Genomic DNA, 72,089 nt, shown 5'->3' on the forward strand with positions numbered 1-72,089 from the left:
GGCCCAATCCTCTCATTTGTCTAGGTCCCTCTGTATCCTATCCCTACCGTCCAGCATATCTACCACTCCTCCCAGTTTAGTGTCATCTGAAAACTTGCTGAGGGTGCAATCCACGCCATCCTCCAGATCATTAATGAAGATACTGAACAAAGTATCAGCCCCAGGACCAACCTTTAGGGCACTCTGCTTGATACTGTCTGCCAACTAGACATGAAGCCATTGATCATTATCCGTTGAGCCAGATGATCTAGCCAGCTTTCTATCCACCTTATAGTCCATTCATCCAGCCCATACTTCTTTAACTTGCGGGCAAGAATACTGTGGGAGACAGTATCAAAAGCTTTGCTAAAGTCAAGGAATAACATGTCCTCTCATCCACGGAGTCAGTAATCTCATCATAGAAGGCAATTAGTTTAGTCAGGCATGACTTGCCCTTGGTGAATCCATGCTGACTGTTCCTGATCATTTCCTCTCCTTGAAGTGCTTCAAAATGGATTCCTTGAGGACCTGCTCCATGATTTTTCCAGGGACTGAGGTGAGGCTGACCAGCCTGTAGTTCCCCGGATCTTCCTTCTTCCCTTTTTTAATGATGGACACTACATTAGCCTTTTTCCAGTCATCCGGGACCTCCCCCAAATTACCATTAGTTTTCAAAGATAATGGCCAATGGCTCTGCAATCACATCCACCAACTCTTTTAGTACCATTGGATGCAGCGCATCCGGCCCCATGGACTTGTGCTCGTCCAGCTTTTCTAAATAGTCCTGAACCACTTCTTTCTCCACAGAGGGCTGGTCACCTCCTCCCCATGCTGTGCTGCCCAGGGCAGTAGTCTGGGAGCTGACCTTGTTCATGAAGACAGAGGCAAAAAAGCATTGAGTACATTAGCTTTTTCCACATCCTCTGTCACTAGGTTGCCTCCCCCATTCAGTAAGGGGCCCACACTTTCCCTGACCACCTTCTTGTTGCTAACATACCTGAAGAAACCCTTCTTGTTACTCTTAACATCCCTTGCTAGCTGCATCTCCCAGTGTGATTTGGTCCTCTCAGACATGCTCTGTGTGTGTTCATCTGATTCGGAGGATGGAAAGAACCCAGCCCTGGGGAACCTGGGTGCAGGATAGCTCCATTGGGAGGGAACTGACAGAAGGGAAAAGTACAGCTCTAAGAACACAAGTGACACAAGCAGTGCATTAACAGAATTATCGGGGGGGAAAATCCCTCCCCAGACAAGTAACCCCAATAAATGAGCATACCCCAAGTAATGCGCAAGTCTGGGAACAGTACCCAAATACTAAGGGTCTTCCTGGCTAAGTGCATGAATAATCAAGAATCTTTATAAAAACTGTATAGTAATTTCTTAAATGGTTTGCATGCCTGTAATCTTGGTGATTTCTTTATTGTTTTGTCTTTATGGTCCCCATTTCTCTATTGTTTATCTGTATGGTCTCTGGTTCTTTTTTTTTAATTTTGTCTGCTGTATAATTAATTTTGCTGGGTTTAAACCAATTAAGGTGGTGGGATATAATTGGTTAGATAATCAAGTTACAATATGTTAGAATTGGTTAGTTAAATTTCAGTAAAATGATCAGTTAAAGGCATAACTGAGAATATTACTATATAAATTGGGGGCAAACAGGACATCAGTTGGGGAAAATAAGGAAAAAAGGAAATTGGAATCATTGTTTGCTGGAAGCTCACCCCAATAAACATTGAATTGTTTGCATCTTTGGACTTTGGGTATTGTTGCTCTCTGTTCACGTGAGAAGGACCAGGGGAGTGGGAGGATGAAGGAATAAGTCCTCTAACAGGTGATACTGAAATGTATATGTTATTGGGGTTTCTTTCTTTCAGATTCTTCAGAATTGCAGAAAACTATTTTCTCCCCAAAAGTTGCACCAAGAAAAAAATTACCTGTACTACACACCATTATGGCAGGTAAGTAAAGTGTTTCCATGGGTATTCATTTTTTTTCTGAACCCATAGTCTTCAAGCACCTCTGCTTGTTTTGTTTTATTCACATTTTTGTGCTGTTACATTTCCTGTCCTGAGTTACTATGACTATACTTGGTTACAGTCTTGTAGGTGATCTCGTTATCTCAAATAACATTCCATCTGCTGATGTGGAGGGAGCTAAAGGGGGCAGCAACATTAAAGCATAAAGCACTGCCACAGCAGCACTGTAATGTCAGCCATGTACAGGCTGGTACCGGTGGTCGGCTCTTACCGGTATGCTGGACCAGCCCACTTTCACCTCTGGTAATTATGATTTTTCTAAATAGAAGTGGTGGTAGTTTGCAGAAACGTATTTGCAGCAGAAAGCCATCAGTACAGTAAAAACAACACAAGAGGCTAATACTGCGTTTAGAAGACAAATAGCAATTGTTCTAATGAAGGAGTCAGGTAATAACTTTCTCCCATGTGTTGAGTGTAAATTGTTATCTTGTTGATGGTTTACTAAAAAATGTGCGTATGTTAAACCCCATAATTAATTTTGTAAGGATATGGCAGCAATCCAAGATGCAGTCTGAACTGTTAGTTTGTAAATTCCATCTTATGACCCCTTTATGCCCTGTCTAGATATGACTGGATCAAACTGGTTTTTCCCACCATTGGGCAATCTCAAGAACATTTAACCTCAGACTGTTTCCCGCCCCTCCCGGGACTATACTATGTTTTCCCACCACAGACTGCATAAAAGAACTGTGACCACAATCAAGTAGCACAGTCCATCCTAGTGACTGTGCATGCACGGTTCAGGCCTCCGCAGCATCAGTGTATTGTCAGAGGATACAACCATTCCTGACGTTAAGAGAAGTAGTATCCCATCTTACCTGCTGCTGGCGACATTAAGACCAGAGGGATCTCAGTCCCCTTCTTCCATCCTGGTCGACATTGAGGGACTCTCCAGTGCTCCTCATCTATGGGTTTCAGTTACCCAAAGAGTGTAGATCCTGGACTTCTCTGCCACCACAGACGTGCTGGAAGCATAGTGAGATACAATCAGGGTTCTCTTAGTTGGGGTTTTAGAAGTTTAATTGCCAGGGGGATTTATGTATTTGGGCCAGAACTTTATGCTTCTTGATAAAACTGCTGTATCATTGGTTTGTGTTGTTTTCTATAGTTACTGTTGTTCTCATTTACCCCTTATTTGTAATTTACCCTTCCCAATACGCTTATCTGTTATTTAACCTTTACCTATAGCCAGTTTATTTGTACCACACATAGGGAAGAGGGAGGAATATTCTGCACCGGTGACAGACACGGCAGAGGGCGGGCCTGCTCCTCTGAGTAAAAGGGGCTTGTTTTATATCTTGATACCTACACCATTATACATAGTTATTTTGGCTCCCCTTTGAGATAACATTTCTGGCAACCTTGGCAGGACTCTCTGGGGACTGGATTAGCTCTCTCCTTAAGGCCCTGTTAGGTTAGTTTTGTTTGTTTTGTGAACAGCAGCAGTGTCGGTCCTTGAGATTCGGGGAGGGTGTCTATGCTGGGATAGTATTGTGATAGCCGAAGGGCAAGTGAACCAGTTGGCTTCTTCCCTCCGCCTTTGGCAAGGGTGGGATTTTATCCCAACCCACACTGAAATCCTGCTACTGTGGACAAGGGATTGCGGGGATGCCTGGGCCCCCTCTTCAGTAGCAGGTAGTGGTTACTGGTTGCCCCATCCAGTGCTGTTAGTGCCTCTCCCTGTAGCGGAAAGGTACAGAGTGGTCTCGGCCCCAAAAGGGCCACTTTTTCTTTGGCAGAAGGCAGCAGGTTAGGCTAGCCTAGCCCAGGCCGAGGTGTCACGTATAAAGGCACGGTTTTTTTACCGGAGCCCTTCTATCTTCGCTAAGTGGCCCTTTTCATCCCAGAGTTGGGTAAGCAACTCCTTACAGCACAATGGACCAAAGTTTCAGCCTGCAAGGATGGACTCCCTGGTCTAATAAAAACTCTTTGGACCATGCGATTGATTCTTTGGGAAGGGAGGAAATCCTTGGCAGCAGGAATCATTAGCAGGAGATGATTCCTTGGGCAAATTCTCCATCTTATTGGCTCGCTATAACACCAGCAAGCCCAAGCCCAGTAAGAGGGAGCAGAAACGAGCTCTAATTTACGGTCTGGCCACAGTCAGCTGTGAGCTCAACTCCCAAGTGGTGCTGCTGAAAGAGCATGCTGACCAGAAACTTGAGAAAAGCAAGCAGCAAATTCAGAAGGCCGAACAGCAAGCTGCAAGCAGCCAAAGCCACTGTGACCACGCTGACACTTCAGATGGCAGTTAGAACAGCAGCTGAGAGACCTTCGTGTTAAGGCTCCAGACACTGAGAGAACAGCAGAGATCAAAACACAAGAACTGCTGGTACCACAGGCAGCAGTTAGGCAGTTAATCAAGGAGGCTGCTGACAACTGGGATAAGCCTGCCTCACATGTGGAATGTCAACGCCACATTAAGCAATTGCAAGACCAGCTGCAATTGACACAAGGGTTAATGAAAGCAGTAGACACTAATCCTCTAGCTGCCTTAACTATGAACTGGTGTGGGAAAGAGCAGCCACCCTCTGCACCCCAAAGCTGGGAGGAGGTGGAAGCTGCACAAAGAGGATGCCCGCTGGCTCCTGTGGTGACCACAGTTACCCAATCAGAAAGCACTGGGCAACCTCCCCGAGTGAAATACGAGAGTAAAGCTCTAACACCAGAGCAAGCTAGAGCCATGGGAAAGCATATGGGCCCATGTAATTGGGATACTGTGCTGAACTGGTTAGCTAAGTTACCTCTAACACTGCATTTAACGCAAGAGGATGTGATCTGTGTATTAAGGGAATGTATGTCCAGTGATGACTTTGCAACCCTTCCTTACAATGTGTTAATTGATGCAAGTGAACAATTTGTGGTATATACACGTGTATTTAGATTGTTTTATCCTCATGATAATATAATGGGCAAAGCATGCTCAGAGAAAGAGTATGGATGAAAGGCCAAAGAAGTATTTTATGAGGAAAAAAATTGTTTTGGCAGGATTAGGGGTAAACCAAAATGGAGTAATTACAATTTTCTCAGTTCTGGTATGTCATAGGTATATACAAGGTTTATCTCCTAGCATACAGTTAGCAATGGGTCCAATAGACATATGCAATACTCAACTACCTTTATTAGAGGCAAGAGCAAGGGAGATTTTTGAGCTTCAACAATCAGCCCACATAGGAACATCAACAAAAAGGAAGGTAGCTGCATATAATAACAGAGACAACAGATGCAAAGGTAACAACACAGGACAAAACCCCACCAATAAATCCATGGACTACAAGAACTTTATGTTCAGAGGGACTGGTGATGAAATGAGAACTTTAACAATCTTTTTAAAAGAGACTGTCTCAATATGAGCCATGGGACAAACTAAACAAGCAAAAACTGTCAGCAGAGGACATGGTTTTTGAAGTTGGCCAAGTATGAATCTGGACAAAAGGCTGGAGAGCAAAACCCAAACACTCCAGTAGAATCTGTCTCCTCAAATAGCACATGCTGAGGAGGCCGAGCTTCCCAAGCCCCTGGAGTGGTAGCCCCTATAGCCAACAATGAGTTGGGCAGACCTACAGTAAAAATCAAAATCATGGGAAGCTTCAGAAAATTAGAACAACCAATGCTAGTGGATACAGGGACCTCTACGAGTTCATTATGTTTTAAGGGAAGTCCTACTGCTAAAGAATTACCAGTAAAAGACCTAAAATCTCTGATGTCCTATAATGGGAAAGAAAATGTTGTTCCTTTTACCTATATCATTTGCCATATCAGGTCTTTATCTACACAGGCTTCATTTGGACTACAAAAACTGGATGGCACAGGTATCCTAGGAATAAATGTGTTACAATGATTAAATATAGCCATTGATTGACCCAATAGAGTGCTAATCCAAGGAGAAGCAGGCAGCATAATCCATGCTGCCCACCGCATCTGTGCTGCCAAGGCTCCAGAAAAACTGCAACTCCCTGTATGGGAAGAAGAAATCCAACAAATCACTAACAAACACAGGGAAGTGTTTGCTCCCAATAAACTGAGTTGTGGAAAAGTACAAGCTGCAATTAAGGTAGAGGGTCCTGATCTGAAATCTTTACATCAATATCGATATTCTCTGGAGGCAAAAGAAGGAATTCGATCTACAACAGAGGCCCGACTAAACCAGGAAGTGTTAATACCATGCCGGAGCATCTGCAATTCTCCTATCTGGCCAGTTAAAAGGGCAGATGGAAGCTCCTGGAGACTAACTGTGGATTACAGAGGTTTGAACAAAGTGACACCAAGGTTAGCCCCTGTTGCCAAATTCCCAGAACTGACTGACTTAATTACCAAAGGTGCGTGCTGGTACAGTGTTCTAGACATCTCCAATGCTGCCTTCTCCATACCACTTTATCCCGCCCGCTACTACAAATTTGCCTTCACTTTCGACGAACAGCAAGTCACATTTACAAGAGTTCCCCAAGGGTATCACAACGCTCCAAGTATATGCCATCAAATTGTTGCAGCACTGTGGAAAGCCTCCTCCTACCATGACAATATTGTTAGCTATGTGGATGACATACTGATAGCTACCAAGACTAAGTTAGACAACATCATAGCTTTGGACGAAGTTCTGGGAATTCTAAAGACAGCTGGACTCTTGGTGAACCCAACTAAAGCGCAATTAGTAAAACAAGCCATTTACCGAGTACAACTGGGTCCTGCTGGAAGAAAGCCTGATGCCAGCCGAGTAGAACTAACATCCAAATTGCCCGCTCCAACTGATGTTGGTACACTCAGGTCCTTAAGTCTGGTGGGTTTCTCCAGAGATTTCATTGAGGGATATAGTGAAAAAGCAAGGCCACTGTACCAACTACTCAGAAAAGGCCAATTGTGGAAACGCGGAGAACAACAAAAGGCTGTACAACAACTAAAGAAAGCGCTCACTGAAGCACCTTCATCGGCATTCCCACAGGTAGACAAGCCCTTCCACCTCCAGTTAGCACTAATTGCCATGCTGGTAGTAGCTATCTTGTTATAACACAATGGAACTCCTTTGAAACCTATAGCTTATGGATCTAAGGTATTATCAACAGTAGAACAACAATTCACAGAATGTGAACGAGAAATACTAGCTCTCATATGGGCACTGGTGCATAGGGAGTACATAGTGGGTATGGCTCCCATAGTACTGAAGACCCCACAGACTCCTGTAAAATATGTACTAACTGGAAGAGCTAATTCTGGAAGAGTGAGTCACCCTCATTTGGCTAATTGGACATTAGCCTTAATTAACAAGGAGATACCTCAGAGAAGTCCCAGACTAATCATGAATGTCCTCTTCCTGAAATCAAAGATCCTGAATTATATCACTCTTTAAATTGGAATCAGAGTATTAAGAAGCTAAAATATGTAATAGAGACTTATGGGTTGTAGATGGGAGTAGCATGTACATTAATGGCAAGGCAGCCACAGGATTTGCAGCTCTATATGTTGCTATAGATAAGGTGTACCAAGGAACCATTATATACAACTCAGCCCAGGCTGCAGAGATAGTAACCATTATTGTAACCTTGGAGAATGCAGAAACTTCAACGAACATCACCATTTGTACAGATTCCGACAGGGCGATGAGGGCACTACTGGACTGGATGGTCGTATGGAAGGCAAGAGACATGAAAACAACAGACAACTAGCCAGTAGCATACACGGGATACCTACAATATGCTTGGCAATGAGTGGAATCTAAGAGGGGTGATACCTTTTTGTTTAAAGTCAAGGCTCACTGTAAAAATCAGGGGGAAATCACTCTCCTAAACAGCAGGGTAGACTGACTAGCGAAGCAAGCTGCAAGCTTGGGACCAGAACACAAGTGAAACAAAGTGAAAGCAAATATTGATGCCTTGATGACAACGGATCCCACTGACTATCATGATATAATAAGATTATGGTTACAAGATCCAGAAATTAAACAACTTTTAAAGGATGGCAAATCTAAGGGGTATAACATTCAGCAGCATCCATCTCACTTAATCATGGCAACAAAGAACAAAGATCTTTCTCCAATTCCTGGTCTTAATAACATTCCACTGCTTGTACTTCTGAATGTGTTTCAGCAGGAATTAATACAATTAGGACATAACCACTGACATTTTGGAATATAAAAGACGCTAAATAAGTTGGCTACTGTGGCCTGGTGGCCAGAAATTGTAACACACACAGCATTGTATTAACAACTGTCTAAAATGTGCTCAAAATAATCTGGACCCTAAAATTGTAAAGGGACCACTTCTCCACCAACCAGTGAATGGCCCATCGTTAAGGGTGCAAATTGATTATATCAGCCCTTTAGCTCGAACTAATAAGGGAAATCAGTATCATCTAATATGCATTGACCCCTTTTTCCAAATGGATTGAGGCCTATCCATCACGCAACTGCACTGCCCAAACCACCCTTAAGCTACTTCTGGAAAATGCCTTTAGTCAATTTGGTCTTCCACGAGTAATTGATTCCAACCAAGGCCCCAATATCACTGGGGAAGTGATGAAACAACCCTGTATAGCCCTAGGGGTGAGACAAAGATATCACGTAGCGGGCCACCCCCAAGCTTCAAGCCTGGTGGAAAGGTCAAACCGATCTTTGAAAACTGCACTCTGAAAAGTCAGACTCCTCAGACAAAAACAGGGATTGACATCTCCCATTGATCCTCATGTCAATACGATCCACAATAGGATCCCACGGTTTTACTCCCCATGAGGTACTTTTTGGAAGACCTATGGTGACACTGGAGCAATGGTCGGTACCCCCGATGAACACCAACCGAAAGTAGTAACGGACCAGTATATAAAATCTTTACTGAAGGTAATCTCTGATGTACAGAGGTCAGTGGCAGTCACCCTGAAGCCAAACTGTAAAAGATGGACCAAAGATTAAATAATAACCTCAAGTTTATCAAATGGAATGTAGGTGATTGAGTCTTGTTCAGATATTGCTCAGAGAAGAACCATCCACTCAGCCCCAGGTGGGTTGGTCCTGTCACCACTGTCAACAAAGCGAGTCCCACACCTACCAACTAGAGTTAAAATCTGGAAAAAAACAAGTCACTACGTGGTTTCGTAGTACCCAACTTAAAGCATGGAAAGGGAATACCTGCCCTGATAAGTTTAAGGAAAAAAATAGGAAAAATGATCATAAACCTTCTTAGGTAATTTGATATTTTCATGTTTTCTTATATAGGATACTGGAAAAGAGGTGAACACCTTTGGAGGAGATCTAATGTATATAGTTATGGTATGGTTATGAATTTGGTCTTCCAAAGTTTAGTGGTTCAAGAGAATGAACATTGGTTTTGTAAAGTAAAAGTCTGCTCTACAAATGGAAAATCCCTATTTTCGAGTATGACCAAGAGAAAGATTCAGAACAAGAGAAAGTATATACATTGGAGGACTTTAATGATGAAGAATACGAGGAAGGAAATAATGAGGAGGAAGAATATGATGAGAGCAAAGGAACCAGAATCCAAATGATGGGAATGATACCACCTGAAGCCCCTATGAAACCCTTCCTGGAGGATATTAGGACAGAACCATCACCTAAGGGACCAGTGAAAGTTCACATTTTGGGATTCGGGCGTCGGGGAAAAGGAGAATTGCCACCAACTCAAATTGCTCTCACTCCTAAGTATTGGGTCGTTCCTGAAGATGTTATGATTGGATTATCTACCATTTATTCTTATGTAGTAGGATATTATCTGATCATAAAGGAGAATAAAAGCAATCCATTGGTGTCATTTACATTACACGACATCGAACACATGACCCAATGTTAAATCTGACTGGGCAGTTGAAATACATTAAGAAGTTATAAGTCTCCCCATGAGGTCCAGCAAACCATACAAGACCTGTCTTTTGAGGGAGAGACTCTTTTTGGAGAAAATGAATAAGAGGCTAAATAGCCTAAAGGACTCCAGAGCCACCCTCAGGTCCCGAGGCCTCTACACACCGTCAACGCAGCAGAGACCCTTCCGTCCGCAGCCTCCTCAGCAGTTCAATGACCAGAACTGCCAGGATGGTTCCAGAAGGAGGAACGGGACTGGCAAGAGAAGGCTGCGTCAACCCTCTGACCAGGGCTCAGGGCAACCCAAAGCATGGTCAAGGATGGTGTACCACACCACGGACTGGATCTACCCCACCTTACCTTCTTGTCCCAACTATCCCCTTTCTACCATGCATTGTCCCAGATCACCTCAGACGGCATGGTAGAAAGGGGATACTCCATCTAATTCTGTGCCCTGCCACCTTTCCACCCCCCTTCCCTGTCCCTCTTCAGGATCTCACTCTCCACATCAACGTCCGAAAGCTGACAGTGGTGCGCCTGGCGTGCCAGACCTTCCGGTGGAGCTTTCCTGTTCAGACCAGGTTAGACACGTCCTCCTTGGCAGCAGGAAGCCCTCTACGAGAGCTACCTACCTAGCCAAGTGCATGAAAGTTTCAGTCTCGTTGGCGCAGCACCAATTGCTCCCAACGCTACCCCCAGTGCCACTTATTCTGGACTACCTCCTCCGTCTGAAGCAGCAGGGGCTTTCATGGTCGTCAATAAGGGTTTACGTGGCCACCATTTTGGCCTTCCACCCGGGTGAGGAGGGCTGCTCTGTCTTTGCTAACCCATTGGTCAGCCGATTTCTCAAAGGACTCGACAGGCTATACCCTCACGTCCAGCAGCCTATCCCAGCTTGGGACCTCAACCTTTATTGACTCATGGCACCACCCTTTGAGCCCTTGGCATCATGCTCCCTGCTCTACCTCTCTTACAAGGTCACGTTCCTGATAGCGATAACCTTGGCCAGGAGGGTGTCTGAGCTTAAGGCCCTAACATCAGAGCCCCCTTACACCAGGTTCTATAAGGACAAGATTCAGCTCAGACCTCACCCTGCTTTCCTCCCAAAGGTTGTGTCACAGTTTCACATCAACCAGGAGATCTTTCTCCCAGTGTTCTACCCTAAGCCTCATTCCAGCGGCAGGGAACAGAGACTCCACTCTCTGGATGGCCGCAGGGCATGGATGGGGACTGGGAACAGAGGCTATAGGGGACAATGGCATGGCTGGGCTGGGCGCTGTATAGATCACGGTGTTAATTTAAAAAACTTTCAGCAAATGGATTGGGCTAGTTCTGGGCTATATTTTAAGTGATTTTGGCCTACTGATGCAGTAGAAATCTGGTCACCAATAATCATGCTGGTTTTCTTGAAAAGCAGAGGTAACAGATTGATAAATCTGTGAAAAATACATGGCATTGGCAGTAGTGTGAAGAAAGATTCTTTAAATAAGCTGTATAGACAGTGGATATGGAAAACTGCCATTCCTGAACAGGGTTTTTGTACTGATTGTAACCAGTGTCTGAATGCACTTCTTTAGTGTGACATCACATCTGCAGTGATTATATGCATGTTTGTTTCGTATTTTTTAGTGTATATGTGCAACTGTTAAATGAAGCCAAAAATTTTTTTTTGCCTCGCTATGCTCCGCAACTTACTTTTTGGTCTTAGTTACTTTGCTGTGCTCCCACACGTCTCCCCAAAATATGGTCACCTTATCTTAAACATAGCCAGGTATGGACCCTATACTTCTCACCAGTACCAAAATGATTTAATACATTCTGCTGCAGAAGTCTTGAGAGAAAACATTGTTGAAGAGATCAGACAAGCCAAGTATTTTCTGTCCTTGCTGATGAAACTAAAGATGCATCAAAAAAAGAACAGCTGTATCTCCTTTTACACAACCATTGAAAAGAAATCATTCAGGAAAGAACTCTGGGCTGCTTCCACATGGATTCAGCATTTAGATTTTCCATTTCAAAAATGGATTATTGAAAAACTACAGCATCTGAAGATTGGTGTGAATTACATTGTTGCACAGTGCTATGATGGAGCTTCTTGTAGTGTTTTAGATGTTGCTTGTAATTATTAGAATTGGGAGCACTGGCTATTGGGAGTCTGAAAGGACAGGAAACAGGAAGGAGGGGGGAGGAGTTGAGAGGCTGGGAGAAAGCTAGAGGGTGCAGCAGCAGCTTGGTACAGAGGTTTCCACTTTGAAAATAAAGTCCTGTTGAAGCTTGTTAGTACTTTGCCTAGTTGTTACAACACATCTGTGCTGAGTGTAATGAGATTTTTGCTCTCACTGTTCTGAAATACCTTGCAACACCTTAATAAAGGCTTACAGAAAAACCTCGGAGGGATTTAAAAACACCATAAAATTCACTTTTCCCAACTGACATAATTAAGGTGGTAACAGTATCAGGACACTTTGGTTTGCATAAAACAATAATTTTAAGATTCAGGCTCTCATTAAGTAGAAATTAATGATAGTTTAAATTTAGAAAATCCAACATGGCGGATCAAAATGGTGAAGATCTAAATTTAGGATCTTAGAATGATCTAGAATGCAAGATGGCATCAGGGAGGAGCTTTCCTCTCTAAAAATAGTCATGACATCAGGGGAGGAGCTAGAAGCTAATTGGCTAAGAAGAGCTGACTGTGAGAAAGCAACCAGTATATAAAGCCGACAGCCAGCAGGCTTAAGTGTCGGGTTTTGCGGTTTGTGAAGATCAGGGCTTAGCTACACTTGCGAATTAGAGCGCATTAAAGCAGCCCTCGGTGCCCTAGCTCACTACCCGTCCATACTGGCAAGGCACGTAGAGTGCTCTGACTCCACGGCTAGAGCACTCCTGGTACTCCACCTCGGTGAGAAGATTAACGCTTGCTGCGTCTTGGCTGAAACGCCCAGGCATCAGTGTAAACGAGGTGTTGCATTACTGCGCTTTGATCAGCCTCCGGAAACATCCCATAATCCCCTTAAGTCAAGTGGCCACTCTTCTCATTGTTTTTGAATCACTGCAGGAGTGTGGATATGCCCTTTGAAAGCTCCATTTCTGACAGCTGGCTGCTTATCTGCTCCGAGACAAACCAACCATTATTGTGGAATGCTGTGTGAAAGAGAGAGGCAGGGGGGCCTGATGCCGTCTGAACTTACAAGACAGCATGCGGACATGCTCTCAGCCCCCCAAAAACCCACTCTCTCTCCCCCCACATACACACGCCACACTCCCTGTCACACTCCACCCCACCCCGCCATTTGAAAAGCACGTTGCAGTCACTTGCATATTGGAATAGCTGCCCATAATGCACTGCTCCCAATGCCACTGCAAGTGCCGCAAATGTGGCCACGCCAGTGCACCTGAAGCTGTCAGTGGTGGACAGACTGCAGCGCTTTCCCTACTGCGCTCTCTGAAGGCTGGTTTAACTCAAAGCGCTCTACATCTGCAACTGTAGCTATGCCCTCAGAAGCAACATGGGAGCAACATGTTAAGAAGATTCTGGAAAAGCAGCAGCAGAATTCTGATTGCCTTGATGTAAGGGGACTGTTGCCCCCTTACTAACATTCAGTGGGGGTGTTTTAGTTGCTAACTCCCAGTACTAAAAAGGGGGAAGGGTGGATGGGGAATCAGGACCCTGAGACTGACAGCCCCCAGGAACAATGGGGAGAGGCCAATGCTCCAGGTCAGCCTGAATGACAGGGCGGGCCAGCTAATCAGGGAGTTAGGAGGCCAGGGAGGTCCCGTCCTCCGTGTGAGCTGGAATTGCCTGGGTCAGACAGAGTGGGGCCGAGCTAAGGAGAAAGCAGGGGCCTGAGCTAGCCAGGGAGCAGAGCTGTGCCAGAGCCAGAGGGGCCAGAAAAGCAGCCGAGGAAGCAGGTCAGTGCTGGGAGCAGAGTCACAGAAGCAGCCTGCAGAGCAGACCTGTTCTGGGAGCAGAGCTGTAGCAACCAGAGGCAGAGGGGCCAAAGAAGCAGCCCAGGGAGCTGGATGCAGAGCAGCAGCAGCGCTGAGACCGAGTGGTGGAGCTGGGGCTGGAGCAGTCCGGAGCTGGGTGTGGTGAGCAGCTGGAGAGACCGAGGGGGACCCTGGGCAGCGGGCCCAGCACAGGGAAACGCCTCAGCCAAGAGGCTCTGCAGGCCAGGCTTGGACCTTAACCCCAACAGGGCGGGGGCGATACTGGGAAGAAGCATCCTACCACTTAGAGCCTGAGAGCGTGTGGCCACCACCAGAGCAAGTGTCCAACCCTCAGCATCCCTACAGCACAGCCAGGGCCTGCGAAGAAGCCCTGAGACTTACAAGGAACAGAATGTGAACTGCCCTGACATTCCAGAAACACTGTTTGTGATGGTCCCTGCCACAGAGCGGGCTGATGTGTTTCCTTTAACCTTTTCCATTTTTCCTTATTCTTTTTAAAATTAATTGTTGATTAAATAACTTGCATTTGCTTTAACTTGTATGTAATGGTCAGTGGGTCAGAGAAGTGCCCAGTGCAGAGAGAGTACCCTGGAGTGGGGACACCCTAGCCCCTGTCCTAGGTGACCACAGCAGGGTTGGGGGTTGAGCCCCCCAAGAATCCTGGGCCCAGTCCTTGTTGTGGTTACGAGGAGTCTGCCAGACAGGACAGTGGAAGGGGAGTCCTCAAGGGCAGGGAGGCCACTGGGTAAAGGAAGTGGAAGTGAGGACTCAGATCCTTTCACTAGCCCACTTCACCGGGGTAGTGCAGAAGCCAGGAAAGTTCCCCACAAGAGTGAGACTGTTCCCCCGCTTACATAATTGGCGTCACGAACAGGATCCTATCCACAGGGTCCACCCCATTGGTTTACTGGTTGAGTTCTGGTAGCACTATCCAGGCCTGGTCGAGAACCCTACCATGGCTGGAATTGAAGAACTACAGACCCAGTTTGCTGAACTTCAGTGCAGATTGTCAGACCAAGCTGAGGCATTACAACAAGCTAGAACAGAACAGAGAGAAGCCTTATCACTGGCTAAGGCAGTAATAGAACAACAGGCAGCAGAAGCTAAGAAACCCCTACTATTTATGTCCCACGGGAGTGGAAGTTCACGGAGTTTGGTGGCTTCCCGACTAGACCAGGAGACATTACAGTAGAGGAGTGGGTCAAGTCAGTGAAGGCAGCTCTGTGTGTGCTAAGAGTACCTGAAGAAGATCATGTGGACTTCATAGAGGAGCACCTCAAGGGCCAGGCCAAGGCCACAGTAAAGTTCATGGCAATGGGAGACAAGAAAGATGTGGAATAGGTGTTTGAACTCCTCCTGGAAGTGTACGGAGATAAGGTACCTATTGGAACCCAACTAAAGGAGTTCTTTGAGCGAAAGCAGGAGCCCGGTGAAACTATCCGGGCATATGCATATGACCTCCAGGAGAGAATGAGCAAAGTGAGACCCTCAACAAGTTCCAGACCCAGATACGGTTCTAAAAGAGCAGTTAGTGCTGGGGCTTCAGAATGATTCCCTCCGCCGTGAAATGAAAAGGAGGTTTAAGGAAGAGCCCAGGAAGAAGTTTCATGAACTCATACAGGCTGCCATTATGTGGTCAGAAGAAGAAGTTCCTATGACAGAGAGCCAAGCCTAACCCCCGTACACGAAGTGGGGGCCTAGTGAATGCAGCTGCTGGCGAAAAGGCCCTGCCCCAAACACAGTTAACACTGGAAAGTTTAAGTGAGGCTGTCCAAAAACTGGCAGTCCAACAGGAGGAGATGATAAAAGTGATGACTGAGTTAATGAAAGAAAAAAATCCCATTAGTATGTCAAAGTATCCAAGGGCACCAGGATCCCGAAGAGCCCCACTAAAGGATGAGCTGGGAAGGTACATTTGTTACACTTGTAAAAGGCCAGGACACACTAGCGGAAATTGTACACTGAGGAGGAGACCGGAGTCCCAGGCGCCTGAAATCCAAGAGACGCCAGGAGTGAGTAGCCCACCGTCAGGGGAAGGTCGAGTGGGGACAGAAGGGTTTCTATGGCTGTCCCTAAGAAAAGGGCCTCATGTCAGCAGTGAGGAAGAGGGCCCTGATGATATTAGTGTATTTGACGACTTCTGCGGCTGAGCTTTTGGGGACTGCTTGACAGTGGAAATAACCATAGCAGGGGTGAGAACTCCCTGTTTGATAGACACTGGCTCAGAAGTCACCACTATTTCTGAATCATATTTCCGAAACTACTTAAAAGAGAGAGATCTGACCATGCCTAATACCCGATTTGTACAGCTAACGGCAGCTAATGGACTTGCTATTCCTGTTGTGGGGTGCCTTGAAGCCGATGTAGGGTACATGGGTCGAACGATCCCTGGGAAATGCATCTTTATCCTAGAGGACAGCTTCAGAAAAAACTTTAATGGAGAACAGAGTACCGGGAATTCTTGGGATGAATATTTTAGGAGAACTGAAAGAATTACTATTGGTAGGAGAAGGAACCCAGGAGATGAACCGTCATGGTCGGCCTAAAAAGGACGCTACGCTGAAGCGGGTACTGGCCCAGGTGGAGAGACATGGACGTTTCCTGGGTCCCACAGGACAAACTGGCTATGTTAAGGTGGCAGGGAGACAGAAAGTGGTTATACCTCCCTGGAGTGAGAAGATTATTGATGGGCACTGCCGGGTGGCAAGTGACCTTGATGGATACAGAGTACTTGTCGAGCCAACACCTGGGGCCAGTCTCCCTAATGGGCTCCTGGTTGCAAATGTACTTGCTCATGCCAGTAAAGGAAAAGTGCCAGTCAGGCTGTTAAACGCAAGTGAGAAGGTCATAACGTTGTGCCTCTGAACCAGGGTGGCAGAGGTACACTGACCTGAAGGAGTGGTGCAGGCAGTGAGGGTGGCCCTGGAAGAAAATGGGGATGAGCTTCTGGTGACAAAAGTGAAAAAAGGAACACAGGCTATCACATCGCAAGTGGCACCCAATGGAGAACTACCCATTCCAGTCCAAGTGGACCTCCAACAGTTAACCCCTACACAAGCCAGCCATTTGTGGGCGCTACTGGAGAAACATCAAGAGGTCTTTTCCAGGGATGAGCGAGACTTTGGTTACACCACCACAGTGACCCACCAAATAGCCACTGGAGATGCTGTTCCGATAAAACAGAGACACAGACGGATTTCACCACGAGTGTTCCAGGAGGTAAAAAAAACACATCCTGGACCTAGTGACTCAAGGTGTCCTTAAAGAAAGCCACAGCCCCTGGGCATCACCCGCGGTGACTGTAATAAAAAAAGATGGCGGGGTGCGATTTTGCTGTGACTACAGGAAACTGAATGAGGTAACGCACAAGGATGCTTACCCGCTACCCCGGGTGGAAGAGTCACTGGATGCATTAGGAAGTGCAAGAGTGTTTTCAACCCTCGATTTAACTTCTGGTTATTTCCAGGTTGCAGTGGAAGAACAAGACCAGGAAAAGACAGCAGTGATGACTCCATTTGGGCTGTTTGAATGGACACATATGCCATTTGGCTTGTGTAATGCACCTGCTACATTCCAGAGACTAATGGAGCGGGTGTTGGTAGACTATATCCGAGACACTTTGCTGATATACCTAGACGATGTTATTGTGTTTTCCAAGGATTTCGAGAGTCATATGGAAAAACTGGACTTGGTTTTCACACGATTGAAGGAACACGGATTGAAACTGAAGCCAAGCAAGTGCTGCCTCCTACGTGAAAAAGTCAAATTCTTAGGCCATGTGATTTCAAAGGATGGAATCCAGGTAGATGAGGAGAAGACCAGGGCGCTGGAAAATTGGCCAGTCCCCAGGAATGCCAAGCAAGTGTGGCAGGCTCTCGGTTTCATGAGCTATTATAGACGATTTGTTCCAAAGTTTGTGCACATTGCTGCATCCCTTTATGGACTAGTGGGACAACCGGCCCAAAAGAAGGGAAAGGACCAATGCTTTGTGTGGGATGATGCCTGTCAGACAGCTTTTGACGAATTAAGACATCGGCTGATGTCACCACCTTTCCTTGTAGATCCCGACTTTAGTCTGCCATTTATAGTGACAACTAATGGAAGCCTGCACAGCCTAGGTGCAGTGCTCAGCCAGAAGCAAGAGGGGGCCGAGCGTGTGATCGCATATGCGAGCCGAGGAGGTCAGAAAGAAATAAGAACTACAGTGTTTTTAAACTAGAACTGCTGGCCTTGAAGTGGGCTATCACTGAAAAATTTAAGGATTATTTAGTATACTCTAAATTCACGGTAATCTCAGACCACAATCCACTCCGATACCTGGCAACAGCTAATTTAGGCGCAATTGAACACCGGTGGGTGGCCCAACTCACTGAGTTCACTTTTGAAGTACAGTATAAACCTGGAAGATAGAACATCAATGCTGACACCCTGTTTAGATTGCCTCTGGAGAAGGAATCAGAAGAGGGCGAGAATCTGGAGAAAGACTTCCTAGTTATTCCTGCAGATGTTGTGTGGACGTGTTTGTGGCTAGAGAATCCAACGCCCGAGGACAAAGCAATGGTAAAGGATGCAGTACAAAACCTCGTAAAAGGGGAGAGTGCAATGATCTCGGGATACTCATGGGAGGAGATTCAGACTCTGCAACGAGAAGGTGACGTTGGACCTGTCTTAGTGGCAGTCACGAGCCGAAGGAGGCCAGACTGGAGATTTGGGGCCAGATACCCCCAGTCTAAGAAGCTAGCCAGACAGTGGGAATGACTTAGATTACACCGTGGAGTGCTGTTCCGGGTAACATATCCCCGAGATGGCGAAGAAGTGTGGCAGTTAGTGGTGCCTGTGTCACTACGCCGTCAAGTTTATGAAGCCAGGCATGATCATGAGGGGCATTTTGGAGACAGGAGCACTCTTGAGGTGATGAGGAGAAACTATTACTGGCCCACGATGGGTAGTGACGTGCAAGCATGGGTCCGTCAGTGCAAACGGTGTACCCTAGCCAAGGATGTGTTTTCTCCCAACCGTGCCCCTTTGACCTGTACTAACGTAACTGCCCCAATGGAGGTCCTAGCGATGGACTACACACGGTTAGAAAGATCTTCGGAGGGGTATGAGAATGTACTGGTTCTCACAGACATGTTCACCCGATTCACTGTCGCAGTTCCAACTAGAAACCAGACGGTGCGGACAATGGCTGAAGCCCTCATAAAACACTGGTTTGTGTACTATGGTTGTCCAGCACAGTTACACTCGGATCAGGGGAGGAATTTCGAATCGGAGGTGATATCTGAATTGTGTCAGCTGTATGGCATAGCCAAAAGCCAAACAACACCCTATCACCCACAGGGAAACACTCAGTGCGAGAGGTTTAACCGGACAATGCATGACATGCTAAGAACACGCCCACCTGAAAAGAAGTGAGCCTGGCAGGAACATCTCCCTGAGCTGGTGTTGGCCTGTAACAGCCATGTCCATTCGTCGACAGGTTACGCTCCTTTTTATCTCATGTTTGGGAGGGATCCCAGGTTGCCGTTGGATATTCTGGACAGAGAGGGCCCTGAGGAGGATGAGGTGACCAATTTGGATGACTGGGTCAAAGGTCACCATGACAGGCTGAAAATAGCCTGTGAAGTTGCTCTCAATACAACTAAAGACACAGCCCAAAGTAGGAAAAGGACTTATGATCGCAAGTCCAGTGGGGCTCTCATCAGGCCTGATGACCGTGTGCTAGTTCGTAACCATAGACACCAGGGGCGTAATAAAATACAGGACAAGTGGGAGTCAAATCCCCACATTGTAGTCGCTCACAACAATCCCGAGCTACCAGTTTACACCATCCGGCCTGAACGAGGAGGTCCTGAGAGAGTAGTACATAGGGAGCAGCTAAAACAATGCACTCTTAGTCCAGTCAGGGACCATAGGAGGCATAGAGCAGCATACCCTGAGGAGACAGAAACCAATTGGGGGATGGTTTTAGTCCCACAAACCGAATACAGAGAGGAACAGAGTGCGATAAACCCAAACCCTAACGGGAATGGCCAGATCCCTCAAACTCACCCAGTTTTACCTGCGAACAGGGAAGTAGAAAATAAGAGTAACAAACCACCAGTTTTAAGAAGGTCCCAAAGGGCTAATAAGTCCTGTTAGACGTAGAGATAATTATGTTATTGGTTCTTTGTAGTGTTTTAATTAATATTGTTATGTATAGTATAAAGAAGTAGATGTAAAATGTTAAATATGTTAAATGTTCTTTTAATAATTGTTAATGGGTTTTTGATATGATGTGGGTATATGTTGTTACTATGGGGCCCGGATGTACTGGTGTGAATATTGTGGCTGTGGCAGAATTTTAGCAAGGGGGAATGTAAGGGAACTGTTGCCACGTTACTAACATTCAGTGGGGGTGTTTTAGTTGCTAGCTCCCAGTACTAAAAAGGGGAAAGGGTCGATGGGGAATCAGGACAATAGCACCCGCTATTGGATAAAAGGACAATTGACACCAAGCAGTAATTTTTTCTTTTCTGCTTTCTTTTTTCCTTCTTTCCTCTCTTTTCTACCCCTTTCTTTTATGACAATACTCGCACTTATTTTTGTCTTTTCCTTTACATATACCAGCATGCACATCGGACTGACGTGTGCGGGTCCGATGCGAGTAGGACCTGTCAATTAGATAGTAGATAATGTGTTAAGCTTGAGACCAAGGGATGCAGCAACTATTCAAAATCTATTACTGAAGCACATAAACAATCAGCAAGAGTAAAGACAACAAGTTTAGTACATTCCCATTAACAAAAGGTATAGGGATATGGTTTAAAGTTAAAACTATAGTATAGGTATAAAATGAATAGTAATTAAGGTAGCAATATTGCTGCTCTTCAAGAAATGAGAAAATCTAAAGCAAATGGGAGGAGCTATTTGATGAAGTTGAAACCACTGCCAAGGAACTTGCAATTGCTATTCCGGGTCAAGCAGTCACAACTGCTGAAGACAACGATACAAAAATGACAAAAAGACCGAACAAAAAATATCATCCAAGCTCACCTTGTTTTTTTGTGCCTAGTATGCTGGGTCAGTCAGCTACACATGATGTTCCAAAGAGCACTCAAGAATCTATAAAAATCTGATTTTTACTATCCTATTCTGGACAGAATTCTTGCTGCACATGACAGATGATTCACCTTCAACTCCAGTTTGTTTTCTGCACTAACTGCTTGTGATCCAAAGAGTGAAAAAATTTTTGATTATGAGAAACTGAAAATAATTGCCAATTGTTTTGGATCAACAGGGACCAATTTTGGCGATCTAGATACAGATGTCGAAAATGCAAAGAAGTATATTGCACCAAAACAATTGATTTCAATTTCTGAATTAAAAATCAATTCAGGTGTACAAAATTTCTCCTGGAGATTGCCAGATTCAAAGGCGGCGGCCTGATAACATTGCGATGTGGAGCTCAATGCCAGCTGTGTGTTATAATCTGATATTTCAGCAAAACATTTATAAAAAGGTATTTCAGTGTTTTTTTGGTTTGATTACCTTGGAGGAGAGGACAGCTGAAGCCATTTCTCAAACCTTGCTCAAGTTTTGCTCAAAACAAAGAGGACAAGAATGCTCTGCTGTTCTGGGTATAGGTGTACAAACACATTAATACAAGTGGTTAGAAGGGCTTTATGGCAGTTTTTCTCAACCTGTGGACTATGTCTAAGGGGTCAACAAAAGACTAAGACTGAATGGTTGAACACAATTCAACTATATATACACACACAGATTTCCAAAGGGGTCTTCACCTCCATTTGAAAATTTCCAAAGGTGTCTGCACCTCCATTCGAAATTTTTTAGGGGTCCATAAATTAAAAAAAAAATGGTTGAGAACCATCGCTTTATGGCACTTGCACAGTTCACTCTTGGTTGTCAATGCCACTAAGCAATGCAAATGTGGAGAGGATATTCTCTCAAATGAACATTAATATTTAAGCTTAGAAATCAACTTGGACAAAACACAGTGACTAGCATATTGCACATTGCACTATGGATAAAAAAGACTAGAAATCTGCTGCAAGGATTTCCAGCTAACAGGAGATGCTATCGTGATTCAATGCATCAGTGTACAGTGGCTCAGTGGAAGCAGCAGCAGGAGGACCAAGTTCAAGCACAGAAGACCAGGACGACAGGGAGTACGACTTTTTCTTAGAACAGGATTAATGCCTACAGTTGGGATACTTGGTGAGGTGAACACACTTTTCTTTCTTTCTGGTTTAAAAATGTAAGCTCTACCTTTTGTCATAGGCAACTAAAGTAAAATTCAGGAGCAGCAGCACCAAAATGAACATATTTCTAAGTATTGTTCATTTTCTGTATTTAACAGAGTTTAGTTCACAACAGACAAGAGGAATATAGGAGAACCATAGACAACAAGGCTTGAAGATGGCAGATGGTGCAGACCTGAGGGCCACAGCACTGAACCCACAGAAAAGGCAACACTGACAGATTGCTGATGCTAGCCACCACCCTTGGACTTCTGAAGGCACGTAGCCAAACAACTGGAGGACTAAGCCGCTTACAACTAACATGCTTAAGGCACCCTGCCATCCAGGAGTCTGTCTGGGAGTTTTACTTCATTGATTTTGTTCCAAGGGGTTGCAGTAGAATGGGATACATCATGCTTACGTTTGTGTGCAGGGAGGTGGAATATGAATGTCTTTTTTGGTGCTTACAGTGGACTAAAATGAGGCATGTAACTGGCACGTGCTTGGTTTTCAGAGCTCTATGGAATGAGAAGATTAGATGTGCTCCAAGGATTTCCTCCCAACGGTGGAGATTCTACACAGATTCAACACACTGCATACCAGCAGCAGGAACCGGATAAAGTTCAAGCACAGAAGACTAGGAGAATGAGTTGGAGGATCTTTTCTTGGAGTACTCTATGAATAGTGCCTACAGTGAGTGAGCACATTGGTGAGTGAGCACATTTTTCTCTTTCTTTTTCTGATTTAAAACGTGAGCCTGTATCTATCAGCAATGCCACCAAAATGCCCACATTTGTAACTATTGCTTTGGTATTTTACAGAGTTTGGTACACATGTGTATACAGCAGGAAACAGACAAGGCTTCAAGGTAGCAGATGGTGCAAGCTGAGCTGAGGGACTTGGGCTGAAACCACAGGAAGGACAACACTGACAGCCTGCCTAAGGGACTACACTGGTGGTGGTAGTAGTCTGCTGCTGGGCAACATTCTTGAACTTCTGGAGGGAAGTAGCCTCAACTGTAAAGACTCAGATGTTGCATAGCTAGAGTACTCATCTCCATTCGTGCTTTCATTTCCACAGAAAATTAGTTCCTGCATGTACTAGCCTCCAGAGCTGTTGCCAGACCGTGGGTCTGACATACTGACCTTTTCTCTCTGCTGACGACAAAAGTGTGGGTGGCCAATATCCAAGCCGATGAATAAACTAGGTAACCTTGTATTTGCTTTCGTCTCACATGTTCACAAGCATGCGGAGGGTTCTGTTCTGTAAGTGTATACTGCATGCAGCTGAAGACCATGTGCTCATATGCAAGACCCAGTCCTAATTGCTCTCTCAGCATGTTTTTCTTCATAATATCCTGGATCACTTGCCATGTTGGTGCAATTCCAGCAGACAGACATAGTTCCAGAGCAATCTCAATCAACCAGCCTTTCCTCCCAGTTATAACTAGATCTACTATCACCAGAGATGCATTCAGGGATCCATGAATCTACAGGGAGAATTGGAAAATATATATAGGGCCCTCAACACTTTAGTTTAGTGAGACTACCTAATCTCTAGACAAAGAATATGCATGTGATGACAGTCCTGGTCAAGTGTCTAACAACACAGGAATCCAGGGAGAGGCAAGCATCACACTGTTTAAAGCTTGTAGGCATTGCATACAAGAATGGGTGCAGCATATAGCAAGGGTGTTGTGACACGAGGCATGACCTTGGCCTGAGTCTAAAACAATACTGATTCTCTGCCAACATCTATGCCCTCAAGAGACAAGATGTGGCGCCACAAGTTGTTTATTGTGATTTATCAGAAGTTTAATAGCAATTGTTTTCCCCATGATTGCTGTATTCATAAGCTGATTTGTGTAATTATTTGTACATTACCAGTAAGTATTGGTAATGCAGACCCAACATATATTAAACTAGGATATTTCACTTGTGTTTTTTTTGGTGGGGAGAGGGGGGTGCATCACGCATGATTTTGACTCTAAAGATGACTAACATAAGGACTGGAAAAGCTTTCTATTGACCACATAATGTGTCATCTCTCAAACATGTCGGGCTATCAAAGGTGAAATTTATAGGGAATAGAATATGATACGGTTGATGTGAGAACATGTTCTGTTAAAAATGTAGCCTTAGTTTTGGATAGCATACAAGAATAACCATCATCTGGATTCTTCTGCAGTGTTGGGTACACCAGTTTAGAAATGGCTCCTGTTTCAGAACTTATCCCAGTTTTGAACCCAGGAACTCCTTTCATCACCAACACATACTAATACACTACTTTGATATCTGGGAATAATAAGCCTCTGTGGGCAACACCAGCTACTTACAAACACTTCAAGCTAAATGTGATCAGGTATATAATCAGATTACAGGGCTGTGACAAAGTAACAGCATTTTATCTAACAGTGTTTAGAAGTATGTCTGTTGCCTCTAGTCACCAGTGATTGACTAGTGGCATTATCCTGTTACCAAAAAAATTGGCAGCACAGCACATATTGACCTCTTGAATGTAAAGGGACTTCATATATTTCAAATGGTTTCCCCATTCAGAACACTTTGTATCCAATCCTGCTCCAAGTACAGTCAATGTGTTACTGAAAAAAACTACCTCAATGAGACAGACTGCTAACTAATCAACAGAACAAGGTCCCAGCCCAGTAACCAAAAAGAGAGAAGACACAGGACAGGATAGTGGTTTGCCCTCATTAGAGAGCTTCGCATCTCTCATCAGGATCACATTTTACGAGAGAGAGAGAGAGGTTGGCTAATGTGAAAAGTGACAAAAGCATCATGAACACAGCAGACCAACAGTCACACATTAACATTTTAAAAGGGACTGAATGAATTCTGCAGGCAGGATTAATATTTGCACTTTCAGCAACTAAGTTAAAAAGTTATAAGACCAAGAGAAAGAGTTGTGATGCAAGCTCTGCCCTATCAGTCACCCTTTCTTTAAGGCAAATTGATTGGCAGATGAAATAGGGAAGGAATTTCTCCCTTACGCTATGGTCTAGAACCGCAAAACTGCTCAGAGGTTTGTGTGGTTTTTTTTTTTCCCCCAAGACCATAAGATACAGGCCACTGATTTAAACACAGAATGCCAGACTAGATGGATCAGTGGTCTTTCAATATAACATCTAGTTCTGAAGCCATGCTAATTTTTTTTCAATACTAAAATATTTCTTAATACTTGGAAGTTCTTGCTAATCACTGCATGATATTAAAATTTTTGGTACTATGACATTTTTTTATAACAGGGTGCAAGTATTGTAAACTGAATGAAATAAAGAGGCTCTTACACAGCCTTTTTGTCCAGGGATCACAGACTAAATACTTAACCTTATGAGGTAGCTACTGTTCTCATTTTACAGATTGGGAAACTGAGGCACAGTTTGTGTGATCTGTCCAAAACAACAAGAGCAAGTCAGTGGCCCAGCTGGTAACAGAACCCAAGAGTACTGACTGCTAGGTATCTCCCTTCCTGTACTTGATGTTCATAATCCCAATTTGACAGTTGTTACTGTAAGTTAGTGTGTTTTTAATTGTAGAGGGGAAAAAATAGATACACAGCTTGTGTCGTACTCTTGGGTCACAACTTTATAGCATATGTATTCACAGAATGTTGCCATATTTCTCAGGGGCAAGGTTACAAAAATTACATGCCCACAACCGCTATAGGTAGGAGCTAGATACCTGCTTCTGTTCTGAATAGAATTCCAGAGCAGTGCAGCCATATAAAAGGAAAAAGAGAAAATTAAAGTTATCATCCTACATGAACCACGTTAGTCCTGCACAAATCAGTGGATTGTGTGTGCACATACTAGGGTTGAATGGTAAAAACCCTAATACAACTTGTGGAAAAAATAGTGAACATGTGCAAAAGACTGCATAGCTAAGTGAATATTTACCATTTATAACTGGTCAAATTTAGAGAACCCCTACACTGATCCACTCTCTATTTTAAAATAGGATAAACAAAACATTGTAGCAGCTAAGGAGATATATAACTTAAGGGGAAGATTAGTGGCAAATTTTAAACAGGTCCATGTATTTCATCTATAAGAACGCCTGCAAAATACCTAATACAATCTCTTCCCTTTTATTTTGTAAATTGTTCTTAAAATCCAGTTTTTTTAAAATGTGAATTCTAATATTGTCCAAGTTCACAGTCCTAAATGTTTAAATGTGAAAATTTATCGATGAAAGCTGTAACCATTGCTTTAGGTCAAGAAAACTTCCATTTAATACACTCAAATGGAAAAAACAACGCCTCTTATAGTTCATTTTGAACCCACTCTAACAACATGGCTTTCAAAAGGTAAGTTCAGCTGTTTTAAGAAAAGAAGAACCTCCATCAAGGACAGAATGGGAGCAAGATATCTTGATCCTTAAGGGGAATATCAGAAAAGGACATGGAAGAGAGAAATTGCAGTAGCATTATTCTAATCCACCACTTTAATAAAACATTTATATCAAAGCCGAAAAACAGTTATAGTCCAACCCTCACCCAATGTAAGATTTCTCACCATTGTATATTTCTAACCATTTTATCCCATGTTTAATCTCTTAGGAAATAAGGCTTCCAACCTATTACAGTGGGAAAAAATTCCCCAGCACAAGTAAACCTATCAGAAAATTCTCTGATAGTAGATTTCAAAATTCCCTTTCTTCATTGCATCCAGCTACTCCTAATTACAAGCTTGTACAATCCTAAATAACTCTTTTTGTTTTATACCCTTCAGGTACTCTACCCCTAAAAGTGTAACTTGCCAAAAGTTTTTTACTTAGCCATTTCTAAGTCTAATTTGCTGTCCACACATAATCCTCCAATCATGCATCCTCACTCAAATTGTTCAGAGCAGCAACAAAGGAGATTGTAGACACACTAATGCTATTAAATATTTGAAATAAATTTGAGTTGTGTTTGGACCATTACCCTTGTTAACATCTTGGAATCAGATTACAAAACACTTGGTGGAGGAATATCAGCTTTCTAGCCCTTTCTAGAATACCTTGTGTATGTGGTGCGCTCTATAATTCAGAAAAGTTTGGGAAGGGGGAAGTTAAAACAATCTATAGAGAGGATGAGGCCTTAGAGCTCTAAGCTCCCACAGCTGTTTTAGGTCACACTGGAGTTTGGTTTCAGCTTAACAGCTGTGTTAGTCTGTATTCGCAAAAAGAAAAGAAGGACTTGTGGCACCTTAGTTTGGGTTGAACAGTTGCAGATGAGTCATGTGCATGTGGAGACGCATAAACCCAGAACCCTCCTTTGTAGCATATGCCCCCTTCTCAGCTACTTATTTTCTGAAGTAAATGAAGTCACACCAGCTATGTATTTTACTTTTTGCAAAAAGGTGTGCTCAGACTGGCGCCTGCATGAGTGCAAAGATAACAGAGGATATCCCCTCAACAAAAAAGCTTGCCATCTTAATGCTCTAACCTTTTCTCCCTTCCCCACAGCCTCTGGGGCAGGGGGAGAGATTGAAAGCCAGCCATAGGGACAGAAAGCAGACACTTGACAATAGCAAGATTAAGCTGCAGACCAGAGCCGAAAATCAGAGCTAATCGGTGCAGACTGACCCCCCCTGGCTTTAGCTTCAGGCACCAGGGAAGCGTCCGGGTTTTTCCAGCGGCTTGTGGTGCCTCCCTCCCCTACGCGTGAGGAGCAAAGAGCGTGTTGTGTGCGTTTCAGAGTCACATGCACAGTAGCCGAGCTCCCTGCAAGCCTGGGCCTGCCCTTGGCCCCAGCAGCTCGAGCCTGAGGACGCAGCTCCCCAGCGGCCTCCAAGGCGCCCCCAGCCCTGCAGCAGCCACGCGCTCACCCGCAGCGTCCCGCCCGCCCCCGCAAGCCCCACGTGGAGCACCCTCACGGGCCGCTCGCCGCCAGCTAGCGCCCTCCCTCCCCTCGCCCTGCCCCCTTTATCGCCTCCCGCTCTGACCTACCCGCCAATCCCAACGCGAGACGTGGCCGCTCTGCGCAACAGGCCACGCCCCTTTCCTCCTCCTCCCCCCCACCTCTCCTTTGTCCTCACCCCTCATGCCCACCCCTTCTGCTTCAGGACTGTTGCAGCTGAAACTAGTGGCAGCTGGTGATTGGTGATCCCCGAGGCAGCCAATCGGAGACAGGCACCTCAGGCCAGGCGTGGAGGCTGGGCCCAGCCCCCTAAGAGGAAGAGAAAGAAGGGGAGGAAAGCAAAAGGAGAGGCGCAAAGCAAGTCAGGTGGGGGAAGGTGTAGTTTTTAGGGTACTGCAAGTACATGCAAGGATGAACGTCAGTAAAGTCTGGCTGTTAGTGCTTCTCCTGGGGCTGGCTCAGCTTGCTATATTAGCAAGATGCCAAGAAGAGGAACAAGGTGGAGGTGAGTGTGTGATTAGTTCTGCTGTAGTCGATGAGTTTGACTCCGGTCTGAAAATGAAATGGGCTTGTGCTAGAAGGTTGTGGACTGCAAAATTTAAGGGAGGAGGGATTTGTAAAGGGATAACTACTAAATCTGCTGTACCCTGGGAGGATACTGTTCCCCAGATGCTTGAGGTCTCTTGTTGAATTCGGAGGAATAGATTAAAACTCGGGGAGGGAAGCAAGGGCTGGTCGGTAAGCAATTAAAAGAATTCGAGGATGTATGAAAAGTAAAATGTTAAATAATGATAGAAAATGTAGGAAAAGATATGAGAAAATAAGGGCAGTTAGCGGATCACAGGGGTTAAAGTGTAAAAAAGCCAAAATCTCTGGAAATTGGAGGTGGCAGTTGTAATCCTAAAGCCCTGAGGTTAAATAAGAAAAATGCTTGCCAGAGTATCTAAAGACTATTGATTTGCTAATTAGATAAAATTGCCACATCCCTTACAATATTTATGAAACTCATTGATTGCTTTTGACCGACTAGCTTGTGTCCTGTTCTTATTTGCATTGCAGAAACCCAAAGACTGACTGTTCTCTTTTTGTGCAAATATTTTATGCTTTGTTTTGCTTTCTTTATAGATAGGTATTCTGGAACTCATTGCCTTGGGTCACTCACATTGAAAGTGAAAATTCAAGGGAGAAATTAATCTCAATGCAGAGGGTCAGCATGAGGCCTATGCATTTACTAAACAGCCAATCCCACAATTGAATGCACTGCACACTGATTTTAATAGCAGTACAAGGGGTGTGTCTATGCACAGTCGGTTGTAGGCTCAGGGCCTGAGAGCTTTGAGGGATAACACCGTAGGTGAATACTCTGTGACAGGGTGAATTTCATTTCTAAGACGTGTTCCAGCAAAACATGTTTGTGAGGAAAACCTGTTTGCAGGATTGGGCCCTTTTGAGGGAGCGATGCAAAGTAAACATGGTTTTAAAATAAGCCTGAAGTTATTTTATAACTTCTGTTTCTTTAATCTTATTTTGCCAGACGAAAAAATATATTTTTTTAGTCTTTTTATGTTGCTGTAACTAGAACTAACTATTGCACTTGATCTTATGAAGCAAATAAATGGCCTGGAAAACAGCTCCAAATTGAAACGTTAACCTAACATTAACTAGATAATGCCACGAAATAACTGTTTTTAAATGTGAAGAATTTCTTGCTTCTTAATACGTAACCACTACTTAAATTACTGTTGGTGGTGATTAAATTGTACTCTCCTAAACACACACATTTATTTTCCACTGGTGAACTTGAAATGAATCTAAACCTCTAATCAATAAGTAGTGATGGTGGTTAGCCTAATGCAACTTATCTAAAAATTATTACCTTCCAAGTTAAGGAACTACCGTCTTAAAAAGAGAGAGCTTTTATAGGAGGTAGAAAAGAATTAACTTCATGAAGTTGTGTGGAACAATCTCTAGGGGTCTTTTTCTCCCTAAACCTTCTCTTGGGCTATATAGTGACAGACCTCAAAGCCTAGTTTGATTTAATAAAAATCCATCACAATTTGCTAACTCTGGCAGTTGCTTTCTTCAGTGTTTTACTATTCGTATGGGGCTTCTACTTGTCCTAGGCTATGAAAATTATTACTTTGACTTGCAGCTCATTCTTCCTGTCTCCTCCTGCAAAGTATAAAATGAAGAGCTAGCATCCTTTAGTATTCACTGTCTCCTTTCACATGAAACATAGCACGCCTTTCAGAATTAAAAGGAACACGGAATACTGAGGATATTTACAAACTCTATATTCTGAGGTGGCTCTTATTTCAAATAATATTCTGTTGCATTTTTGTTTTGCTCAATCTTAAGTGTCTCTATCATCCATGCATGTTTCCTCACTTCCAAAATTAGATGAGACAAAGCTGCTTTGCATTAGAAATAATTTATAGTCTAGATTGGACTGAGGACATGATATAAAATGATGGGGGTTTAATTTTTTAGAAACCTTATTCACACAAATTAAAACAATAATCTTCTTGTTTGTCTTCCAAAATGTTAGGCACTGTATGTAGTTTTGTCGGAGCAGAGATTCTGAGGTAATCACTTGGATCCCAATCTTGCAAATACTTGCTCAGGTGAATAGTCCCATTGAACTTAATGAAAGTACTTGTGTGAAAAATTACTCACCTGCAAAAACATTTACAGGATCAGGGCCTTGGGGGCAACACAACTATTAAGGTTCTCAAGCTTTGCTATATGAGGATCAGGAGAACTTTAATGTGGGAGGGTACATTCTATTCTCTCTGTTTTACTACTACTTTTGAATCAGCAATCAGGAGATACCTTTACTCTTCCTTAGGAAGCTTCTTTAGTATGACACTGTCCATGCTGCTTGGCTGCTCACCTGAACACTTGCTTTGGTCAGCTTTCAGAATACAGCTGTCTTAGAGTTTATTTCCCTGTTACCTGCAGAGGATTTGCTCACAAACATCTCAGGATGATATCCTGGTCCCACTGAAGTTAGTGGGAGCTTTGCCATTATCTTCAATGGGGCCAGAATTTTGCCCTCCATTCGTAGATGACTGGTGCACAGAGTACAGTACCACACTGCCAATATCAAAGACTTTTATATGTAAACTGGAGGTTTATTTTCCTCTGATATGCATTAGTTTAATAGTAATCCATTGCATACCCATAATACCCTTCATCTGTGGACCACAACGTATTTCACAGTTCTTAATTCTCTCAAAACCCCTGTGAGATAAGTAAGGGATATATTTTCAAACCACTACTTTCACCACTGAAATGCAGACACCTGTCTAGGGATACAGCAGTTAAGTAATGTTACTCTGCATTAACTAAGTTTTTGTATAGGCAGTGAAGAAGAAGAATACTAAATATAGTTTAAGTTGCGGGGGACCAGAGGGGTAGTTTGGCTATGACCTTTCCTGATGTGAGCTTCTGCTTGGACACATGGGTTAATATTCTTACAGGTGGATTTATCAAGCTCGGTGTTGTGACCAAGTGTCTGGGAGTCATAACCACCCTGTCCTTACTAAGCTGTTAAATGGGAGGGTGGTAGCAGGTGGATCCCAGTATGGAAGAGGGAGCACAGGTACAGAAAAGATTGTGAATGACTTACTGGTTTTATTAAAAGTGCCATAGGCTCTGTAATGATTATAAGTTAGCAGGTCCTTGATTTTTGCATCACATTAGAAGAACATCTAGCACGGGGCTGGGCAAATTACGGGCCAGATCCGGCTCCACAGGGCTTTGCATCCGGCTTGCGGGATTGCCACCCCCATGGCGCCGCGGGCCCCGCACCGCTCCTGGAAGCGCCCGGCACCATGTCCCTGCAGCCCCTGGGGGGGGGCAGAGAGCTCTGTGCACTGCCCTCGCCTGTGGGTTCCACACCAGAAGCTCCCATTGGTCACAGATCCCCATTCCTGGCCAATGGGAGTTTCGGGCGTGGAAGCCACAGGCAAGGGTAGTGCGCGGAGCCCTCTGCCCCTTCCCCCAGGGGCTGCAGCGACCTGGTACCGGCCGCTTCCGGGAGTGGTGCGGGGCCAGGGCAGGCAGGGAGCCTGCCTTTGGCATGGCGCCACTGCTATCCCAGAGCCGCTCCAGGTAAGCAGCACCAGGCCAGAGCCCACACCCTGAACCCCTCCTGCCCTGAGCCCCCTGCTGCACCCTGCACCCCTGCCCTGAGCCCCCTCCCACACGCTGCGCCCCAACCCAGTGCCCTGAGCCCCGTCGTACGCCCCGCACCCCTCCTCCGCCCCAACTCCAAGCTCCTTCCTGCACACCGCAACCCCTCCCACACCCTGCACTCCCCCCCCCCCCCCCCCACACACACACCAACCCCCTGCCCCAGCCCTACAGTCATGGCCCTGCATGCAATTTCCCTACCCAGATGTGGCCCTCACGCCAAAGAGTTTACTCACCCCTGTTCTAGCATGAGCGTCTAAACTAGAAGAACTAGAACATACTACATTATAACTAAGGCTAAATTTTTATCACGGATATTTTTAGTAAAAGTCAGGGACAGGTCACAGGAAATAAACAAAAAATCACAGCAGCCTGTGACCTGTCCCTGACTTTCACTAAAAATATCCCTGACAAAAGGGTTGGTGGGCTCAATACACAGTGCTGCTGCGGCTTCTGGTCCCCCGCCGACGTGGTGCATAGGAGCTCCGGGGTCGCACTGCCCCTGGGGCTGGGCTGCTGCGGGGTCCCCTTGCCCCAGGCAGCTGGTAGCTACAGAGTCCCCCAATGGCTGGGCAGAGGTGGGGGTCTGCTGGCCTCACGCCCCGGCTGGGCAGCTGCACAGGGTCCGCCTGCTGCAGTGGCAGAAAATGTCACAGAGGTCAGCTTCCGAGACCTTTGTGACATAATCACAGCCTTAATTAAAACTAAGAATCCTCCACAGGTGAATAAGTTTGTGGGAGATATTTTGTCTTTGTTCTAACATTGAGTGTCCTTCCCTCATTTCCTATGCATATTTATTTTGGGGCTGGGCCCAAGCTCCAAAGTTCAGATTTGAATCCAAGACTGGACTGCCTCAGAGTTCAATGAAGTCTGGTTCAGATTCAGGATCTTAGCGATGGAGCCAGCTGTGAAATTTGCATCTAGATCCAAAAATCTTTAGTATTTGGATCCCGGGTTTTGGTGTGGGGCCATATGTAACTTTAAAAAAACAAAACACTAAATCCTAAATAGGCCCTTCTTCTGATAACTGTTTAATAATGATAAATATGCAAACATTATCTATGTGATCCACCACAGTTATGCAAACTTCCAGCCAGAAATATGCATGAAGATCATCCAAGATGCACCCAGAGTTTGGGATGAATGTTCTGGTATGTTTCTTAAGACCTGTGGCAGGGTTGAAGCAACAAGTTTATTTTCTTGAAATTCCGTCCTCTGTGTGCTCGGTTCCCACTGAAGTGATCAGAAGTTACTCCTATTTATCAGAAGGTAGAGAGAGTTTAACCCTCAGTAATGACTTGTTGAATTTGCTGGTCACTTGGTGTGACTGTTTATGTGAGGTTTTATTTTGAAACAAAATTTGTTGTTTAACTGCCTCATCAATTTCTTTTTCAGGAAGCTTAAAGACAAACATAGACTTAAATTTGATTATAGCTATATCTCTTTTTCCTTCTGCACAGACCTCTGTCTTTATATGCAAATATTTATTTGCTACTTCTGCAATTTCAGCTGTAGTCTCTCAACAGGCTAGCCTCATTCTGTAACTGTCAGGGCACCTGACTCTTAAAAAATTTAAATCTCTAACTTAAAGTTTCATTTGCTGGGTTGTGTGTGCAGGGGTTGTTTTTGCATCACATCTTTAGCAGGTCATATCCTTCTGAAACTGACAGCAGACTTGAAGGTAGACAGTCTAAGGAGCAATGACACTAGTGAAACTAGAGGCAAAAGTGGATAAACTCTACGACCAGCAAATTATAAGTCTGCACTTGAAAGTGCAAGAGGTGGATTAATTTAAATCAGTGATTTCTTTTTAATCAACTTTTCCTTTTGTACTTCAGTTATTTTATAAAGAAAGGTGCATTCTTATTGGTTGGTATAACCATTAAAAATGTTGATTACAACTAAATAGAGACTTTACATTAGATTTAGTACATCTTTTTGCTACCTAGGAGGGTACACTGACTTAAGCAACTATATAGCTTAATATTTTCAGATTCTTAATTGTACATTTTAGTATGTTAGAAGAGGGTGAATGATATATTGCTTATTTACTGGATAATTAACTTTATCTTGATTTGTGTCCAGCTGCAGTAGGATCGTAACTAGTTTAATTAAACACACAAAACAGCATATACAATTTATTTTTATTAAAACATTAAACATTTTGAATACATAAACTTCTCTTATCAAAACATGTTTCACATTTACAACTAAATGATTTATTAAACTGAGAAATTAACTGTAGTCAGTGAATTAAACTGACTATTTCAGGTCAGTCTGGGAAAATTTTCAAATATGCCCTTGCCTAAGTGAAAGTAACTGGAATATAAGTTCCTACTTGCCTAAGTCTCTTAAAAATGAGTCTCGTAAGTTTCATAGGCTGGCCTATTGTGCCATATTTATGAAACCTGACCTCAAAAGTTAGATGTTTGTCCCTTTAGTCTTTCTTTGTATAGAAAAGCAGCCTTGAACTCAACGTTTTTTATAGAAGCTCATGGGTTCAGCATATTTATTTTTTATTTAAATATTTTAAGAGAGATAATAAGTTTAGACCTTAACATATTTTGTATTAAATTCAGATTTCATTTTAAACAGGTTTATTTTAAAAAAGAAACTTATTATAATTTAAATAGCAAAATCAAAAGAAAATCTGTTGGGGGGAGGGTCATTTTTTATCCACCCTGGATATGATGCTTTTTTTGTTTCTGACAGTGAAGTAAAAGGGGCAAGGGAATGAAGTAGTGTAATATTACTGTCAGCAGTGTAGAATGATCTATGTGGCCTATCAAGGAGTTCTTCTGTAGAAAGCTATGAAGCGTTTTAAGGATACTGAGGTAATTACAGAAGCTGCAATAAAATTAGACCTCCATTTAATAAACTAGTAGAACTAGGCCTGGACTCCTTATGTTCTTACTTATGCAAAACTTCCATGGTCTTGTGAGTTCATTTTGTGGAGGCAATATTAATTCTGATATTTAACTCTGAATGCTTGACTTTGCAACCTAAAGGGTGATGGGTGGGTGGGTGTAAGTAAGTAATGATACACAGCGGGGTCCGGTGACTAGTGACAAGGGTAGGAGTCCTGAACTGACTTCTCATTTCTGCCGCAGAATTTCATTGTGACCTGAAAATCAAGTCTTGAGTGACTTGCTTCAAAAATGATGAGCACCCTCAATACATGTGGAGACCTGATTTCATAAACTTGTTGCTCACTTGCAGCTCAGTTTACAAGTTTACTGGAAACTCTGGGTGCTAAGCAGTTCTAAAAATCCAGTCCTTTGTACCTCTCTCTCTCTTTCCCTATCTATAAAATGGATATAGTAATACTTTCTAACTCCCAGGAATGCTTTGAGATTTTTTTCATGTTTAAGTGCTTTGGGATCTGTGTGGGGAAATGCTTTGGAAATACAAAGTAATAACATACATTTTTCAAGTGCATTGACCAATTTTAAATCAGTGTTTGCAGTTGCTGCTTGAGAGCAGGTGAAACAGTAGCAGTGTTGATTAAAGAAACTTAATCTGCATCCAGATGTCTGCTACTCTATGATAGATAACCTCTGCAAGCCTTCTGGCTCCTTCAAGCACTCATTTCATCAGAAGCTGTGGTATCAGATACCCTTTAAAGCTGAATGTTAATTAAAAGTAACACACACCTACCTGAAATACAAATGGCTTTGGGGCTGAAGGGGAGTTAAAAACAGGAGAAACTTACTGAGCGATGCCACTCTCCCTGCAGTAAAACTTACCTCCTGTGGCCCTAGAAGCTACTGCTCTCTGGTCCAGTTATGCTTTCAGTTACGCTGTTGAAAATCCAAGTAACTCCAGAGTACTTCATTGGACATCAGTGGACTTACACCAGCATAACTGAGAAAAGAATGTAGTCCATTATTATTCCCACTCCCTTGCCCGTTAGCCCTCATGTGTTCCTTTAATCCTGGATGCACAAACTCTAGATGCAGCCAGAACATTTTCCCAGCTGGGAATCCTGCCTGGAACAGGTAAGTTTGGCTAGGCACTTACATGGTTTCTTGTCTTACTACGTGCCAGTCTGTTTGTTCACAAGATGACTGGCCATTCACCACGACATGGGTGAGGAAATTAATAATCGTTTTAATAGTGGGGCTCTGCAGTGGCAATACTTTTTCCTGCAGCTAATAAGAGCTTTGGCTTTGTTAGTGCTTGTTCTATTACATGAACTCACCGAAAGTTCTTTAATAAGGCTTACTTTTTTTTGAATGATATCAGTGTTATCTGTTGCTGGTGTGGTTTGATCCCTCAAGTGGCTTCTTAACAAGAGAGGGGGCATCCTAATTCCAAACCAAGAATGAACATGGCAGTGGAAATAACATACACCAACGAAAGCTAGGACAACCTTCACCCAGGATTGACTGGCTGCTTTCTTCTCTCTCTCCCTCTCCTCCCTCCACTCAGTATCTGTAGATTTGAGGACTATTTAGTAAGTTCTGCTGCCTCACAGTTGCCTCCTACAACAAAACATTTAAACAAGGGGGAAATGCTTCAGATACATTCACTCTTAAAATAGCACTCTGAATAAACACTGAGTAGTAAAATGATGAAAGCTATAATGTTGTAGCTGGTATATTGCCCATTTATCCTGAAGCTGGCAACAGCATAATCAGCAGGTCAAATTCTACCTCGGTATAAATCCAAGCAAACACCTTAATTTCAGTAAAAAGAAAAGGAGTACTTGTGGCACCTTAGAGACTAACCAATTTATTTGTTATTTGTTAGTCTCTAAGGTGCCACAAGTACTCCTTTTCTTTTTGCGAATACAGACTAACACGGCTGTTACTCTGAAACCTTAATTTCAGTATATATCCAGAGTGGTGATCTGAGTTAGTCTCTTGCTGTCTTCCATCATTAAACGCTGTCAGGTAATTCAAACTCTTTGTTTATTCAGATTTGTCTACATTATCACACGGAATTTTACTACATCTAGGACATCTAAGGGGATTCCACATGGATGCAGGGGTTTGCACTAGAGCAGAGGTTGGCAACCTTTCAGAAGTGGTGTGCCGAGTCTTCATTTATTCACTCTAATTTAAGGTTTCGTGTGCCAGTAATACATTTTAACGTTTTTAGAAGGTCTCTTTCTATAAGTCTATAATATATAACTAAACTATTGTTGTATGTAAAGTAAATAAGGTTTTTAAAATGTTTAAGAAACTTCATTTAAAATTAAATTAAAATGCAGCGCCCCCCGACCGGTGGCCAGAACCCAGGCAGTGTGAGTGCCACTGAAAATTCGCTCATGTGTCGCCTTTGGCACACATGCCAGAGGTTGCCTACCCCTGCGCTAGAGGATCCCAATGCAGGTGCAAGGCCATGACGGGTGCAACACATAGAAAGTCTTTGAAACCATTGTATCTAGATAAAATTTGCAAGGTGGTGAGTTTGGGGTTGTTGGTTTGGTTTTGTTTTTTTTTTTTACTGTAATGAAAATCTTGTTGTGGATTGAACAATTTCCTGAACTGAGAACCAGAAAGTGAAACTGATTAGTATAATTTCAGTGAGCGAATGCAAGAATAAAATCAGTTTCTCATACTTTGGGAAAAAAATTAAATGAAAACAATTTCATACTCACCCACCACAACCTCGCCATGTGGTATTAAAGACTTAGATCCTAATTTATACATCTTCCATGCCTCGCCCTACCTGGCTAGTTCTTTGTGTCCTCTCCCTCTCCGCCCTCCTGCCGCTCCCCAAGGAGGCATACCCCACAGTTTGGGAAATACTGATGTAAATATTCATAATGTCCTTTCTTTTCTCATGTTATATGCTTTGACCAGATGATCAGTTGTGTTGATATTTAAAGTGTCATCTTCATTGGCATCTGAATTAGCATCTATTAAAATGCCTAGGACACCACACTTCAGAGCTATTTTTCAGGCTCTCTGCAAACGCTGGCAGTCATAGCTGCATCGGTTACACTCTGATCATAGTCTGCAAAGTGTTTTGTTTTGTTTTTTACTTTTAAAAAAATATAATTTTTAAACTGACAGTGTTGCTTTATCACTAAACTTGAAACAACCTAACATGAACTGGTTCTCCCCCCCCACTTTTCCAGAATCTGTTACAAAAGAGGAGGAGGATGACGACGACGACGATGAAGATGATGACGATGAGGATGATGATGATTCTGAAGTTAAAGAAGAAAATGGTGTTTTAGTTCTGAACGATGCAAACTTCGATACCTTTATTGCAGACAAAGACACCGTGCTGTTGGAGTTCTATGCACCATGGTAGGTTCGAAACTTGCAGTGTTTTTATATCCCAAATGGATATGTCCATGGGGTTCGAACCCTCCATTAAATACTTTCTTCCGGAGTCAGTCACATTTATTTTAGTATACAGATTTCAGCTGGGTTTGTGTGATCCACCTATGGCTTTCAGTGGATAGATTTGTCACTTGCAGCTTAATAGCATGCAGATCTACATAGCTAAAATCACAGTGGTCTGGATTGTGCCAGTTAGGCAGAACCTAGAATGAGGTGTGACGTAAAGCAGCATGATTGCAGGGGGAGCACTGGGAGGCATTCTACCCCTGGGAGGTACAACTCTTCCCCAGCATACTCTAGGAATATGCCTGCAACTGCACCTGTGTATGAACTGCAGCCTGTTTCTTCTGACTGCTGGTCACACTGTAGGTAGTCATGACTCTAGCCGCTTGGGGCACTGTGTAGCCCTGGGGGAGTAGATACAGAGCTGCTCTGACCACAGGCGTTGCAATTGTGCCTGCCTTTTATGCACGTCATGTGGGAGAATAAGGAAGGAGAAGGCCCCTTGCATCCTCCCCACTGCACACACAGGTAAGGCCTGGGCAGAATTCAGCCCAGCGTCAGAAAATAGCTAGGAATTCTCAGTTACCCCCTTAATGCGTCTGGAGCTGGGACTGAATTGGGAGGCAAAGGGAGCTTCAAATTACCTTAGTATATAGTTGCCTATATTCCAAAGACATGCAGGGGTTCCCCACTGTGAGTAGGTGCAGCCTGGGTTTGCTTCCCTTGGTACTCCATGGCCCTGAGAAGCAGAAAGGAGCCATAATACAGTGCACTCTGGCCAGCCTTTGATCATCTCCCTCCATTGGGGGCTGGGAGCAGGACTAAGACACTAGTGATTCTCTGGTTGGGGAGCTCCCTGTTCAAGGGTATTATCATGAGGCTATTTCTGCCCACTTTAAGGCGACTTGACATTGGGGTGGAACAATGTAATAGGGATATGGTATAACTAAAAATTGGCCCCCTTAAGGTTGGCATTTTTAACAGTGTTTTGCTGTACATCTCTGTAGTCTAATTCTGCAGATACTCAATTTACATTGGTGTAACTCCTCTGAGTTACCCTGGATTTATAGTGATACAACTGAAAACAGAATTTAGGCCAGTATATTTAATCTAGTGCATTTTACACCACAGACAGAAATAGGCTAAAGGAAAACATGGAAGCAGAAACTGTTTGTTGGCACGATGCTGAGTTAGCACTGCTGCAGGAACCTTTTGCGTTGCCTGACTGTTTTTATTTTTTAAATTATAATTTAACAATGTATTAACATAAAAGCAGCCAAGCAAATTAAATGCAAAACACTTTTTTTGAGTGAGAAAGATGATCTCTTCGTAGTGTTAAAGTTGAAAATTTGTTCCCAGTTAGCATTTAGATGAACCTATCTAGCTTTTTGTATTGGTTTCCATCATGTAATATCTGAATAGAATCAGGAAGAGATGAATTCCCACCTTTGTAGCTGGAATCTGCCTGCATTTTTTTTTTTTTTTGTAGGGCATAGTTATGTATGTTTTGATGGCCCTATCTTTGTAATGGACAAAGATAAAACGCTTTTTTCTTTAACTTTTTTCACCTGGCCTTGATGCTAAACAAAACTGATTTTAAGATTTTCCTATGGAAATAAGACTAACTCTCTCTCTGTCATGCAGGCTGTCCCAGCAGCCCCAGCCCCTATATGGCTTTCTAGGATGGCCAGACAGAGAGGGTGTGCAATGTTGTCATAGGTGGATGGCACTCTGTTAGGCACCTTTTATTTCTTCTTAGCTGCTGGCTGAACATGCTCCGTAGTGGTCCCCCACACACGCGTGCTCACACAGTTGTGTTTGTTTTCCCCCCCACAATCATTACCAATGACTTTAGCAAAAGACTTCAGTGGGGTCAGGATTTCACCCAAAGTCTTTAATGATGGTTACATCTATGCCAGGATTCACAGTTCTGTTGTTTCTGCTGTAGCCTTATTCAAATAGTGGTTATGGTTTTTATAATGGAGTGGTTTGGAGGTCGATAGGAGGAGTTGGTTGCCCTTTAACTCAAAAATAGCTGAATGGATCTTCCTTAAACTTTCTGAAACTCCTCTTCAGGCATGGACAACTTCAAATCAAAGCATGAGTGTTTCTTGATATTAAAAACAGAGGGCATAATGGAGACTATGGCTGAAGGTCAGAGTCTCGAGAACTTCCATGTAGCCAGCACTTCTTAATAATCTTACCATTCAAAAGTGCTTAACAATATCAGTTAAATAATATTAATGTAGTTACTGGGTGGGCAAGTACAGCAATAATTTTGGACCCCAAGATAGGAGTATGAGACCCGTCATACTGGATCAGACCATTGATTCAACTCGTGCTCATCACCCTTTGTGCTCTCGCTTCATACAAGAGCCATCCACGGACAACCTGATCACCGAACTTGACTGTTGCAGTCTCTCTACTGGTGGGCCCACACATGCACAGCAGTTTAAGAACTATTTGCTGTTTTGACTGTGGTTTTTCTGTTTTGTGTGGGTTTTTTCCCTGTCTTTGCTGCAACGTTCTAAAACCACTTTGTGTGCAATATAGTTCATTTTTTGTCTCCTTATCCTGCTTCACCTGAAAAAATGTCACCTTTTCTGCACAAGCAACGGCTTGGATTAGCAACTCATGGAGTGGCCTGATCCCTTCCCATCTGATCAAGAGGCGACTCTCACTTCTCTTCCTTACCTCATCTCAACCCATTCATAAGTGACCCTACAAATCATAAGGATAAGCCCGCTCAAGATTCCTAGATTGTGACCAGGATAAAGAACTTGACATGAGTAAAATGCTGATGGGAAATTTTAGGGGTTCAGTCCTCTGGCTGGTATTAATGGAAATCCTGCCTCTATACTGTGCACGATTATAAATATATATGTAGAGCTTTCCTTTTTCCATAGTGAAGAGGGGCAGTGTTCTAAGTTTTTAACTATCTTATGGTAACCATTGTGACTGTAAGAACTGGAGAGATTATGTATAGAAGGGGCAAACGTTACTAAAACAATACAGTTGGACACTCCTATCTATTCTAGATTTGAAATCATAGCAGGAAAAATAACACACTAATTCTGAGGTCCTCTTGTGGAACGCTCTGTGGAAATGCAGAGTAGCAAAATATACCTTCAAGTTCATGTCTCTGATTTTACAGGTGTGGGCACTGCAAGCAGTTTGCTCCAGAATATGAAAAGATAGCCAAAACGCTGAAGGAAAATGACCCTCCCATTCCAGTTGCCAAAATAGATGCTACTGCAGCCACTGCTGTGGCAGGTCGTTTTGAAGTTAGCGGCTATCCAACCATCAAAATTCTGAAGAAGGGGCAGACAGTTGATTATGATGGATCCCGAACAGAAGATGGTAAGCAGTGTTCTCTCTGAGTTCAGTGTAATGAAGCAAATGGAAGGGTGAAGTAGCACCTTACTGCTTATAAGTGGAGCTTTTTAAACACGCTGATCCATTTGTATGATCTGTTCCTGAGTGCACAGAACCTTCCTTTCAGCTGAATTTTAAATGGAGGAATGTTAAGGCCAAGGTGGGGGGGGAGAAGGGTGGGTGGGTGTGTGTGTGTGTGTGTGTGTGTTAAGGGTATTTTGAACAGCTTCATGTTACAGTATGACTTCACCAGGTATTGGGTGTCACTGATACCCAAAGGATTCTCTCTCCCCGCTTCCCCCCTCCCCCCATTTACTAATGTACAGCAATTTGGCTGTTAAAGTGGTACTCTTTCATGCTCTGAGAGAGGCCAGCTAACAGTAGTCTCAGTATTGGTATATTGGCAATGGCTGTGAAGCCGCTACTTATTTGACACTTAAGGAGATTATACTGTACTTCTGTCCAGGCCGAGATAAAAGCTGGCTCCTCCAGAGCTGCCATTCCAAAATGTTCAATAAGAAAAGGAGACACTGAAATAACTTGTTACAATGTACTGTATTTGCGCTCTGTAAACCTGGAGGAGCATGAATTAAAATACTGACATTTTGTTTATTGTTTGAATTTCTACGGGGTCCATTAACAAAGAAGTAAGGTACAAAAGGAGCTCAAACAAGTAAGGGTATAACTAGGATCAGAATTCAGGAGTTCCTTGGTCCTAGCCATCTGCTCAATCCAAGATAATACTCAGTCACTAATGTCTCAAATTCTTGGTGATCTCAAATCTTCCTCTTAGACTGACGCTATAGCACTAGGAAAGATACGGATGGCATGGATATGCAAAATTACGAACTTGTGTATTCAATTGTCTTTCAGCAATTGTGGCTAAAGTTAGAGAGGTTTCGGATCCAAATTGGACCCCTCCACCAGAAGCTACACTGGTGTTGACCAAAGATAACTTTGATGAAGAAGTGAATGATGCTGACATAATGCTGGTGGAGTTCTATGCCCCATGGTAAGACAGAATGCGAATTTCTCTTCTTTCACAGATGTGGCATGGCTGTAAAACTGGAAGGGAGGGGCAGCTGGGGGCTCCCACCTGTCGAATTTAGTTTTCCTATAAACCTATCCCTTCTTAAAATGGCTTGCTTGCTTGCTTGACTGCATTCTTAGAATGGTATTCTGTTTTGAATGAATTGTGTATTTAAATGGGAATACTCATAGATACTAAGGTCAGAAGAGACCATTATGATCATCTAGTCTGACCTCCTGCACAATGCAGGCCACAGAATCTCACCCACCCACTCCTGCGAAAAACCTCTCGCCTATGTCTGAGCTATTGAAGTCCTCAAATCGTGGTTTAAAGACTTCAAGGAGCAGAGAATCCTCCAGCAAGTGACCCGTGCCCCATGCTACAGAGGAAGGCGAAAAACCTCCAGGGCCTCTTCCAATCTGCCCTGAAGGAAAATTCCTTCCCAACCCCAAATATGGCGATCAGCTAAACCCTGAGCATATGGGCAAGATCACCAGCCAGATACCCAGGAAAGAATTCTCTGTAGTAACTCAGATCTCATCCCATCACAGACCATTGGGCCTATTTACCATGAATATTTAAAGATCAATTAATTACCAAAATCATGTTATCCCATCATACCATCTCCTCCATAAACTTATCAAATTTAATCTTAAAGCCAGATAGGTCTTTTGCCCCCACTGCTTCCCTTGGAAGGCTATTCCAAAACTTCACTCCTCTGATGGTTAGAAACCTTATACTGAACTTGATATTTTGAAGAGCTCTTCCTCATGGAAATTGGGGGGAGCATTGGAGATAGTCACATAGACCTGGGTATATTGCATAGTGTTTGACTCCACTATAGCATGATTCATTTCTGACCTTTATCACCCTGTTACTCCAGTCCTGAGCTTCTGTTGAGGATAAAGTTAGCTGCTATTTGTTGGGGTTTGTGGCTTGTTTTGGGGGGGTTTTTTCCTCCCCACAAGCTCTGACAAAATCATTGGTCACTTTAAACTCAAAACTTAATCCATTGCTGAGATTTAGTTCTCAGCAGGTGAAAAGCTAGAGGAGTAACTCTCTGTGCAACTTATCCTCCCTGAGATATACCATGTTTAATAGGCTGAGGGCATGTTGTGATGTGGTTAAAGCCAGGTCAGTTACAGCCTTCATTAAGAAAGCACCTCTCTCTGAAGAGTCACCAGGGGAAAAAATTAAGAATGTCTACATCCCTACTTATTTTCCATTCTGGAAATGTGAATTTCCCCATTTCATATGCTTGGAAGGTAAGAAGCCACATACTAGATATTGTTACACACACACACACACACACACCGCTTTTTTTTTCTTTAGGTGTGGACATTGCAAAAGGCTCGCTCCAGAGTATGAGAAAGCTGCCCAGGAGCTCAGCAAACGCACACCCCCAATTCCTCTAGCTAAAGTGGATGCCATTGCTGAAACAGATCTCGCAAAGAAGTTTGACGTCTCTGGCTATCCAACTCTGAAAATCTTCCGCAAGGGCAAGCCTTTTGACTACAATGGCCCACGAGAAAAATATGGTAACAGGTCTTACTATTTTGAGTTAGAATTGGGGGGGTGGGGCGGAAGGATGAACCACAAACACTTTGAAAAAGTCTTGTGTACATTCAGCTGTTGGTGTAGCTGGAGAGAGAGGGCATGGAAAACTGTGTTCTCTCCTTTGCCTAGGCTAACAGGATTGACTGAATCTCTTAGAGCCCTAGGTCTTATCTCTAGGGTCCTACCAAATTCACGGCCATGAAAAACGCGTCACTGACCATGAAATCTGGTCTCCCCCCGTGAAATCTGTTCTTTTCTGTGCTTTTACCCTATACTGTACAGATTTCATGGTGGAGACCAGCGTTTCTCAAACTGGGGAGTCCTGACCCAAAAGGGAATTGCGGGGGTGGGTGTCTCAAGTTTATTTTAAGAGGGTCGCGGTATTGCCACCCTTGCTTCTGGGAGGCCTGAGAGTGGCGGCTGTTGGCCGGGCACCCAGCTCTGAAGGCAGCACCCCACCACCAGCAGCGCAGAAGTAAAAGTAGCAGTACCACACCCCCCCCCCCCCCCCCCCCCGCCACAATAACTTTGCGACCTCCCCACCACAACTCCTTTTTGGGTCAGGACCCCTACAATTACAACACCCTGAAATTTCAGATTGAAATAGCTGAAATCATGAAATTTATGATTTTTTAAAATCCTATGACTATGAAATTGACCAAAATGGACCATGAATTTGGTAGGGCCCTACTTATAGCATCTTTTCATATGGGAGACAACTCAAACCAGTTTACAAAAACAAGAAGTTATATATAGGTGGCAGAGCAGTGCCAGTATGGGCAACCATTCCACTGCACTGACATGTGTTTCACTTAAGTGCTGACAGGGTTAAGTGCTGTTCTTAACCAGATTAAAACCCAGGAGGAATTAAAGTCAGCATTTTCAGCATTGTGTTTTGGATGCTCAGTTTCAAATAAATGGGGCTTGGATTTTCCGAAGAGCCAAATAATCGCAACACCAATTGAATTTGGTGGAAGTAGCAGTTGCTCAGCTCTTCTGAGAAGCAGTCCTAAATTGAACACCTGAAATTAGAGGGCCTAAATCTTGATCAATTAGCATTTTTGTTGTTGTTGCTGTAGTGCATCTGTTTAGAAAGCTTGATCTCCAACTGAAATGCAGTTTTTACAAGATTGAAATTGCTACAGACGCACAATACCTGAACCTTGCTTTCAAGTAAATCTTCTGAATAACTTTTTTTTGTTTTTGTCCCAGGTATTGTTGATTACATGATTGATCAGGCTGGTCCTCCATCCAAACAGATTCAGGCTACCAAACAGGTACAAGAATTTCTGAAGGATGGTGATGATGTCATAATCATTGGCATCTTTAATGGAGAGATGGACAAAGCCTACCAGCTGTATCAAGATGCTGGTAAACTATATTTTTCAAATACTAAGCTAAAAGCATACCTGTGTTCTCCCATGGACTGCCTAGCCGGGAGTGTTCACCTATTTCTGCTGAGTTTAATTTTTATTTTAGCTTTTCAGTTTACCTTTAATCCTTAGGAAATTAGCTAACATCTCAGGTAGAGGTCCTCTGAGGACTAGCTATTTCATAACACTTTGGGACAACTCTGGGGTGCATTGTGCCGGGAAGGAGGGAGGATTTCTGTCTGCTGGTAGCTGATGTACTCTAAGACTCTTGAGAGAGACCAGTCCTGACCTCTCTGTTCCCCTGCCTGCCCTCCTGACATCTGCTGCCTCCCTCCTGACTGTTCCAGATGAGATTTGCCTCGCACTTCCTTGAGTAGGGAGTCAACAGGAAAAAGCCGGCTGTATGGCTGCAACAGGAGGTCAGGCCAGGTGTGGGAGAAGAACTGACGCAGAACCAGCAGTACAAGTGTGTGGAGAGGCAAGGCTGGTAGCTGAGAGGCAGTTAATGAGTTGGGGTGTATGAGCACCGGGTGGAGGTAGTGGGGCGCAGAGGAAGCTCAAAGCCAGAGTGGTGGGAAGGATCTTCTTTTCTGTCCACTGAGGAAAACAAGCTTGGAGAATAGGGGGCTCTACCTTATTGTCTGGGAATGGGGAAGTATTGAGGATGGGTGTGCTTCTCTCCAGTCCTTCAGTGCAGATCATTGACAATCCAGTTACTCCTGCCCATTGCTCTGGGAAGACTGCAGTGTTTAAATGTACAAGAGGCCAAACATTACTGCCTCCCTCCCTTTGGGGGAGGAAGGCTGGACACAGATCTTTTGAACCAGTCAATGCCCCTCTTGGTATCCACCAAAGGGGGAAAGAGAGCAGCAAGATATTCCCTCTTTCCTCTCCCAATGGCAAAGCATACTTGTTAGCTCTTACTGCTCTGATCACCTGCATGGCAGTACAATTTCACAATTAATCTGGCTATTCCAACACAGCAAACTGTTGCACAGTCCCACATTTAGGAGAGAGCCAGAAACATTACTTTGAAAGGTGCATATTCCAAAATATATTAAAATAAATATTGTAAAGCAGCATTTGAAGTTGCTCAGGGTTTTGGAATACTAGAATAAATTTCAGGGGAGATAGATTGGTGGGCAGAGTTCAAGTGAGGCGCAGTCCAAGGTGCATGCTAAATTTGTCTCCAGATTCTCACCTGTGGGTGGAAATACAGTAATACCTGAGGCGGTATAAAATTCTAAAAGTTTAGTCTCTAAGGTGCCACTACTTTCCAAATCAGGGGGTAAGGAAAGAATTTCTTTAAACTAGAGTTAAAGGATTTTAATCTTTGGCTATGTCTACATTGCCCTGAAGTTTGGATTACCGAGGGGGGATGGAGGGCGGGGTACCAAAATGCTGTGTTGTAACTCCTGTGTGGATACTCATAGACTCTGAGGTCAGAAGGGAACATCATGATCATCTAGTCTGACCTCCTGCACATTGCAGGCCACAGAACCTCACCCACCCACTCCTGTAATAGGTCCCTAATCTCTGGTTGAGCTACTGGAGTCCTCCAGTCATGGTTTAAAGACTTCAAGTTACAGAGAATTCACCATTTACACTAGTTTAGTTTAAACCTGCTCTGGGTATGAAGTAAAAGTGTCATAAATATAAAGGGAAGGCTAACCACCTTTCTGTATACAGTGCTATAAAATCCCTCCTGGCCAGAGGCAACATCCTGTTACCTGTAAAGGGTTAAGAAGCTCAGCTAACCTGGCTGGCACCTGACCCAAAGGACCAATAAGGGGACAAGATACTTTCAGATCTTGTGGGGGGAAGGCTTTTGTTTGTGCTCTTCGTTTGCGTGTTTGTTCTCTCTTGGGACTGAGAGAGACCAGACAGAAATCCATCTTCTCCAACCCATCCTAATCCAAGTCTCCAGTATTGCAACCAGTAGAGGTAAGCCAGGCAAGGCGGATTAGTTTCTTTTGTTTTATGTGAATTTTCCCTGTGTTAAGAGGGAGGTTTATTCCTGTTCTCTGTAACTTTAAGGTTTTGCCCAGAGCGGGATCCTCTGTTTTGAATCTGATTACCCTGTAGAGTATTTTCCATCCTGATTTTACAGAGGTGATTCTTTTACCTTTTCTTTAATTAAAATCCTTCTTTTAAGAACCTGACTGATTTTTCCATTGTTCCAAGATCCAGGGGTTTGGGTCTTTGATGATTTTGTAACCAATTGGTTAGGATATTATGCTCAAGCCTCCCCAGGAATGGGGGTGTGTAGGGCTTGGGGGGATATTTTGGGGGAAGACGTCTCCAAGTGGTCTCTTTCCCTGTTCTTTGTTTAAAACTCTTGGTGGTGGCAGCGTACTGTTCAAGGACAAGGCAAAGTTTGTACCTTGGGGAAGTTTTTAACCTAAGCTGGTAAGAATAAGCTTAGGGGGGTCTTTCATGCGGGTCCCCACATCTGTACCCTAGAGTTCAGAATGCGGAAGGAACCCAGACAACACTAGTTTAGTTTAAACCTGCTGTGGGCATGAAGTAAAACGTTCCTAGTGTGCATTAATGTAATCCTGTTTGAAGAGGATTAAGTGAATGCAAACTAGGAACCTCTAAATTAGTGCCTGTAGAATCCACACGGGGGAGTTACAGTGCAGCACTTTGGTACACATTGTAGTCCAAACTGAAAGCCTGTGTCAACAAGCCCTTGGGTGCAGTATCTTTTAGTTGCTAATTATTTTCCCCCCCCCCCTTTAATTTCTCAGCTAATGGTTTAAGAGAAGATTACAAGTTTCACCACACCTTCAGCAGTGAGATCGCAAAATTCTTGAAAGTGACTCCTGGAAAACTGGTGGTCATGCAACCTGAAAAATTTCAGTCAAAACACGAGCCCAAAATGAATATTTTGGATCTTAAAGTGAGTAGTTTTCCAGGCTATTAGGAAAAATGAAGTCTGCTTGCTTGATTACAAGTATGTATGAAGACTCTGTTCATTCATATACATGAGCAGTTCATATCCTCAAATTGGAGTTTAATAGTCCAGTAAATTTAGATATTTCCTTAAGATGATAAGGGCCTGATCCAAGCCCCACTGAAGCCAATGGGAATCTTTCCACGTACTTAAGTGGGCTTTGGATCAGACCCTAACTGTTTGGTTTTGTTTTGATTTTAGTTACAGTGGGCCTGATTTGTCCTTGCTCTGGTTTTATGCTGGTGTGACTCCACTGAGTTCAGTGGAGTTACTCTTTCTCTCACTTAGGCAAGTGAGAATGGAACCAGCTTTTTTTGCCTCCTAAAATGGCATGAAATCACTCTAATTGTGCCTTTTCCACCTCCAAAGGCTTCATGAGGCCACACCAAAGGCATAAGCTACTTCTCCTGTTCAAGGACCTCAGAGATTTATTGTGCATGTTTTATATACAAAATACATCTGTATGATAATAGAAATGTAAAACTTGAACTTGTTTTTTGGGTTTTTTTTTTAACTAAGTGCAGCACTCTTTTATTTTAAACAGGATTCTATGGATGGGTCTGAAATAAAGGATCACGTGGCAAAACATGCTTTGCCACTCGTTGGTCATCGCAAGACCTCCAATGATGCTAAGAGATATGCTAAGCGTCCTCTAGTGGTTGTCTACTATACTGTAGACTTTAGTTTTGATTATCGTGTTGGTGAGTTTAACTCTCGTGAGCGTCCCGCAAAATAATTGCCTTTGGGGAAGAGAGAAATTGCTAATCCTTTTGTGTTCTGATGATTTCAGCTACCCAGTACTGGAGAAGCAAAGTCTTAGAGGTGGCCAAAGACTTCCCTGAATATACTTTTGCCATTTCTGATGAGGAGGATTATTCTTCTGAAATGAAGGATCTGGGGCTGATTGACAGTGGGGAAGATATTAACGCTGCAATCCTGGATGAGGGTGGCAAGAAATATGCCATGGAACCAGAGGAGTTTGACTCTGATGTGCTCAAGGAATTCATTTTGGCATTCAAAAAAGGTAAAACCCCCAAAACACAGGGTTGGTGATCTGTGGGGGTGGTGAAGGGACTGCACACATGGGGGCAGGTTGTGTTTTTGTTTTGGTGGTGGTTGGGTATTTTTTTGTCCTGTTCTTCCCCACCACTCCCCTCCTCCTGGATCTGTTTCTGAGATTGTGGCCACAATATAAAGTTATACACAGCCTCAAAACGGAACTCTGTTTTAGACAGGTGATAGTTATCTCTTGTCCCCTTCTTGCATTTGTATCTTGGTTAACTTTCAGGTTTCAGAGTAGCAGCCGTGTTAGTCTGTATCCGCAAAAAAAGAAAAGGTGCCACAAGTATTCCTTTTCTTTTTTTTGGTTAACTTTGTGTTGCTCTGACGACACAGTGGCATCTGGACAATTCTAGCTATGTACTAACACACTGTCTGTCTGTCAGTCACTTGAAAGGGTTGGTAAGCCCCAAATTTTCTTATATTTGCTCATGAAATATGTATGCTCAAATGACAGCAGTCCTTTATTCATATTCATTGCTAGTATAATGAACCAGTATGTGTCTATTAATATGGTGATGAACACCAGTATAAGAAAGGAGAAGATTTTATCAAGGAAATGGATTTCACTGTCCATATTCCACCAGCTTCTTATATTAAAAATTAACTAGCTAACCCAGGTTTCAAACAGAGTAAATGTTATTCAGATGGTGAAGATCACATCTTCCCTTGTTTGAACTGGTGCAACTACATTCCTTGCTGGCCACCAATGGTTGAAATCAGGATTTATCCTCAGAATATTAAAGCCTCTCTCTGGAGGAGACTTAGTTCAGTGTAATGGTGGCCTCTTTTGTTGACTTCACTTTTTGTTTCTTTTCTAGGAAAACTGAAACCTATTGTGAAGTCCCAGCCAGTACCAAAAAATAACAAAGGGCCTGTGAAGATTGTGGTGGGTAAAACATTCGACACCATAGTAATGGATCCAAAGACTGATGTCCTAATAGAGTTCTATGCCCCCTGGTGTGGACACTGCAAGCAGCTGGAACCTGTGTACACTGAGCTGGGTAAAAAATACAAGAACCAGAAAAACCTAGTCGTCGCCAAGATGGATGCTACTGCCAATGACATGACAGATGATCACTACAAAGTGGAAGGATTTCCCACCATCTATTTTGCTCCCAGCAACAACAAAAAGAACCCTATTAAATTTGAAGGCGGGAATAGAGACTTAGAGCATTTGAGTAAATTTGTAGAGGAACATGCAACCAAACTAACCAGGACAAAAGAAGAGCTTTAGATGAGATGAGGGTGGAGAAAGAATTGTTTGTACGTTGTAGGTAAAGCAAGTTACTCACAAAATTTGTTGAGGGAACAATTCTGCAGTTTGAGCAAAGGGGATTCTTGGGCAGAAAAAACATTGCAGTATCTGATTTTTGTATTACAAAAAAATCATTCTGGACGCTGAACTTCTGTCCGACATGAATGTCTTTAGGCTAGTTATAATTTTGATCTTTGGAGGAAAAATACAGTCTTTATTTTTTGTGACTGCCTTTGAGCTTGATTATTTTTTTGATTACAGTGCAGTTTGGTTTTGGGTATTTTTTTATCTCTTTAAGATTTATCCAAAAAAAAAAAAATCTGCCAAACAGGCTTGTATCTGCCTCTTCGTGTTTGTTGGGGTTTTTAAGTTCTTTCTCTATTTGAATTTGAACAGCTGTGTTTCATGTGGCTGTATCACTTTCTGTCTTCGAGGATGAGAAGGGAATTTTAAAATGGAGACCATTGTCTTATCAAGATCAGATGCAAACAACAAAGGTGCTAACTCAGTATGATTCTACACCTGTCTGCTTTTGCTTTGTGTGTTGTTTTAGGATTACGCTTCAAAAACATGAGGCTGTATCTGTTTATCAGTGGCTTCCTCTCCCACCCTTCACTCCTTTTCTCCTATATTGATTATACTCTTAAAAAGTGAAGCGTAATGCTTGAAGTAAGATTATATGATGACGTGTGTTGCTTACTATTGTAGTGCAGTCTAGAGAGAGGCTTTAATATTTTGAGACTAAACCCTGATTTCAACCTTTGGTGGGGCCAGCAAGGAGTGTAGTTGCACCAGTTCAAACAAGGGAAGATGTGATCTTTACCAGCTGAAAAAACTTACCTCTGTTTGAAACCTTGGCTAGCTAGCTAGTTAATTTTTAATACAACAAGCTAGTGGAATATGGCCAGTGAAATCCATTTCCTTGATAAAATCTTCTCCTTTCTTATATTGGTGTTCATCACCATATTAATAGACACATACTGGTGGGTTTAAGCATTATTGGCTTTTGTTCATAGTGGTCTTTTAAAGAAAATGGACAGATTCCCTTTATGTAACAATGCACTCTTATATGCCTATCTGCAGTGGGTTGCCACAGAACTAACTGCAGCTGCTGTGGACAGTTTTTCAGGTTCTCGGTCCTAAAATTCTTGAAAGTGCTCCTCAACTTTGCATGTGCAGCTTTAGATGTGTGTCCTGATTTATTTATTTTTTTTAAGTGCTCAGCATTTTTTGGAAAAACCAGGCTGCAGGTGTCTAATGTTAAACATCCAAAATTATTTTTAAAAAACAAAACTTAAAAATCTGGCCTTAGTAATTTTTAGAAGGTGGCTCTTCTGGGAATACCACAGAGCTAATTAAGCCCCCCCCCCCCCCCCCCCCCCAAAAAAAAAGTGGGGGAGAGCAAGGGGGCAGGTGTGTTGAAGCTCAAGGAGTATTTCTGTACTAGTGACCCTTCTCCTTATTTGTGGTTCAAATGTTTGGGTGCCATGTAGACTCTTAAAAATCCATATAATCCACCCAGAAAACAGACCAGAGTTTAGTGAATGATTGTTCAAAGGTTGGGCTGAAAAAGGGAAAGAATGGTGGGAAGAGGAGGCTGGCAATACAGAGTCTTGAGAGGCATAGGGGCTGGAGCACCCACGGGGAAAAACTGGTGGGCTCTGCACCCACCGGCAACCAAGCTCCCCTCCCCGCTCCACCTCACCTCCACCTCCTCCCCTGAGTGTGCCATGTCCCCGCTTCTCCGCCTACCTCCCAGTGCTTGCCGCCGCAAAACAGCTGTTTCGTGGCAAGCTCCAGGAGGGAGGGTGGAGGAGAGGGAATGTGGTATGCTCAGGAGAGGAGGAGGGGCTGGGATTTGAGGAAGGAGTTGAATGGGACAGGGAAGGGGCGGAGTTGGGGCGAGGACTTTGAGGAAGGGGTTGGAATGGGACGGAGCAGGGGCGGGGGCAGAGGGGGGTCGAGCACCCACTGGCGCCAGCAGAAGTCAGCGCCTATGTTGACAGGGACCTTTTGGCTTGCTTACTTTAAAGAAAGCTGCCCAAATCTCAGGTTTAATAGTTTTCCTAAATGATACTGATGAAAGCCAATTAAGGGGCAATTGCCCATTGTAATTTGGAACAAAGAAGCTTCTGTCATGCAATTTCTGACTCTCTCTTGTATCCTGTTTCCAGTGCCAGACCCTGTGCTTGATTTTGATTTTTTCCCCCTCCTTTGTTAGATTGGAGGGAGGATTGTAAAAACCCCAGATTGTAATGTGCTTGAAACAAGTGCCTTTTATAGGAAGTAGGTTTTAAAAATAAAATCTCTAGGAGCACTGTATCTCCTCTCTTCTCAGAGGTTTAATATTGCAGCTTGCTCCACTTAAGGTATTTCCACACAGAAAACTCTCAGTATAACACTGTTTACAGGCAGATCTCAGACCCTAACAATGGTGTTCTCTACCCTTGGCTATAATGACCCTTATACCCCCCAACTTTTCCTTCATAACTCGTTTGTTAATTCTCCACAATGTCTAAATGAAAACCAAGATCTGCTGTAACATGCAGATTCGTGCTCCTATCTTATTCCCTCTGTGCTCTCGTATTGGAGCAATATGACACTCCGCTGCCTGTTTTGGGCTATTCATTATACTCATGTTATTCCTGAGCTGTCAGCATACCTAGGCAAAAATGAATATCTCATTGTTCGTGTAACAGGAGTTTTATATTCCACCTGACTTCCTTTTATTAAAGAATTGAATTGAAGCTAGTGAACACAGATTGTGCTGCTGGGATGTGCTCAGATATTGCAGTGATGAGCACAGGACAAGAACCTATATAGAATTTTCTGGTTCAAATATTGTGGGCTGTTGAGTGGCCTTCAACTCGTATTTATCAGAACTAAGGTTGCTTGCCACCCCACACACAATCAGGTCTGAGTCACTGCTTTTAGGTACTATGATCACTTCCTAATAGGCCGCCGTGACTATTCCCTTCCTTATACTGTAAAGTGAAGGAGGTTGTCATGGGCGGAAAAGAGACTGAGAGATTCATAATACAAGTGTGGAGATGGTTTTTGTAGAAGGCCGTGCTTGTAAAATGTGAAAGATACAACCCTTTGAACTCTGGTGTCACACCAGAAACCGTGTTAGTTGTAGCCCTCCTAATGTCCCCTGATGCCACCCTGCCAGTGTTGCAACTCTGGCAGGAACACGCTCTCTCCTGTGTGAAAAGGTAGGTCATTCTCTGTTCCCACTGTGTGTTCCTGATTGCTGCCAGTTGTGATGTGAGCACCTGGGTATTCGAAGCAGGACTGCGATCTTACACTTACTGTACAAGCTGATAATGTTTGGTCAAGTAAGCCCTTCTGGGCTTCAGGATGTGTGATTAGGGTTAAACTCAAGCCAATGATAGAAGAAAATTAAGTAGGGAACCCTCTATCTCTTCCCCACCCTCTTGAGTCATTCAGTCTCTACATGCAAATGGACACAGATTTTTTTTTGCTCGGTTCTTAAATATTTCAGCTTGTCTGAACTGACAAACTCTCTTATTCTTGCCGAACAAATAGTATTGGTCAGCTTATTGGGTTTTTTTTATGCCATCCAGCAAGATTTACTAGTTGAAAGCCCTTTCAGCTCTTATTCCAAAACAAATCCATTTTAATTATCTGTTAAGAGCCAGCAAGGAAAATAGGCACTAATCCCCTAGTTATAACTGGAAGGGTGAAACTGCAACACTTGTCATTCAGGCCTAAGCCTTCTTTCCTTTTGTGCCTTTACAGTCCCTCTGAACAGACAAAATAGGTTGAATTTTGTTCAAAAGTAAATAAGTAGTTCGTTAAAATTTAAAAAATTGGTGACCCAGGAAAGGTTGTTACGCTGAGCCACTCGGAGTCACTATAGGTTATATGCTTAAGTTAGCTATAAAAAATGAGGTAAAAGTAAATACATCGGAGCAATCTGAGGGAGTTTTTCATAGCACAAGGAGCTGACGTTTAAACTCGCCATAAGCTGGACAGAAAGAGGGCTCCTAGAAGTCCGGCTGGTGATCACTTGAAATCATCTCGGACTATGGGTGACTATATTTGAAATGTCCTAAACTTAATTGCATGTGTGCATGCTTAATATCTAATAAATATTAGTTTTAAATAAGAGAGCACACTTGCTTTTATCAATCAGATGGAATTGCTGAGTTCCCACTGATTTATTCCTGGCACTGCCTTCAGAGCATCAGGTAAGTTACTACTGCTTTGGGTTCTGAAAACCCTGGGTAACAGATTTGGCAAGCCAGGAGTGGTGGAGAGGAAGGGGACGATTGATACAAACGGTTTGTGTGTTTGGCATAAGGGAGGAGGACACAGAGCAGGGTTGCAAACCTGTAATTTTCTGTGGTGTTGTCCCGACTTGATGTACAGATACATTCCATTACTGATTCAGGGCTCAGGCTAATAAGCCTGGTTGATTGAGAAAATATGTCAGAAGGACAGATCATCTGGAAAGTTAGATAGTGTAGGAACACAGCTTGATTGGTTTTTTTTTTGTTTGTTTGTTGTTTTTGTACAGAAGCATGGTAATGGTTTTTGGAAGTCTGGAGCCTTTATCAGTCCCAGAACGTTCCTACAGCTCTGGAAGCAATGGGAAACGTAGGTTAGTGTGGGAATATGGGGGACGGCAACAGTTTTAGCTGAGTTGCCAAAGGAGTCCCAGGATAAGACCAAGGCAGGTCACAGCGAATGCAAGAGACAAAGCTGTGCTCTCAGAGCCGTGTTGGGAGAGCTAAAGGGAATAGTGGCTAGGATCAGAGGGAGTTGTAGCCTAGGAGGGGGGAGGCAAGTCAGAGGATCTTGACTCGTACCCTCATTATGAGTATGAGAGGGATGGTCCCCATGAGTTTCCTTTTCCTTTGGACTCTTCTGGGCAGTCCCTGTATGGTGCCTTGATTGAAACAGTGGAGGAGCTGCAGACACCCATACCTACAGCCCCCTCAGTCAGAAAGATTGGCCATCAAGGGGGTAACCAGGGAGGGGAAGAATGGGTAGGGATTAGAGCCACAGGGAAATTGATCGGCTCATTAAAATGGAGCACGGCCTTGGAATGGATGACAAGGATAGCTGGCACCCCCTGTCTCACTTCAATGGATGTGGCAGCAACTCCCATTCTCTGAACCAGGATAGGGTCGAGGGGTACGGGTTCACTGATGCTTTGGCCCACGGAGCCCGACTTCTAGATTTGTTGTTGCTGTCTTTTGTTTGACTTAGGTTTTTGTTTCTTCCTAAATTATTATTCCCACACACACCCGATTTTTCCCCTGCTCCTCTTGCCCCCTATCTTCCCCCTTCTGCTGCTTCTCTTCTCTCTCTCTCTCTCTCTCCTCTTTTTCCCCCTTCTGCTTCTCTCTCCCCACTTCGCTGCCCACCCCCCCCCCCCCCCCCACCGTCTCTGCTGTTTTTCTTCTTTTGTGTGTTTTTGTTTTGAAAGGGTTAATGCCACAGCTGAAAGTATTTTACTGTCCTTGAAGATAGGGTTGCCAAGCAATAAGACTGCTTGGAAGCAGTTTTGACAAAAGCAGTAATTAAAACAAAAGAAGAATTGGGCCCATTGCTGTTTATTTCACAGCCACAAGGATCTGTGGCTCTGCATGAACCAATCTCATTTAAAGCAAGAGCCCTCCCATTTAAGATTTTAAAGGAAGGCAAGGGTTAAAGAGAGAAGAAGAAGGGAGACAAGCCCTACAAAAGCTGGGGCAGAGTCCATATCCCTAGTAGGTGTAAATTTGGAGAGGGGCTGTTGTAACTTAATTCTGGGATACAGCTTGAAACCAAACCTGCTAGAACAATTTAACCCCTGCACAATCAGACTGTGTAGAAGCTTGAGCCCCAGGCAACGTGACCCTGACTGGCTACTGGGAGACGTCTGTCTGTTTTATTGGGAGTGGTGAGCATTAGATGCTTGGTGTGTGTATTCTGTTAATATATTGACATGTACGTGTTTCTATTCACTGTGTGAAGGTTCTTCCACCGGGAATGGGCATGTGTCCTGAGCCCATGGAGGGCAGAGCCCGGAGCCCTAAATTACGACCATAAATTGCTTGGGCAATCTAGGTTATTTGGACTGAATCGACAGAACCAGACACATAGTTGGACAGAATACCTGTGCCGTTCTGCCAGCAAAGGTTTGAAACCTAGTGGCAGACATCAAAAAAGAGGACCAGGAAGGGTGGGGGCTAGCTGAGGAGCTCACCCTCCTTACTAACCGGGTATTAGAATGAGGTCCGCCCCATGGGGATAGGATGCCTTCCAGGGAAAGGAAGCACTTTAGCCCACTTATAAGGGGTTTAAAGAATACTGTAATGGCATGAAGCCGAAAGCAGAGAAAGATATGATAAAGGCAGCATTAGGGAAAGCTGTCAGTAATCTTTCAAGTTTAGTGTTAGTTCAGAAAAAGTAGCTGTGTTGCAGGGATTGTACTTGGTGGCTAAGTCTTTACCAGCAAAATGCAACACTTAAGAAATGTAATGCAAAAAGCATAAGAATTAGCTCAGTGATGCTATAAAAACACAGCACTCTAAGAGAATGGAAGGTTTAAGATTACAAAACCATGTTGCCATTGAAACTTTAAAAGCTATGGCAGCAAAGAACAGTATAAAGCTAAGATACGATAAAATTGATACAGAAATCCTAGTTACGGCCCTGATCCTCAACCCCAGAAGCGGTATAGGTATCCAAAGGAGGCAGAAGCCAACCTGAAAGAAACAATTGATGGGCTTTTGAGCCAAAGGGTTTTTAGTAGAACAATCAAGCTGCCCTCTGGCCCATCCTTAAAATTGATGGCAGGACTTGGAGGCTGGGTAGGTGGAGGGTCCGCTGCAGCTCCCCACAGCTGCCTGGGCTCCCTGGCTGGACTCCACACTAGCCTGACCAGGGGATGGGCCTCAGGAGAAAGGGTGCGGGGTCTGCCCTGGTGAAAAGTTGACAGGCCATTCCCCCCCCCCCCTTTCAAAAAGTGGGAGGGCCCTGGCCCCCCCTGGTTCCAGCGCCACTGCCTGGATCTTATGTCGCCAAACTTTAGAGAGAGAATTTGCCCCCTGTGAAGAGGAGGTTTTGGCACTAGTTTGGGCATTTACAGCATTGAAAATATCTGGTGCGATTGTCCCCTGTGTTACTGAAAACTGCCCACTCCCTAGTGAAATATGCCCTAAGCAAATCAGGGCTAGTGAATTTGCTGAGCATAAATGGGTGATCAAAGCACAGTTAAAAGTTAGAGCCCCCTCACAGGGAAAAAGGGGGAGGGGGAAAAAAGGGACTTAGGCCCAGATGGGTCCAAGTACAAGTTAATAAGTTTAGTTAAATGTTTAAATTTATGCTTAAATCTATACATCCCGCTATATAGGGAGGAAAGAAGTTTTGTTTTGCTCATTGTTTTAGGATTATTAATTGCATGGATGGTGAAAGACCTTAGAGATGATGCATTCCTGTGGGCTGTTTTGACTGGCATTTGGATTGCAGGCCTACTCCTCTGATGGTGTGAATCCAGAATCTGTTGTGCCCACAGTGTGGGAAAACTTCCTGAGGATGACAGTGGTGTGCAAAGTGAATGACTTAGTGGAAACTGATGTTGAACCTGGTGACTTGGTGGCCTCCTGGAACTGGTTAAATATCAATGAGACAGAAGTAACCCCACCCAAGACAGCCCTTCATTGTGGCATCTGCAGCTGTATCTGCTGCTGGAAGGAAAAAAGCAACACCGACATGGGACTTCGAGACTGCAAATTGGTGACAAACTCTAGTTTAAATTTGAGTTATTTTTCCACCTGTAAACCCTTTTGTGTTCATTTATGAACTGGCATCCCCAAGTGGACAGCACCAGGGGAATAGACAATTCATTTTAGGCTGAAAAATGTCCCTTTTGTACCCGAACATTGGGCAGGGAAGTCTGGGGGAGGCAAGACTACAGATAGTGACACCAGGAGGGGAATGGGAGGTTCTTTTGCCTTGCGCTTGGAAGGCCCTGGGTCCTCAGAAAAAAATATTTAAAAAATGTTTGAATAATAGGGTGGTTAAAGAGTGCATAGGTAAGTTACTAATATGTAGCCCACTATAACAGAAAAATGGCTCCTTCAAAAACCCCATAAAATAAAAAATGTAAATTCTGAAACCACCTATAATTTAATTTAATCAAAGCATATGTGGTTCAAAAGAATATTAAAAAAAAAAAAAAAAAAAAGTCACATTACGGTCAGTATGTAAATATACAGTAAAAACAATAAAATGTATTTAAAAAAGGTATTGTGAACCTCACCTTAGCAGACATCTCGGCAATAGAACCCCATTGTGGAAAGTTTGTCCAACGATTATATAAGGACTGAAGGAATTAAATAAAGCTTTATAATATTCCCAAACCCCACAAAAACTGGGGGGGAGGGAATATTTTGGGAGCAATTGATACTGGGGTAAAAGTTCTTAATAGTATAAGTTTAAAAAATGGTTATAAATAAAATAAATGCCATGGAGCGATACCTAAAAAATTTAGCCATGCCCCTGAGGGTATCCTTAAATCAGCTAAGCTGCATACAGGATGGGGTGGCACAAGTTTTAAAGGAATAAAAGCAATCCCAAATAAAGGATCACCTCTGCCTCTTGCAGGCTGTTGGTGCCCTCCAGAGTAATGTTTCTTGACCCTGGCATGCATGCAAATGTAAATTATTAATATAATAATTATTTGAAGGGTATAAGCAGAATAGTCCCATTGAAAATTGGGAGCATTATTTAAAAAAAAATCCACCAAGAGATTAAGAAAGCTGTGCAATCCTGGTTTTGAAAAAATGGTAAACTTTACCGTAATACAGTGATTTCTTTAAATCCTGTATTTGTTTTACTAATGTCTGATGCAGAAATAATGGGTTTTTCCCATTGTAGCGTTAAACCTCAACATTAATCAAATAGTTATGAAGCCCACGGATTACAGGTTACCGGTAACCCAAAAAAAGGCTCTGGGATAAAAAAAAAAGCCTACTTAAAAATAACGTAAAATTAAAAATAAATGTTCCACAAATATCTTACAGCCATAAAAATGTATATTTAAAAATAATTGTTAACAAATGGATTAATAGCATAACATTTTTTATCAATCTGGAATTGTGACCGTGGGTGTTTGTGTGAGTGTGGACGGTGCTCATGTCAGTGGGAGAGCTTCTCCGCCGACATAGCTACCCTTGCTCAGAGGAGCTGGAGTAATTAAGCTTAGAGTGCCACAGCTGCGATGGTGCAGCTGTGCTGCTGTAATCTTTCTGGTATAGCTGTAGCCTCACGGTGTTTGGGGGGGTTTTTTTAAATAAATAAATAAATAAAACCAATTTAGCTAAACTGATGCAAAACTCTATGTGGATGCTCTTAAATCAGTTGTAAAATGGCTTATACTGAAATTTGCTTACATCAGTTCCTTATAAAAAGTAAGTTGAATGCACCTTACTTAGTTCCACGGGCTTGGGTGGGGGTGAGGAGCCCAGGGATCCAACATCTTTCCCCAACTGTCAGTGGATGTCAGATGTGCACCCCTGCTCTTTCCCACGAACAAAGATGTTCCCACATGCCAATGCAGGGATAAATAAGAGAACGCTCCTCACTCCCTTGCACAGCCACATCTTGCCCATAATTCTAAAATGCATCTTATGCGTGTTTTGGGAATCCCATGGAGTTCAAAAGTCTACATGCTGGTTTCTACAGGTCTTAGGAAAACTACACCACACAGTTGTCAGTTTCTTGAATTATTGTCATGCATACTTCCTTCATTAGCACTGGAGCTTCCATGCTAGGGCACCTTACTTTATACAAAAGTACCATGTTACATGGGCCTTTGCAGCATGCACTGTTTCAACGTGTTTGGTCGTCTCAGCAACTTCTGGGTTAATGATAAAATTTAAATTACATTTTCACTGCATATGCTGGATAACTCTGCTTAAGTTGAACCTCTTGAGAGCTGAAGGTACACGGCCATTCTCCAGTTTGCACTCTGCAAGATGAAATATGGGCAATGACTTTATTCTTTGAATTATTGAGGATACTTAGGATTGAAAGGTGGAGGACTTTGCTTTCAGAAATGCCGCTACAATATAGCGTGGTTGCAGAAAGGAAGCATGACATAAAGTTGCATTTTACCCAGCAAGGCAAAGATGCAGGAAGCTTCATCACACTTTCACTATTAGTGATCCAGTCCATTAGAAATAAAGTTTCAACTGAATTTCTACGTACTTTAGTTCTGAAGAGCCTAGTGCCTCTTCACCGTTGCTGCTTACTATGCATTTTCAACCTGATTTTGACTGACACATGCTCACTTTGTCAAAACTATATAAATCAATCTGAAATTCTGTGTCCTTATACCAGAATAGAATTATCTGAGATCCCATAAGATCAAAGCCCAAGGTGATATAGCTACACATAGGGAAAACAGAGCAGCCGGGCATAGTAAAGGCAAATTATGATCTAAATGGTCTTACATTTATAAGTTTTAAGGCCAGAAGGGACCATTAGATCATCTAGTCTGACCACCTGTGTATCACAGGCTACAGAATTTCATCCAGTTACTCCTCTCTGGAGCCCAATAATTTGTGTTTGACTAAAGTACATCATCTAAAAAGGCACCCACTGGATATTTGCTACATGATCCTACCACTGCTGACACTGCAACAGTCTTTACTGAAATCAAGGAGACACAAGGACACATCCATAAAGTTGACGATATCCCCTGGTGGCATTAGTAACAGTATTCAGCAAATTTCTGTTTGGGGAACTCAGTTGTCTCATCTGTCACATTAAATGTCTCATACACTTCCTATGGTTATTCCCAAGAACAGTGATGAAGTGTGTTGCAATATAGGTTTTTGGGGTTTTTTTAATTGTTTGATTTTTTGCTGTGGCAAGAAGATATAACAACTAATGGTCACCTAGAACTACTAAAATAACTAGGTTACAGCATAGCACACCACCACCAGGCCAAACTCCATAGATACCTTAGTGATAGATTTTCTTCCATTTGTTTCCAGCCCCTTCCAAATGAACAGAAGGAAAAATCTCTGTTTGCACATAAGTGAGTACTTCAGATTCCAGTCCATAGAAGGCATTGGTTTGTACATTAGCCAGTTCATTACACAGTATAAGCAGACTTGCTTAATCCAATCGCCTTTTCCACTTTTCTGCCAGGTTGCCTTTAAAATTCAGTGACTGTGGTCGGTTAACTGATTGGATTCAGACCCTATATAACAGGCTATTTGCCTAACAGTTTAAATCAAGGAGACAATAGGTTCCGCTCAATCTCTTCTTTTAGTCACTGTGACAATGAGAGTCCAGACACCGTAGGGGGAGAACAGGTTTAAACAGCCAAAAATGAGCAGTTAAAACCAACTGTTTGCAGACTTTATTGTTGCACTATAAAAGTATATTGCCTAAGGTCTTTTATAAGCCTGTAATGTTCTGACCTGATGGTCATTATGAGACGTACACAGACTGTGGATATAAATTTATATATTTGTGTATATAGAAGACTGAGCTCAATCTGTGCTACTTGAGCTACACCTCGCACCTGGGGCAGCACAATCTAAAGGGGAGGATATGTGATTGCCCCATAGGTCTCCTCTGCCCAGTGGCACCCCCTTCCGCCCTGCTCCTAGCCCGTGGCCGCCATGCTCTCCCTACCCCACCAGAGCTACCTGCAGGGTCAGCGGGGTGGGGGCTCTGTCCTTCTCCCGCTGCTCCTGCCCCGGGGCATGTTCGGCCACTCTCCCTGTCAGCTCCTGGGGAGGGAGAAGCTGGCTGCTCTGGGTCACTGCTCTGTGCTGCCTGAGAGAGAACCTGGCTGGGTAGGTGGCGGCAGCAGCTGCCCGCTCCCCACCTGGGCCTGGCTGCTGAGGTCAGTGGCTGAGTGAGCTGGAAATGTGCTGGGTGGGGGGAACCTCCAGCTTGCTCAGCCCCTGTCCCCAGCATCCAGGCCCTGGCAGGGAGCGAGCTGTCTCCTCCCCAGCCGAGCTCTCACAGGCAGCTGCCACGCTGCAGCGACTAAGAGCGGCCGGCATGAGAAGTGACTGGTCCTGTCCCTTTAGGATGGCCACATTTCTATTTGCAGAGAAATAGAGGTGTGGGAGGGGGCTCCGGGCTGAGGCAGGGGGTTGGGGTGTGAGAGGGGGCTCCAGGCTCTGGGCTGGGGGGTGCGGGCTCCTGGGTGGGGCCAGAAATGGGGGTTCAGGGTGCTGAAGGGGGATCTGGGATGGGGCAAAAGGTTAGGGTGAGGGTGAGGGCTCCAGCTAGGGGTGCAGGCTCTGGGGTGGGGCTGGAGATGAGGGGTTTGGGATGCAGGAGAGGGCTCCTGACTGGGGTGGGGGTTGGAGTGTGGGAGGGGGATCCAGGCTAGGGCAGACAGTTGGGGTGTGGGAGGGGGAAGGGTTCTATCTGGGGGGGTGGGCTCTGGGGTGGGGCTAGGGTTTAGGGTGCAGGAGGGGGTTCTGGGCTGGGGCAGGGGGTTGGGGGTGCAGGAGGGGGTGCGGGCTCCGGGCAGTGCTTACCTCAGGAGGGTCCCAGGAAGCTGCCAGCATCTCCCTCAGGCTCCTAAATGGAGGTGGAGCTACATGGCTCTGCACGCTGAGCAGAGCTGCCAGCATCCCTTTTCAACTCGGCGTTCCGGTCAGAAACCGGACCCCTGGCAACCCTATGCCTCTTCCACTCCCTGCCTGGACCCAGCTGCCAGGGACAGGGGCCGAGCATGTGGGAGGTGGGGGGACAGCCGCAGCAGGAGAGGGACAGAGCTGCCTCCATCCTCCACGGCAGGCCAAGCAGAAATCTGGGGGTCACTTGACCCTGACTGCTCCCCTTACGCATCACGGATGTGATGGGTACCTTAGACTCTTATCTGTTTTCAGGACTCTTGTAATGATATCATAGAGTAAATAATCCATGCACTACTAGAAGATAGCCAAACAAAGAAAGCGGTGGTAAAGATCAAAAAGGCTTGCTTTCTTTGATCACAATAATGTGACAACAAATGTCAGTGGTTCATAACCCACAGTCATGGCAACATTTCTTTTATGTCTAACAATACATCTTGATTTTGCCAATGTTTAGGTCTCTCAAATAACAAGTATGGGCAACTTATTGAAACCTGCATCAATAAGTATTATTAAACATTTATATTGCACAGTGCCAAGAAGCCTCTGCCTGAGGAGGATCCATTGGGCTATGCACTGTACAATTACAAAGTAAGTGACCATCTCTGCCCCAAAGACAAGATATAATTGGTGGATGAGACAAAGAATCAGGTGGAGAGGGCCAGGGAAACAAAATAATGTCTTAGCCAATCATTAAGAGACATCACAAGTCATCATCTACATAACCATTATCAGATGTTATAGCTAGATCTATAAAAGTGTGTGGTAGCGCTAAAATGTACATGACTTTAATCAAAGGATATGTTGAAGAGAGAAAAATCATTCAGTTTGAGATTACAGACATAATTGTATGGTTGTCCCAATAAATTTGAAAGCCCACTTCCTAATGTTAAGATTTTTCTCTTTTCAGACTATCCCTGACCAAATATATATACATTTGTGATCACACAGTATTATAGATGTTGGCAAAACAAAAGTGCATTTTTTTTGAGGATTGCAAAAAAATAGGCAGTTTTATGTAAGTTTAAAGGTGCCATTAAACATGGAAACAAGGTGGGTTTTTATGTTTTGCAATGCACGTGCTCATAAAACAGATTAAGTTTATCATGTGCAACACTATAATTTCTTCACACTTTACAAAACAGGTCTGAAGCATAATCATATAAAATGATTGTACATGACATTTTAGATTAGAAACATGTATTACAATAGCTATGGCTTCCATAAGCCTGTTCCTGTCGATCCCTTAACCAAAAGCTGCCCCATAGTTGGGCCATCTTCCTTGCCTCACAGCAAGACAGAGCAGAATTCCCAAAGTGCATTGCTAAACACAAGACAAGAGCGTTTACAACAGGCAAACACAGCCGCATTAAGCTGAGGTGCTTCACGAACTGTACTCAGGTTACCTCAAAGAGTTAGCCACTTTTGGACAGATGCACTCACAAATATAAAATATAATTGTGCTGTGGGCGCATTTGTTGTTTAACAAACAAACAAAAAAGGAATTACTCACTTCTGTTCCCTTCTATTTAAAAACAATCGCTGTCTTCTGAAACTGTCTTTTTAGTTTTTAAATTCAATGTGATATGAACAGCCCTGGAGAATAGGGCCCTGTCTACAATAGAAACACAACCATGTCATGGTTAGGATGCAATTGTCCCCTGATCCAAATACAACAGAACATTTCCATATGCCATCAGGCTATTCAGAAATATTTAGCAGATTATATTCCTTTTTTCACAGCGAGCAGGCAGGGTTGAGTAAACTGAACTATTTTGCTTTGGCTGGAAGTGTCTTATTGTAATTTATTGATCTACTTAGTAAAAATAAAATACAGGGCAAATTGAGATTATAGGTACTATTTTAAGGTTTTGATAATAAAGCTGAAAGCTCAATTTTTAAATCACATCACATTTTCTGTTTCTGTTTTGACTGAATGAAATTTAAATAGCATTAAGAAAGCAAATATTTAACAACCCTAGATACAAAAGACTAGTCAAGTGCAGTAGTGGGAAGGGGGGAAAGAGAGAACAAGGAGATCAATCTGTAACTGACTGTGAACAATCAATTGAGATAACCCACTACCTTCGGACCAGCCAAGAGAAAACGCTGCCTAAGCAGGTATTTAAAGCTCGTGGATTCCAATTTCTTTCTTATTATGGTTAACTCAAAGTTATACTAGTGTAATGCTATGCTTACAACAGAGTTCATATATTTCTTATCGTCATAGGTGAGAATGACATGAGAGCAAAGAAAAGGAAAACTGCAGGAAGAAAACAACACCGGTTGGGAAATCAGATCTTCACAGCTGCATGCTGGGAAACCGGTATGCAAACTAAAAGTAACGGCTCAAACGGCTCTGCTGTATGAAAGGCAGACAAGCCTGCATGGGCTTTGTGCGTGCTGCCCAATCAGATCACTTACTGCGTGCATTTCTAGCCCAGGGCGTGCATAACAATAAATGAACTGCGGCTGTGCGTGGAAAGCCGAGCGCTGAGTTTATATGTCATACTATCTTTAGCCAACAGGTGGCGCTGCTCTCCCAGGAGAGCGATTGCCCCGAGCCACATGCTGGCTCCCCGCTCGGAAACAGCAGGTTTTGCATAAAGCTTCAAGCTGTTGCCATATCCCCTTTCACAAAGCAGCCAACATGGGGGGGGAATCCAATTCTTCAAATAAGCTGGAGGGGCATCAGAGGGACATTTGTGCATCTGGGTGAATTTGGGGGCATTTTAATGAGAATCTCTCTAATAGGGTTAGGATTTGGATAACGACCCATGACCAAAGCTATTGGTGGGTCTATGGCTCAACTCCCTAGTTCAACATTTGGCTCAGCCTAGCTGCAGGGTTTACTGGATAAGGACAAAATGAGACCCATAGCCTACTACCCCTTCCTGGACTTCAGGTAAGTCTGTGTACTCAGGGGACATCTCTCCCCTTTCTTTTTCTAGGGCATATGGCCAGGGGCCCCTGGCTTCTCTCTCTCTCCATTAGGCAGCTTGTGACTTTTCCACTTTGTCCTTGCTTTGGGGGTGGTGGAAGGTTGGAGGCTTCCCCTTTCAGCCTGTGTTCCCCAACCACTACCTCCTTGCAGTCATTGACAGCTATCACAATTTTATCAAGAGTCTCCTGACATTCGGCATTTTTCCCTAAAGCCTCAGCTCCCGGAATCATGTGAATATATGTAGGCTCGGCAGAACTGATTTATATATATATAAATGTCAATGGATAACATCCACATTTCTTTTTAAGCATTTTTTAAATTTTTATTTATTTAAATATTCACAGTTGCAGGATTTTTTCTGGGGGGTGTGTGTCAGACAATAAAGTATTTAATGACAATAGAACTTGAGATTCGAAAAGTTAAAGCTTTGTAACCACTAAAACTCAAATTATCAACATTACCTGTCAAAATATACAAAGTAAATATCCTTAAATCGAACAAAGTTTGTAAGCCACGTTTTTCTTACTTTGCCTATTTGTAAATTTCCATTCTTATCAACAGAATATTTTTCATTGTTTTTTGTGCATATGGTGCAATTGATGTTTACAACATTTACCAATAAAAAATCTAATCCTTCCAAAGCCTAAATACATAAGAATCGCTGCCTAAAAACAAAAAAAAGTTTCTAGCTGTCATAGTTGCAGAGAAAAACTTGAAAATGTGATTTGAGTGAATGCTAAAGAGTCAAAAAATGGAAAGTAAATAAGAACCCAAAATTAAAACATAAAAAACTAATGATATTTAAGACAATCTTACTGTTTTTGGAGGGGATGATTTATGAATATTTGGAGTTGGCCACACTGCATCTCGTAATCCAACATGCCAATGTACCTCATCCCCTCCACCCTCTCCCCCCAGTAACCCCTTCAAATACCAACAGGACATCCTTGCTGGAGAGAGGTGTTTGTTTATTCTGACATTTAAAAAAAAAATTACACACATTAAAAAAGCCCACTTACACCAATGAGCTGGTGCTTCATATACTGTATATAATTGGGGTAGGGACTAGTAAAGAGTAAACTTAAAAATACATCAGTAGTAGAAGCATCAAAGACATCTCAGTGTGATATAAAAAGGACGCAAGCAGTAACATTACTTTAGTGAGCAATTATAAGAGATACAACTCTAAACTTAAAGATGACAACACAAGATAGGAGCTTGAAGTTAGGAATAAAGGGAGAAGAAAAAAAGATGTAATGTAATCACTCCAAGTCTTTAGTGGGTTTTAGGCAGCTGCTGTATAATGAGATAATATTGCTTTGCAAGTATTTTTGCTATATGTGCACTTCACATGATTGGCAAGAATACCATTATTTGCAGGTATTTTTATTGCCAGGAAATCTAATAGAGTACTCATGGTCTGTGGTCCACTAGCAGAAAATTAAATTTGCAATAGTCTGTCCAACACTGAAAGATTGCAAAATATGTAAGAGTCATCCATTTTTATGCTTTCTAAAAAAACCCATAGTTAGTCTGAGTAACTCTGAATGCAAATTATCCATATCAGTCACAGATTTTTAAAAGTGGATTTCTGACACAACCAGAGATACACGATAGTGTTTTTTTAATCAAGAGTTATCCTCCAGATGGATGGTAACAGCTCCTGTAGGCACCATAGTCTTTTGTGCCAATCCAGCTGCTTGTGTACACAAATGAAGACCTATTCTGAAACCAACTTCCAAATAAGTCTTCTTTCCACCTAATGAAAATGAAGCAGGCCCCATTTCAGGCTCAATCTCTCAAATTGAGAGAGTCACACCAGGCTTTTGGGTTTCAAACAAAAATATCCTTTTGCAGGAATGCATTTTTTTATTTAATTACTTTCCAGCAGCCTCATTTGTTAGTCTCTAAGGTGCCCAAGTACTCCTTTTCTTTTAGCAAAAACAAAGTCTGAGCACATTTCCTGAGTCCTGTCTCCAGCCACTTCAACTCAGAATCAACATACAAAACAGAATACACACCCAAGCCTCAGATTCATTCAGCCAACTGAATGTCCCTACAGAGTAGGGTGACCATCTGTCCTGTTTTTAAAGGGACTGTCCCATTTTTGGGGACTTTTTCTTATATTGGCACCTATTACCACCCACCCACTGTCCCGTTTTTTCTCAGTTGCTATCTGGTAACCCTACTACAGAGGGACAGCTGGGCTCAGGTGTGGGGGGTAAAATAGGGCCCAGCATTCCCTAGGCCCAGAACAGTGCAGGAAAGACCCCACACATCAAACACTGTCGGGCCATTAGGACCCAGGTGGTACTTCCTTCAGTTCCTCCATCACATAGCCTTAAGGGAAAGTGCAGAGAAGAGCCAGCCAGAGGCTCCAGTTGGTAGGCACAGAAGCATACAAAGTAGGGACTTCTGGACATTCAGAGACCTTGCCACAGTTTCATCTAGATTTTTTCTGCCCCACGCTGATTGCTCCAACCCTCCCCCTTGCTCACAGTCTCCGTCACGTCATCTTAACACCTCATCTACCCCTCTTACTCTCTTCTCCCCTGCTCTTCCCTTTTCTTTCTGTTTAGCTGATCCCTTTCTGAGTAAAGCCACCAAAACCAACAACAAACAATTGGGGCACTAACATGCTGTTTGCTAGCGTCCGATTGTTCACTCTCCTTGTGTACTTGTGGCACCTTAGAAACTAACCAATTTATCTGAGCTTAAGCTTTCGTGAGCTACAGCTCACTTCATCGGATGCATACTGTGGAAAGTATAGAAGATCTTTTTATACACACATGCTTTGTGTGTATAAAAAGATCTTCTATACTTTCCACAGTATGCATCCGATGAAGTGAGCTGTAGCTCACGAAAGCTTATGCTCAAATAAATTGGTTAGTCTCTAAGGTGCCACAAGTACTCCTTTTCTTTTTGCGAATACAGACTAACACAGCTGTTACTCTGAAACCTCTCCTTGTGTGTTCTACCCATTCCCTGACCTGGTGTCTGTCTTCTCTGTTCAGACTGTCAACTCTTCCAGCCAAGGACCATCTGCTCCTCTGTTTCTACAGTGCCAAGAACAATGGGGGTCCCTTTTTTGGTTGGTCCTTAGGCAATACCATAAAAAGCATGGTTAACAATAAGAAGATCCCTGCTAAGGAGAGCCTCATTTATTAGAAGACTAGGCCCCATCTGTTTTCCATCCAGTCCTGATCTGATCACAACTGCCTTCCCTGCTCCCATAATCAGTGTAATGAGAGGAAAGCAGTTGTGCTAAATTGATCCCAGCTAGTAGCTACCTTTATTTCCATTGGGACTGTGATTAATAAAGAGAGGTTTTTTTCTGGACTTAGGGAGTTTCTCCTCAGATTTTCTACAGGCCTGTATATGCTCATTTCTACTGAGGATTTAGTTTTTACAAAATAAGAGGTTGCTTTTTAAAGTCAAGAACATCAGCCTTATTGAATGCCTCCTGTTTGGTTGGGCTTCTCTATAAAGCTGATTGAAGCTTCTCAAAATGCCTTGTTGCAGCATAGATTCTAGAGAAAACGTGACATGGCAAAAGGCTCTGTGATGGCTTTTGTGAACTCAGTTTTAGGGGCCCATTCCAGTTCCTACAGGTCAAGTCCCAGTGTTAAAAACCACAATTATCAACTGACCAGTTGTGAGCAAACTTAGAATAAACACCAGAGAGTGAAAGAGCACAGAACTATTCTCTCTCAAACCTAGAAGTGGCCCCTCTAGGTCAGGAGGAGTAAGGCACAATTATGCATAGGTAGAGAGGAGTCAGGAAGCTTGCAGGCAATGATTAAAGTTGATTGTAACAAGAAGGGGAACTCACCACACTGCCCAAAGGAGAGGGGGAGCTGTGGAAAAGCACTGTTTACCCAAGATAGGGAGAGTGGAGGAAGACCTGAATTCGTCCCACTGCTTGTCCTGCCACGATCCATGCTATACCTGTTCCATGAATATAAGACTTCAGTATCCAGGGCTGTTAATTCAGTACATATCAACAGGGCTCTGCCCAGAACATGGGGATCAAATAAAGCAGCACCTTTCTACAGTACTAAAACTTTGCTTAAAACTTGGAGTGAAAATTAAGGTAAACCTATGAATTCTTCAAGAGCGACCTCTAGTGTATTTGTTTCAAAGTCCTGGTTAGGAATGTTGAGGAGGAATATTCCCTGGAAAAATGCCTCTTCTACTTTGGAGTTTTATGTATCTATTTTTTAAAGTTTTTCTCAGGCTGAAGAAACCCTTAAGTGAATTAATTGCTAGGTACTATAATAAATTGGTAAGGCTTAAAGATCAGTGCTAAATTGTTTGGGCAGGTTACAGCCAGTGATGTTTTGACTTCATTTGGGAGAAGGAACTGCAGTGCCCTTATACCTCCAAAATTTAAATATTCATAATAGATCTTTATCATGATTTCCAGAGATTAGTCTGCAATAAAAGACTTGATCCCAGGAATCAGGGTGCTGATCTCCTAAACTGGTTTTGGTATCAGTTATTCTCCCTTTGTCCCATGGAAGGTATTGATGTATTTCAGGAAAGTCATTGTTTTAATCTTTGTTTTTCATCACTACATATTGAATAAGCTTTAAGTTGTGGGTTTGTTTGTTTGTTTTTAACTTGTTTATGAGAGGGTCATGGTTGTTTTCTTCGTGGAATCAATTAAAGGAAACCAAATATGGTCAGAGTTTGTAGCTTGCCCTCTAGCTATACAATAGCCCTTTCCCCATGGTAGAATTTATTGACTACCTAGAGTCTAGTGTTCTGTTGCTGGTGACTGTGGAGATTTCCATAAAAAGGAAAGTTTTGCAAGTGAACTGAGTTCATCCCTGTTAAATTCTATTTGACTTTTTCATAAGGATGAGGTTTGCATTTCTGTGAGTATGTTTTACTATACTGTTTCAGTAGCAGTTGAGTTTCAGTCAGCATGTGCAGTAGGTCTCCATTTTGGTTTTTATAATTTTGGACAGTTGGATCTAGATCTTCAGCTAGTGTAAACTGCATAGCTCCATTAACTTCAATTATTACCTATTATTTGCATTAAAAAAGTACCTGAAGGCCTCAGTCAAGATCAGGACCCCATTGCTAGGTACAGAACAGACTTATGGTAAGTGACAGTCCCAGGGCCTGAAGAGTTTACAGTCAATGAAGCTATGCTCATTTACATCGGAGGATGTCCTTAGGTAATACACCAGGTTGGAATGTGGATTTTCGGCATGGAGTGATATATTACTGGTCACAGCCCTGGCTTCTGTATACATGAGACATAATCCTCTCAGTTGTCTAGAGAATAAAAATCCATATTAAAAATATTCTTTCCCCACATCTTTTTTTAAAAAAGAAAGTGCATACCCTCCTCTCTCAGCCCCATGCCAAAATAGATACATTTTAAAAATGATCTTTATATCTTTCTTTTTAAAAAAAGATGTGGGGAGAGAATATTTTTAATATGCATTTTTATTCTCTAGACAACTGAAAGGATTATGTCCCATGTATACAGAAGCCAGGGCTGTGATCAGTAATATATGAGATATAAT

General features: G+C 43.2%; 2 protein-coding genes across 2 annotated transcripts; both read left to right on the forward strand.

Moving 5' to 3' along the window:
• Positions 1 to 7,426: 7,426 nt before the first annotated feature.
• Positions 7,427 to 17,986, forward strand: LOC122464282. The gene is given in 8 exon segments (XM_043538833.1): positions 7,427 to 7,645; positions 9,217 to 9,270; positions 9,377 to 9,718; positions 10,309 to 10,397; positions 14,940 to 15,066; positions 16,077 to 16,215; positions 16,664 to 16,997; positions 16,999 to 17,986. Coding segments are annotated over 8 exon segments (2,292 nt in total).
• Positions 17,987 to 27,782: 9,796 nt separating this feature from the next.
• PDIA4 (protein disulfide isomerase family A member 4) lies at positions 27,783 to 51,208 on the forward strand. The gene is made up of 10 exons (XM_007061357.4): positions 27,783 to 28,374; positions 38,155 to 38,329; positions 41,523 to 41,728; positions 42,617 to 42,755; positions 44,106 to 44,311; positions 45,543 to 45,701; positions 48,454 to 48,605; positions 49,204 to 49,360; positions 49,450 to 49,683; positions 50,540 to 51,208. The coding sequence occupies exons 1-10, from the start codon at positions 28,281 to 28,283 to the stop codon at positions 50,953 to 50,955; spliced, it is 1,938 nt and encodes a 645-aa protein (XP_007061419.1). The 5' UTR covers positions 27,783 to 28,280; the 3' UTR covers positions 50,956 to 51,208.
• The last annotated feature ends 20,881 nt before the right edge of the window (positions 51,209 to 72,089 follow it).

This window comes from Chelonia mydas, chromosome 2 (assembly GCF_015237465.2).
Source record: "Chelonia mydas isolate rCheMyd1 chromosome 2, rCheMyd1.pri.v2, whole genome shotgun sequence".
NCBI lineage: Eukaryota > Metazoa > Chordata > Testudines > Cheloniidae > Chelonia > Chelonia mydas.

Excerpts from the sequence above, each read along its gene's own strand:
- PDIA4 (XM_007061357.4), top strand. The coding sequence starts at position 28,281 with ATGAACGTCAGTAAAGTCTGGCTGTTAGTGCTTCTCCTGGGGCTGGCT. Across the intron at positions 38,330-41,522 it reads TTGGAGTTCTATGCACCATG|GTGTGGGCACTGCAAGCAGT; the intron begins GTAGGTTCGAAA and ends CTGATTTTACAG. Across the intron at positions 49,361-49,449 it reads TAGTTTTGATTATCGTGTTG|CTACCCAGTACTGGAGAAGC; the intron begins GTGAGTTTAACT and ends TGATGATTTCAG.